The following is a 72,089-nucleotide window of genomic DNA, read 5'->3' on the forward strand; positions in this document are numbered from 1 at the left end:
CATCTAATTAGAATCCCAGACAGAGAACAGAGGTCATAGAAGACAAGCAATATTTGAAGTGATAATGTTGGAGAAACTCCCAGATTTGGGAAAGACATGAACCCACAAAAAGAGAAGGCATAATTTATTTTTTTCTTATGCAATCAAAAATTTAATAACAAAGATACTATTTTTAACATGGTCAAATACACTTGGCTAAGTCCAGATTTTAAAAACAAAAGTATCTAGCCCAATAGTACAGCCATATGGTTCAGAACATTCCATAGATCAACAGAAACTATTTTTGAGCACAAAAATTAAAAATATTTAAAGAGATCTCTAAGCAGCATTTTATCTCTGCAAAACAGAAATATAGTACTGATTAAATATCTACAGATGCTTTTCCTTTACAAAAATGTATATATTCTTAATAGAGTGAGTCATTAACAATGACCTGGTAATCTTTCACTTCAATTTGAGTTGAGAAGGCATAATTTAAATAGAACAAATAAACAAATAAGTCCATACCTAGAAGCACTGCAGTGTAAGTGTAGAACAGTGTGATGGATAATTTTATGTGTCAACTTGACTGGGCTAAGGGATGCCCAGGTAATTGGTAAAGTATTAGCAATGTGAATGGGTATTGCTGCTAAGTAGCTTCAGTCCTGTCCAACTCTGTGCAACCCCATAGACGGCAGCCCACCAGGCTCCCCAGACCCTGGGATTCTCCAGGCAAGAACACTGGAGTGGGTTGCCAGTTCCTTCTCCAATGGGCGAAAGCGAAAAGTGAAAGTGAAGTCGCTCAGTCGTGTCAGACTCTTAGCGACACCATGGACTGCAGCCTACCAGGCTCCTCCGTCCATGGGATTTTCCAGGCAAGAGTACTGGAGTGGGGTGCCATTGCCTTCTCCATAAAATATCAAAAAGGTGGAGGAATAGTGACTTACTGTCTCTGTTTGAACTGGGATATGACTTTCTCCTGCCTTTGGACTTCGATGCTCCTGGTTCTTAAGCCTTCAAATTTAGACCAGGACTTAACAGTGTTGCTGTCCAAACCTCATGGTTCTCAGGCCTTTGGACTCAGAATGAACTGAATCACTGACTTTGTTAGTTCTCCAGTTTACAGATGGCAGATCATGGAACTTCTTCATCCTTGTAATTACATGATCAGTTCCTAGAATTATATTAGTTCTCTTATCTGGAGAATTCTGACTCATACAAGTATCAAAGGAAGATAAAAAGTCTTAAAAGTACCCTTTAAAACAATTATTTAAAAGAGAATGACAACTAGACAAAACACACTTCTCAACAGCAAATGGAAGCCAATGACAGTGTAATTTACCTTTAGAGTGAATTGTGTACTCAACCAGATTATCTTGCAAGGAAACTGTCTTTCAAAAATGGAAGTGAAATAAATATATTTCCAGACAAACAGAAACTGAGAAAGTTACCACAAGCAGATTTTCAATAAAGGAAAATTTAACTCATAAACCACACCTAACACTTATATAACACTCATTATATGCTGAATATCTTTTACTTATTAACCAATGGATTCTCAAAATAATCCTTTACAGTACCCACCATCATTGTTAAGTCATTTCAGGTGTATTCAACTCTTTGCAACCCTATGGACTTGTAGCCTGCCAGGCTTCTCTGTCCATGGGATTCTCCAGGCAAGAAAACTGGAGTGGGTTGCCATTCCCTTCCTCAACCCACCATAATTATCCACATTTTATAGAGATATTAAGGGCCAAGATCAAGCTGCTAATAATTACATATAAGAATACTTCTGAATTCATTCTATGAGGCCACCATCACCCTGATATCAAAACCAGGCAAGGATATCACACACACACACAAAAAGAAAATTACAGGCCAATATCACTGATGAACATAGATGAAAAAATTCTCAAAAAATGCTATCAAACTGAATCCAACAATTCATTAAAAGGCTCATACACCGTGATCAAGTGGGATTTATCCCAGGGATGTGAGGATTTTTCAATATCTGCATGTCAGTCAGTGTGATACACCACATTACCAAACTGAAGATTAAAAACTATATGATTATCTTCATAGATGTAGAAAAAGCTTTTGATAAAATTCAACATCCATTTATGACCAAAAAAACTCTCCAGAAAGTGGACATAGAAGGAACATACCTCAACATAATAAAGGGCATACATGACAAACCCACAGCTAACATCATACTCAACAGCAAAAAGCTGAAAGCATTTCCTCTATTATCAGGAACAAGACAAGGATGCCCACTCTCATTACTGTTATTCAACATAGTTTTGGAGGTCCTAGCCATGGCACTCAGAACAGAAAAAGAAATGAATACAAGTTGGAAAGAAAGACGTACAACTGTCTCCATTTGCAGATGACATGATACTATACATAGAAAATCCTAAAGATGCCACCAGAAAACTACTAGAGCTCTTCAGTGAATTTGGTCAAGTTGCAGAATACAAAACTAATATACAGAAATCTGTTGCATTTCTATATACTAACAACCAAATATCAGAAAGAGAAATTAAGGAAACAATCCCATTTACCATCACATCAAAAAGAATAAAATACCTACTAATAAACCTACCCAAGGAGGCAAAACAGCTGTACTCTGAAAACTGTAAGACACTGATGAAAGAAATTGAAGACAACACAAGCAGATGGAAAGCTATACCATGTTCTTAGATCGGAAGAATCAATATTGCCATTGGATTGGCCAAAAAGCTCCTTTATCTTTTAAGTAAAAATAAAAGACACACTTTTCATTTTCACCAAAAGCTTTATTGAACAATATATTCACCGTTTTGTTCCACTATCTTCTATCATTTTTCAGGCAACTTCATAATTCCATCTTCCAAAAATGTTTTATCTTTTTGATCCAAGAACTGCTCCAGGTACATTTTAAAGTCTTCCAGGGAATTAAAATTTTTTCCATTAAGAGAATTTTGTAAAGACCAAAAGAAATAGAAATTTGAAGGTGAAATGTCCAGTGAACATGGCAAATGAATCAGTACTTCCCAGCCAAGCTGTAACAGGTTTTGCCTGGTCATCAAAGAAACACGAGGTCTTGCATTATTCTGATGGAAGGTTATATGTTTTCTGTTGACTAATTCTGGACTCTTTCTGTGGAGTGCTGCTTTCATTCGGTCTAATTACTAGCAGTACTTATTGGAATTAATCATTTGGTTTTCCAGAAGGAGCTCATAATAGAGGGCTCCCTTCCAATCCCACCATATGCCCAACATCACCTTCTTTGGGTGAAGACCGGCCTTTGATGTGGTTGGTGGTGGTTCATTTCACTTGCCGCAAGATCTCTTCTGTTCCACAATACAGTACAGCATACACTTTTCATCACCCATCACAGTTTGTTTTTAAAATGGAATGCTTTCATTACATTTAAGGAGAGAACTGCATGCCATAGAATGTCTCAATAAATTTCAGAGAATTTGTATCATGTAATCAGGTTTTCTGACCACAAATGATGCAATTATGTTAGACATCCATAACAAAAAGATCAATTTTTATAACTCTCCATCCTTAAACTTGGTAAGTAAACAATGTTTTAAAAACTCATAGCACAAAAAATTAAAATGTAAATTTAAAACAAATAGATAATGAAAATAACATATTGATGCCTCTGGGATACACTGAGTATGTATTTTAAAGGAACTATATATAGCTTTAAAGTATTTATTAGGAAAAAAAGACTGAAAATTAAGAAGTTAAGTATCCATTATAAAGAAGATGAAAGAAGTAAATTCAAATAAAGCAGACAGGGAGAGATAATATAGATAAGAGCAGAAATTAATTAAATTATATTTGTAGACATAACAACAAAGCTACAGTTGCTCATAAGGAAAATCTCTACAATCTAGTATTAAATTAAAAAGCATGGTAAAGAATCACAAATAATATGATCAAACTAGTATAGGAAGTGAGATTATACATTTCTATGTATAAAATGTCTTTAAAGATAAACAAAAGTCACAAATGATGACTGTTTCTGGAGATAGGAACTAGGTATCCAGCAAAGAGGAAGACTTCATTTGCATTCAAAACTGAATCAGAAATCTTAGATGGTATGGCAACAGAGGAGAAAATAAAAGCAGCATGACTAGAAATTAAAAAAAATAAATCCACTCTTGGTTGCCATGATATGATTGTCTACATAGGAAATCCAAAAGAAAATACAAATTACTAGGTTAAATAAGGTTTACCCAAATGACTGGGTATGTAATCAATATATAAAATTCATTGCATTTCTATAAATACACAGAAAAAGTAATTCTTTGAAAAAAGAGATATTTACAGTACCAGTAAAAGGTATAAAATACCCAGGAAGAAATTTACCAAAAATGTACAAGGGCTTTATGGTGACCTTTATAAAACAGTGAAATACATTAGAGAAGAGTTAAATGAATAGAATTATACATCATGCTTATAGAGAGGAAGACTCAATATAATAGGGATGTTAATTCTCTCTAAACTAATGATTCTATATAATTCTTTCAAGATCTCAATAAGTTATATAGAGAAACTTGACTAGCTAATTCTAAAATGTACATCAGAAAGCAAAAAATGAAGTATACCCAAGGCATTCCTATGAAATTAGGTGAAATTAGAATTTCTGTGTATTAAAAGACTGTAAAAAAAAAAAAAAAAAAGTTAAAAAAAAAACCAAGCTACAAAATGAAAGAAGGTAGTCAAAACACATGTAACCTGTAACGCATTATTATCCAGAACCAATTTCTTTCTCTCATTCATTATCTCTCTTCCACAAATCAATAAGAAAACAACAAACTATATCTTATATATCTTCAGTTCAGTTCAGTTCAGTTCAGTTGCTCAGTCGTGTCCGACTCTTTGCAACCCCATGAATCGCAGCACGCCATGCCTCCCTGTCCATCACCAACTCCCAGAGTTCACCCAGACTCACGTCCATCGAGTCAGTGATGCCATCCAGCCATCTCATCCTCTGTCGTCCCCTTCTCCTCCTGCCCCCAATCCCTCCCGGCATCAGAGTCTTTTCCAATGAGTCAACTCTTCGCATGAGGTGGCCAAAGTACTGGAGTTTCAGCTTTAGCATCATTCCTTCCAAAGAAATCCCAGGGCTGATGTCCTTCAGAATGGACTGGTTGGATCTCCTTGCAGTCCAAGGGACTCTCAAGAGTCTTCTTCAACACCACAGTTCAAAAGCATCAATTCTTCGGCACTCAGCTTTCTTCACAGTCCAACTCTCACATCCATACATGACCACAGGAAAAACCATAGCCTTGACTAGACGAACCTTTGTTGGCAAAGTAATGTCTCTGCTTTTGAATATGCTATCTAATATACAATAAAAATGAACAAAGACATGGACAGGTCATGCACAAAAGGGGAAATATAAACATGTATAAACATATGAAAGATGTTCAACCTCAATTGTAATCAATAAAAATCATATTAATATGAAACATATTGAAAAAGAATAGATGCATATATGTGTATAACTAACTCTGCTGTGAACCCGAAACTAACACAACTTTAATCAATTATACTCCAATATAAAATGAATTATACTCCAATATAAAATGAAAAATTTTAAGAAAAATATATACCTTCTAAATTAGAAAACAATTAAAAATCTGACAACACCAAGGTTTGATAGTGATGTGAAGCAAGTAGAAATATTCTACACTGAATATAGAAGAGTGAAGTATACAGACATTTTTGGAAAATAATTTAACATTATAAACATAAGTCAAATATTTCCATATACTATAAGCCAGCATTTCTATTTTTTGGTATATTTATTCATGAGAAACTCTTCTTTGTTATCTGGAGATATGCACACAATGTTTGTAGCAACAAGAATCCTTTAAAAGAAAACAGTTAAACTAATTGTGGTATATTCATGAAAAGATATACTATTCAGAAGTGAAAATAAACAGAAGTATTAAAAAAAGAAAACCAAGCTGGGTGAATTTTGTCTGCTTAATACTGAGGGAAATAAGCAATCTATAAAGTACCACAACATTTCTATAAATACTGAAAACAGTAATTTTGGTGATAAATTTGTGATAAAGTTTACTTAAAAAGAACTTCCCTGGTGGCTCAGACGGTAAAGCGTCTGCCTACAATGCAGGAGACCCAGGTTAATCCCTGGGTTGGGAAGATCTCCTGAAGAAGGAAATGGCAACCCACTCCAGTGTTCTTGCCTGGAAAATCCCATGGATGGAGGAGCCTGGTGGGCTACAATCCATGGGGTCGCAAAGAGTCGGCCATGACTGAGCAACTTCACTTACTTAAAAAGAAAAAAGCAAGGCAGAATAATACAAATGTCAGGTACTCTGATGGGGGAGACAGCATATGGGACAGGAAAAGAGTACAAACGGACATTTTAAAAAGTAAATTGACTGGCTCTTAAGTTGGGTAGCTATGTTCATAAGTATTTATTTTAATAATGTTCCCTAATTTACTTACATCACATATATTCTCTTTCTGTTACCAGAAAGTGGGGCAGCTTCATGAGGTGTGAACAAGAATGGATTCTCTGAATGTGGTCCAGGAGAGAGATGCCCTGGACAGCTAACAGGGCTGTTTCATTCCATCAGGAGTTGCTTGTAATGGGTGTGGGTGTATTAGGCTCCCTTAGGTTCATGATAGCTGCTAGTAAGGTCACCCTGCAGAAGGGAATGGCAACCCACTCCAGTGTTCTTGCCTGCAGAATTCCATGGACAGAGGGGCCTGGTGGGGACCATGGGGTTGCAAAGAATCAGTCAGGACTAAGCGACTAAGCACAGCACAAGGTCAACAAACCTTCTTTCTAGGTTCTCATGCCTACCAATTCCCTTCTGATAGCCATTTACCTTTCTGTGCCTTGAAAGAGACTGTGATGATCAGAAGAATCACAAGTGTGCAGTTCTCATCATTCACTGTCATTTTAGCATACATATATCAGTCTGTTGTGAGTTTGGTTACCATAACACAGCACCTCTTAGGGGATCTAGATCAATTAAGGACCCAAGGACAACCTGGTGTTCATTCTCATGCAGAGCTAAGGGTCAGACTATATATAGCCCATGGGCTCTCCATCAAGGTGTTGCCACCCTGAGTATTCAGTCTCATTCCACATCATATCTTTTTCTTTTCTTTTCTTTTTTAAGCTTTCTCACATGGAATCAAGACATTTCCATAAAATGTCGATTTTGTTCATGACTAAAAAAAGTTTTGTCTTATATGAGATAAAAGAAATGTATTTCCTTATGTTCTTATATAAGAAATGCAGTGTCTTGCTTTGGGGGGAAATAGATGCATATATTTCGATTCATTTACTTTTATTGAATACTTTCCTTGCAAGTTCTATTCTAGACTTTGAGGTTACAAGATTCCTACTTCCATATAAGAACTTATGTTCTAGGGGAATGTAACAAATAAAAAGGAATTGTCTTTGCACTAAACATGTAATTTTAGGGAACTTAGACAAACATGGATAAATATTTTTAGAAGTACGATAAGCGTGAAATGAACTTGAAGCAACCACAAAGGAAAAAAAAAAAAACACAGTAGGTTAATGGCATTAACATACATAATTTAACATATATAATTACATGAATATCCAGGACTTATTTTTAGGTGATACATTCCCTTTAAAGTGAAATCAGACTGTACGATATTACTCATACTTATAGACACGTACAATTACATACAGGGGTAGAGTAACCAGTTTAGACAAATATGCTCCAAATATTAATGATCATTTCTGGGTAACCAGATTATAAATTACTTTAGATTTTATTATTCATACTTTTTATACTCTACATTTTTACAGTAAGCATTTATTACTTTTATAATGAAAAAAATTGATGGCACTATTTCCAGTTGAAAATAATAATAATAGCAACAACTCTCTATTGCCTATAAGATTTTACCACCCACCTACCTAGTAGTGGTGAGAATCTTCACTGATCTATGCAGCCTCTTGTCCCCTGGGTGACCATGACACATGTACTGGGCGAGACTCAGGGCAGTAAGTGTCTTCATGTTATTTGTTCTCTTCAGTACACTCATGGTCAGTAGGCTGACCAATTTGCTTTCTCCTAGAAACAGAGAGAAGCTCTTCTGCTCACGAACTGCACTGTCCTTCTGATCAGGGACAGGGCTGTCCTGGCTGGGTTGGTTCTCTGGAGCTGCTGTGTAGGTAGGATTGGAGTAACTCTCTCCCTGTGGGTTCTGGGGCCTGGAGGGTGAAGAAGGCATCCCAAACCTAAGCATGCTCAGAAGATAATTGAGCCCAACCCACCTGATCAAAGGAACATGGATGTTCCCTACAACTGTGGGTTTCCATACCTGGCAGACATAGTGTTTTTTAATGACAAATATTTTGTAGTAAAACCTTAAGTAAAATGAAATAAAAATTCATAGATGATATAATTCACTACACACATGGTTTTTATTTTATTTTTAAAATAATTTTTAAACAATTTATTTACTTTTGGCTATATTAGGACTTCATGGCCTTGCTCAGGCTTTCTCTAGTTGTGGGCAGGTGGGGGCTACTCTTCATTGAGATGCTCGGGCTTCTCACTGTGGTGGCTTCTCTTGCTGTGGAACACAGGCTCTAGGCTCTTGGACTTCAGTAGCCACAGCACGCGGGCTCAGTAGTTGTGGCATGTGGGCTCTAGGCAGCACGGACTTCAGTAGTTGTGGCACACAGGCTCAGTACTTGTGGTTTGTGGGCTCTAGAGCACAGGCTCAATAATTATGGCACATGGGTTTAGTTGCTCCTAGGCATGTGGAATCTTCCCAGACCAGGGACAGAACCCATGTCCCTTGCATTGGCAAGCAGATTCTTATCCACTGCACCACCAGGGAAGTCCCTCACTTTTTAAAAATAATGAACATCATGCCCTAAGTACAACATAAAAAGAACCAAAAGGCAAGTAATTTATATAATAATCATATATATCATTATGTAGAAGCTTGGGCATAGTGGTGGCATAGTCAGATTATACATAGAATCACTGTGCACGCACCAGTTATAAATAGAGACCAGTAAAGACATGTTGGCTTAGGACTTAAAATGCCACAGTGATGCAATTTTCCAAAATGTTTAACTCTGTATTTACATGGTGGTTGTATTCCTGGAAAATTCCATGTGTGTTAAAAACATGACAAAGGAATAAAAGCAACAAAAAACTTTGGATGAATTTATATGTAAAATGTAGCCAGGCTCTGGGTCCAGGATAATAAAGATTCTTCATCAACATGAATGCCCACCCAAACATTTGTATACTGTATGGGACAGAGGACAATTGTTCATTGGGTGAGACTTACCCTATGCATTGCAGCATGTCTAATGTTCCAAGCCGCATTCCACCCTTCCAATCATGGTGACAACAGAATAACTTTCTTCCTACAAATTTCCAAAGCCCCTAGGGTGCAGTACCAGCCTACCATCTTTGAATAGGTTCGATGCTGTTGGAGAGATGGTGCCAGACTGGGTTCTCACTTCACTCCAGTTGTGTGTATACATGATTGATTATGCCCATTTAAAAGACTCAGTATGTATAGGTACTTCCCTGGCGGTCTGGTGGAAAGATTTTGCCTTCTAATGCACGGGATGCTGGTTCGATTCCTGGTCAGGAAGCTAAGATACCACATGCCTTGAGGTCAAAAAACCAAACATAAAACAGAAGCAATATTGTAGCAAATTCAAAAAAGACTTAAAACGGTCCACATGAAAAAAAAATCTTTAAAAAAAGGCTCAGTATACAGTTGGCATTTTCTTACAGTGTTTGAAATACACAAAACTTTCACTCCTAAATTCCATTCCTAGGACTTTGTCCTTTCATTCACTTAACCAATTCTATATACAAACAATGGACAATATACAAACAATGGACAACAGGATATATATCACCCTTAATAGCAAATGCGTTTGAGTAAAGAGTTGGGAAATTGGAGTATGAGGTGGGAACTCTGACTTTGTCCTTTCTATCACAAAATTTTTAATTATAATGAACATGTTTCACTTTTATGAAAACAGTAGTTTTTAAAATGCTACTTTTACTCAAAAATAATAATAAAGGCTGAGAATGAAATGATCAGCTTGAGTAGTGATCTAACCCACTGAGTACATTAGATCCAACATTTTACTGTGATGTCACTAAAAGATGTCGTCTTGACATTGTGTGGTCTGAATCATTTTCTTAATAAAATAAAATTAAATGTCCATATTTTAGCTCAGTGTGCCTTCACTTTCAGGGTTATTTCTATACCAGGTCATTTCTCTGAGGCCTCTGAGTAGAAACAAATTAGTCAAGAGCTGCCCTCACAGAATATGTCAGGAATTCTCCAAAGTCAGACCCTTGGGGCCGCCTGTGAAAGCTGAGGACTATTACTGCTTCATATTAGGCAAAGTGTCAGATCACAAGTTTCACAGACCATCTCAAATTTCTCATTTTCAGTATTTAAGGAACTCTAAGAGATAGTGATATCCTTGAGAAATCTTTTTTTCCTTTCTACTTTCCTCCTGTTTCTTTTTCCTTTTATTTCTTTTTCCTTTCTTATCTCTCCCACCTTCCCACTCGACAAGCTCCTTATTAACAAAAGCATCTACTAAAGGAAGAAAGAACTAGAGAAAGAAATGAAAACCTTCCTCCAGAAGGTGACAGAGTGGAGGCATGGCCTTGATACTGGTGTTCTCCTCATAGTGGATCATGATAGAAAACTTCAGAACTGAAGGGTTTTTTAAAGATGCTATTTACTGATGGTTCGATGTACCCTTTCATATTCTTCCATAACTTTGACAGTGTAAAACTGCCACATGATTTCTTTTTCTAGACTGTTGTGTTGAATTGATAAATGCGATCATATCTGAAAAAGTATTAACAGCTTCTAAATTAGCTTCTTATACGGGATTTCTACCTTTACAGTTGTCCTTCTGATGCCTGAAAACCACACACTATATAAAGATGAAGTTACTCTTATTTTACTCAATAGCTACAATAGAGAGGATATAAGTTATGTTGCCTTAACACTCAGCAATCAGTTTTGAGAAAAATTACATTTTAAAGGAGTAGTAAATTGCACATTTTCCAGATTTTTATGCATCAGGAAAGTATATCCCCTTGAGTGGAAAAAGTGGGCAACAATTTGCATCATGCAGTATCGATAAGCACAGGTGCATCCATCAATTTACCAGTGTAGAGAAACATACCATCATGCCAGGGACTGAAATTCTCTTCAATGTACATAATTATCCATTGTCCAGTATTCTTGCCTAAGAGTCTTCAACTTGGTTATTAGCACCCTACATCCTCTTCTCTGGGCTTTAAATACAAAATCATTGTCTTTGGAGCGTTAAGATTCATTATTTATTACTGTCTATTGACATGAGCAGAATAACTAAAATATTCTACATAATTTTATACAGCTAAGAAATCAGTGGACCATGACAACAGATAAAGTACTAAGGGTAATAAAATCTTTCGTTGAATTTTACCTAAAGCTTTTTCCATTTTGTTCCCACCTTTATTGTCTTATTAACCATTTTCAACAATAGTTTAAAAAAATTAAGGCAGGTTAGTGGTACTCCCATCCCATAGAACAGAAAAGTGAGGTCTAGAAGGGTAAGTGATAGCCTGGGTCATTGATGCCATAACTAGGGATTCAAATCTATATCCTTAAGATGTTCTATTCTCAGAATTCATCTACATCCTGTCTAAATCAATAGTTCTTTAAACTAAAATTAGAAAACAATAAGATCCTTTCAATTCTTCAATACTGTTGAAACAATAAAGTGAGCTGTTACTGTTTCTTTAACATGTTTTAGATTCAACAGAAAACGAATCCACAGACTAATCATACACCCCATTGGCTTTCGCCAATTCTCATTTTTACTAGCAGCTGCATTTCAAGGAAAAGCTAGTGAACTGCAGGCAATGGCTAATGGGGACTTCTATGGGAATCAGTATATCCAGACTACCGTGTAAGGCAGATAATCTACAGCATCTGTTTAGAATGGGAGCGACAGCAAATAAGTCACAGCTGAGCCTGAAGAAACCCACCAAATGTGAGCACTTTGCTTACGAATCAGCTGCCTGCCTGCCTGCCCTCTGGTTTGAGAATTCAACGCCTCCAGCCATCCTGCGGTTCTCTCCAGACAGTGAATACAAATTCAACTACAATGCAACAGTAGTGATGACAGAAAGCAAGACAGTTTATTGAGAGCCTCAGTTTCAGGCACCAGGTTGGGAATTTTATGTTCATTATTTCTCCTAACTTTCATAATCCAAGATAGATGGTCAATTCTATGTTCCCACCTGAAGTTGAAAGAACCATGAAGAATACTGGGAAAAGGGTTTACTTAGAAGACAGGCCAGATGACTATTTAAGACATACGTATTATTTAGCACTATTTTTCTATTATTTGCCTTATTTTGTTGTGATAATACTGCTGCCTGAACTATTGTTTTAAAGGAAATATTTAGACATATAATATTTGCAGCCTTTTAAATTATAGAGTTTTGATGACTATTTTGCCAATCAAGGGGGTTCAAAGGCCTTATTAACCTGTTTTCTCACTTCCCTTATTTGCACCATGTGCTTATTTATTATATGTTAGAACATACTCCTCATATGATTTGAAATGAAAGGATGATCCATCTCCTCATTACTGATCCTCTGCTTGGTGATGAAAAACAAAACAAAACATATGAACAAAGGAAAAATGCCTTCCTGTCATTTCTCAGCCTTCCTTGCTGCTGCTCAGCTGGGATGTTTAAAAGTGGGGTTTAATGAAAGAAGGTGAGAAGGTGAAAATAAAAAAAAGCCCTAATGAGAATGTGTTTTGTTATATGGAAAGATCACTGAGAGGTGGCAGTGATTTTCTTTGTGCCTAACATAAGGCAGTGTCCCCCAAGGTCAGAGAAGCCCATCATCTTTCCTTCCTCACCCCATTCATTTCCTACCCTAGCAACCAGCTTCTCCATCTACAACAGATTTCATGAAGTTTAATTTCTAATGGTGGAGTGAGATAGAATGTCATTCCCCATCACCAGCTGGTAGCTCTTGAGAAACATGCAGAAGTGGTGCGGGAGGGTCTTTAGGTTGCTTGCATCACTGATCGAGCATCTCCTGAACAAACATTTCAGAACTCAAGCTTGGGATGACAGAGCTTCAGCCCAGTCTGCAGGCTTGCTGTCAATCACCTTTTAGATTGGGAATAAAGAATAAATTCCCATCTCACAAGGCAAAGCCGCTGAAAAACATCCTGCTTTAATGCTTCAAAGGAGACCCACTAATAACTGTCGAACTCTAAAGCAATACTCCAAATGAGAATGAATTGTGTCGTCATAACATCATTCTGAAAATGTCTTTAATCTGAGAGCGTTCCAGCCCTGTGGTGTGAGCAACACACTGAAAATACCAAAAAAAAAAAAAAGGGGGCCAAACAAATAAAACAAATACTTGAAACCCGAACTCAGAAAGAACTCTCAAAACTCTAAAAGAAAGTGATGTTTCTGCTTCCAGTTCCCAAACTGGTAAACCATTACTCATCATTCCCAACAGATCACTCCTTTGGGGAATGGGAGAGAGGTACCACCAACCAAAACAAGTATAAAAAGAAACTGTGAATTACGGCTCCTTTTGGATCAGCGTCTATCTTAGGGAGGCAGAACACGCTTCTCTAATGTTCTATGTCCAATATAACTATCAATACTTTGGCAGAAATAAATTGAGATCTATCTTTCTTTGAAGTTGAAATATGCAGTCTTCACTGTTCTCTCATCCTCTACATTTCACTGAGTGAATAACCTAAATTACACAGCACGGCAGTAAATTGGCTCATCATAGCCCTGTTCTAATTTTAAAAGGATAAAGAACTAAAAAACCAGACAGCCTCGTATGTAGCAATGCAAGGACTAGTGAAACCCACTAAGGGGCACTCTGTGTCTTTCCCCAGAAGGACATAGGTTCAAATTCAATGTAGGTTTGTGATAACCAAGGATCATCCAATGTCTTAGGTTAAATGTATGTGTGCCTTCAACATAGTCTTCCTGAAAGGGATGCTGACAGCTTGTATTTGTCATTCTTGCTGACTCTCTTCTGAGGGCAGTGGCTGGCCAACCACATGTGAAAACCAAATCATTTCCTCCCATATAAAGGTGATCCTTGCCAAATGTGAACTTGGAGGCACAGAGGAGCATCTGGCTTTCACACTATCAGCCGTCTGCCCATCTTCCAGCTTCAAGGGAAAAGTATAGCCATTCTTTGACTGACAGTCTACCACCCTGATGAGCTGAAGACAGATTTTAAATTTTAAAGATAGACAAGCATGCCTACAAGAATGGCATTTTCTAAACAACATAATAACTCTCTCAGTTCCAACAAAGCGTTCACTCGTGGTGATAAAATGCCAGGTCACAAGTCAAATTTTGACTCCATTATTGAGCATTATCCTTGAGCTCTAAATGGAAAGTGAGTACAATTCACCAGCTGTCAGGCTCCAGCCTTCTCTCCCCGACCTCCCGAGGCCTCATCTTGAACAACAACAGAATAACATGCTAAACAGTTATAGCTGCTGGAGTCACTACTTGATTAGATTCTTAATGAGTGACTGTCTACAGGTCACTTTGGCCAGTCACTCAACAAATAGATTTCAGGTCATTTTGGATCCTCGGTTGCTGCTTGGAATTTCAGAATTCAGTGAAGAGATCCACCATCAATCAAAAGAGCTATAGGATGACTTAGAAATAATTAAAGTAATTAGATTGCTCTTCTTTAGGAGAAAGCAAAAGTTGGTGTGGCTGAGTTGAGATATAAGATTTCCATGGAATTCCTTCCCTAGGTTATAAATGGTTTCCACCCTTAAATTTTTGAGGTTGACCACCAAGGGGCAGACTGGTAATTGGGAGAATGTCTTATAAGGGCTACCCCAGCAAGTGTCAGTGTCATATTTCCAAAGGATACTAAACACCTCGGCCACCCCAAGAGCATAGGTCATCATGCTCCAGAGAAAGGTGGCAGCTCCCATGTGAAACAAACCCCTGTTGCCTAAGAGCCCTCCAGAAGCCTAACTCCCTAGCCTTTCTTGTCATCCGAAAGACGACCTCATCATCATCAGAAGAGCTGTCTAGATCCTACTAGCAAACCTCTGAACCTACACTACCAGGAAGTGGCAAACTAGTTCTTATCAAATCGCCAGGTCACTTGGGACATTAAAGTCTGTAAGGTCACAAGGGGGCAAAACTTTGCAAATATATCCTCCTGACAAGGGTGTAAGGTAAAAGTAAAATAAACAACCATGACCCCAAAAAGAAAAGAAAGAAAGGAACAAATGCCGCCCCCCCCCCCCCGCCGCCCCCCTTTAAATCTCTAGGTAGAGCTGTCTTCCCGTCGCAAGTGGTTGAAGAGGGCTTTTTCAGACGGAAGCAGAGTCTGCCTCAGGCATCAGATTTAATCCCGCATCTACCCACTCGCCAGCGATTGACCGGTCCATCAGATCTTTGTTTATAACTTATTCCGTCTACCTACCTAGCAGAAAGTAAACATTTCCGCTGTGTACTCTATTGCAAATGTCCATTTCCCTGATAGGGAAATAGGAAATACTTTTTCTAGCCTAAAGCAATTTAGGAGATCTTCAAAGACTTCAGTGGAGCCCTGCGTATTTTCTGTGATTTGGATTGAGATGTCCAAAAGGCACTCAACAACCTCCCCTTATCCAGGACTCTGAACCCACCATCCATGGGTTTCCTCCGCACCAATTCTCCTCCTTTCCTTGAGAGGCTCGCTTTTCCGGATTCTCATCACGTAGTCCAAATATGGGGCCCAAATCTGTTCGGATTGTTGAGCTCTGGGCTTGGGCAAGGCGAGACTAGAGATCGGAACCAGAGCGCGTGCAGTATGAGGACTGGGCAGAAACTGCTGGATCCTAGCGGGGTGTCATAAAACGAACGCTGAGGCTGTCAAGGAGAGGAGAGCTTGGGAAGGAACCGAACCAAGCGTTTTCCGCGGGGCTGTTGGGGCCGGAGGACCTGGCTGCATCAGGTGGAAACCAGGCAGTCCTCCCCCGACCCAACTCCGGAGAGATAAAGATGTCTAAATAACCGGGATCGCCGCCGCTACAGCCCTGCCCGGCCCTGGGGAAAGGGGGAGGGCCTTTTCTGCTGAAACAGCGGCTGAGGCTTGTTTGTAGGTTCGCAATTCACCATGATAAATGTAAAGACCAATTAAGGTTTGATCCGTGCACACCGGAGGCAGACAGCGGCTGATAGTGGAACCAATTAACGAGCATGTCCCCTAATTCCTGCCGCGGCAGCCGGGTGCACCACGGATTCCCAGGCGCCTGCCGCGGTTGCCCGCGAGCCCCGGGCGCCCCCCGCCCGGCGTTGGAAGGGGGCGTCCTCTTCCTGCGAGAAGGTGCGAGGCGCGGGGTGCCCCCAACCCCGGCTGGGGAGGGGGCGCGCCGGGCAGGAAGGCGCAGAGCCAGCCGCCTACGGAGCCCAAATGTTTGCAGCCGGGGCCGGGCGGGTGGGGCGCGCCCGAGTGGTCCGCGCCGGGCGGGGAAGGCGGAGGCTGCAGGAGGCGCCCGGCGCGGAACCAGGCGGCGCCCGAGGGCGGAGGACAGGTGGCCGCGTGGCCTCTGCCAGGTAGCACGGGGACTCGGGGGCTGCGCGGCGCGGTCCCCGGGCTTCGCCTGACCCCGGGCCTGGCTAGTGGCCGCCTGCCGCGGAAGCGGCCCGGAACTGGGGGGGTCTGGGTGGGGCTCGCCGCCGCCTAGTCTCCCCTCTCCTCTCCCCCTTCCCTTCCGGCTCAGCCCGCTGGCCCAGACGTGACCCCCGCGCAAGGTGTTGTCGCTGCGCGCTGGCTGGGCGCGCGTGATTCATGGCCTCGAGGTCGGGGACGGTGCAGGCACGAGCCCTTTCTTGGCTCGGCCAGAGTGTGAGAGTGTCTGGAAGGAGAGCCAGGTCATGGCAGTGGGGCCCCCGGGGACCGCGGCGGCGGCAGAGGAGGAGGAAGAGAAGTAGGTGACGCGGACCAGAGAGGCTCGTCCCCTCTGGCCCCGGGGCCGGCGCCAGCGGCGGGTCCCCTCGCGCCAGCAAAGTTTGGAGCCGCGGGCGCCGCGCGCCGGTCCCTCCCCGCGCAGTTCCCTCGGCGGGGTCTGTGCCGCCGCCGCTGCCAGGGCAGGACAAAGGCTCATTAACACGTGATGGGACCGCGCTTCATAAATGGGACCGGAGCGAGAGGGAGCCAGAGCGCGAGCGCAGGGAGAGTCGGGGACCGCGCGCGCCGGGCGAGGCGACGGGCTCCGGGGCTGGCGGAAACGGGCGGCCCCACGCCGGGCCAGGCAGGGCGAGCGGGAGGACCCAGCGAGGAGCCCCGGCAAGGGGCGAGGCTCGCGAGCGCAGGGGGCGCCAGTCCCGATCACCGTCGCGGGCTGGCGCTGGAGGCAGGGGACGCCGGCGCACGGGCTGAGCGGACCGACTGACTTCCTGACCGACCGACGGAGGCACACCCCGCTCCACCCCACCCCTCCTCGCCCGCATCCCCGCGCCGGCGCCGCCTCCCTCTCGCTACTCCCTCGGCCACCCCTGCCTTCTCCACTTCTTTTCCGCCTCCGCCTCTTTCTCGGCTCCCGCGGCGCCAGTGCCTTCCCCCGGCCCGGGCGGGGCGCCTCGGTTCCCGGCAGAGCTCTCCGTAGAGTCAGGTGGGGGGACGTTTCGTTCAAGCAGAGAAGCAGCCCCTGCGCTGGGCGAGAGGTGGCGAGGGAGCTTCTCCCGCGAGGACCGGGGGATGCGAAGGGTAAGACCTGGTAGGGTTGCATTTGTAAATACTTCTTCCGCCTCCCGCCCCTTCGGGTGCTGACCAGTGTGGTTCCCAAGTGTCCTTCGTGGAGTTCTGATTCCGTGTGAGCGAATTGTGCACTGGTGTTTACTAAGCCGTAGAGCCCTAGCCTGTTAACTGTGGTCTGTGCTACTTCTGGAGGTTTCTACCATTTACTAGTTATTGAATGTGTGAGCACCTGGCTGTCTGTATGCACTGATGTCTGTTTGTGGAAAATGTGTAATTGTGCATGTTTGAAAAACGGGTGCTTGAGTTGGTGCTTAATGTCTCTAAACCCTATCAGCAGCTGAGTCTTCCTGAAGAAATACATCGATCTCTGCACCAAACCTAGAAGCTGTCCAAAGTCAGATTATTAAATGTCATATAAAGAAATGTATATCAAGTAATAAACTTTTACATATAAAAATATAGCTACAGGAACCACTTTTCTTTGAGGAAAAAGAAATTAGCATTTAACTGATAATTAAATTTGAATGGTGATGGAACCATTGAATTCAGAAGTAGCCATTAGATGAAAAAAAGTTGATGTTGTCTGTTTAAAAGACATTTCTTGCCAAGGCTCACAATCACAAATGATCAGCTCCTGTGAATGAGAATGTGTTTGCTGTGACAGACGTGAGAAACTGTCATTTGGTCATTTGAAAGTTTAAAAGCATCATGCATATTTCTGATTTTAGTTTTCAGTTGAACAGATGAGAAAAAATTGAGTCACCTATTCGTTATTTTGTCTCGCATCTTTTTTATTTTCCTTCACATAAGTGCTGCTCTTGGCTTTGTTGCTTTCTTCACGTATTAGCATCCTCAGGCATTTAATCCAATAAGAGATTAGAACAGATCTACTGGTTTTAAAGGTGTTGAAATATATCTCAGTGGGTTCCATAACTTCTTCTCATTTTTATTACCAAGTTAATATCTTTTGAACAATGAGGGAAATGCAATTTCTCTGGGGAAACTCAGTGGACACTGAGTATCAATGGGTGACCACTGCCATCAATCTATTTTGCAGAATCCTGAGAAGCTCAGAGTAACCAACCTTTAAGGTTCCCATAGGACTTTATCTGATTTAAAGTGTTGTTTTTCTAATCCCACCCTGCTGACAGTTTGCAGGAGAAGATACACTGATTGATTTTTTTCTCTGTCCTTTTTTCCCTGGTACTCCTTGCCCTCCTATGTTCTCTAACTCATTTAGGAGCAATGTTCTCAGAAAGGCTGTGCATAGTTTCTTAAGTGACACAGATTATTTTCTGATTACCTATACATGAATAGCATCCATGCATCTCCAGAATTTTAAACATTGAATACTGCAGGCAGTTACTGTAGGAGCAATAACAGTTACCACAGTTAGGCAAGACACTTGGATACGGTTTTTAAAAACTATTTTAGGTTATCAAGAGAACTTACTGTAAACGAACTCTTTTTATTCTAAAGATGTCTCCTACTCCAGGCAAGGAGCAGTCTTGGCTCAGGTAGGTATCAAGTGTTTGACCGGGAAAGTGTTGGTGTTCCTTGTGTTCCTAAGCCTCTCTGGGGTAAAATAATGCCACAGTGGGATAATGCTTGGTTCTGACCTTTCAGAAAGAAAATTACTATGCTTTCATACTCACGGTTAAAAGGCACATTATATTCATATCTCCTCTTTTAATAGACAGCATCAGTATACATGCATATTAAAAAGAATGTTATGCCCTGTCCCTTAAAAGAAGCTGTAAATGACATTATTCACTTTGGAGAGAGAAGATTCACCTTCCGGTGAAAAAAAGTCCCATCTTACACTGGAGTAGTGCTTGGCTTTGTTTGTTATCCACTGTTTTCTGTCTTTTTCTGTTACCCTTTTCCCAGTGGACCACGTGCCTCCTGTCTCGCCTGTGAGATTGTTCTTCTCTAATAAGCCTAGCTGCAGGATCACTGTGTTCTTTTTGGCATTTCAAAATGTTAAAATAGTGAAATTGTTAAATGTTACCAAGACGAAACTGCTGGGAATGAAATTCTCCAGAAGAACCACTATATTTGTGGCTTGTCATAGCCTCTTCCAAAAGAAAACTCCTTGAATCGGGTTACCTCTTGTCTCAAGAAAGCAGCAATCCCAGTGGTTGTGCTGATATGTGTTTAGTATGCAGTGTCAGCTTATTAAATTACTAAGGCAAAGCCTGAAAAACTCTTTCAAAACAATTGTGTGACATACTTCTTTGCTTTAACCCGGAACTAATATTCACCACCAGAAAATTTAGACAGGCTCCGAGGTTGTCTTGCCTATTAGGTGGAATTAGAATGGGAATACTCTGCTTATCAGAATAAACTATTAGGAAATGGAACTTCTCATAGCAGTTTTTAGTTCACCGGGCTTACCAAATGTTTCTTCCCAGAAAACAGTTGGCCTAATAAGGCAAAGAATTATTTCCCATAATTAGCTCTCCAGGAATGTTGCAAAAGAGAGTAATAAATCAAACTCGGAAATACCTAACAACACGTGATGAGTAAAACAAGATTTGGTTATAGCATCTTGAATTTGGTTAGGAAGATGGGGCCTGTCTGTTAGTTTGCTGCCTGTTATTCTTGGGGTAATGATGTTAGCTCCGTTGCGTGAAGCACATAGATGAGAGCTTTCATTCCTGCAAAAAGGGATGCTGTGTCACCACCGTGTAAGTCTGTCTCTTTTATTTTTGTATTCATCATCTTCTAATTGAACTAACAAATTAGAGTGAAGCCAGCCTTTGGGCTTAAATTATTTATAATTTTGCTTCGGACTCTGAAATCACCTGGACCCAACATTGTTTGAAAAACTATGCCAAGGCCAGGTTTCTATATTGCATATCTATATTTGAGGGGCCGCAAACTCTGCTGAGTTTTTTTTTTTTTTTTTCCATGGATGAAGGCTGGTGGAAAAGTTAATGAGGAAATGAAAACCACTGGATATATTTTGCATTGGTAAAATTTTAGCCTCCTGTTTTCCCTCTGAGTCTCCAGCTCTTTCCTAATCCTGTTCTCATGATAATGTTAACTTTGCAGTATAACCACATGAATCCTGTTTTTGAGGGATTGGAAGGTTCAGCATTTTGTAACTAAATTGCTCTTTAATGTTTTTATAACCATTTATCCACTAATCTATATTCTTAGGTTAGATTGGGTTAACCTCATAACATATTGCAGATCAACTTAGTTTTCTCCCAAATATTTTCTGGACTAAAAGAAACAATAAATATTATCCAGAGTATATGTAATGTCAAATTATAGATTGCAGAATTTAAGATGACAGCATGTATAAATATACCTCTATATGTGTATATGAACAAAATTTTTTCCTGGATGTATAATCACAACTAAATTAAAAATTGAGACATGTTGCCTTGATATATTTGAACATATGATTCAGATTTTAAATAAATTCTATGAATTTGGGGAAATGTCCAAATTCAAGGGAACTGTGCAGATGGACATGGACAACTCAAGGCCAAAGGAAGTACCCACCTTGAATCAAAACAAGACTGTTCTTATTTTCCAGGAGAGTAGAAACCTATTCCAGTCTCCTATGTTCTAAGAATCTTATGAAGGTGCCAGGATGGGCAGAACCACATTCAGTTATAGTTTTCTCGTAAACATTGACTGTTGTGTTTAACACAGTTTTCACTGGTTGTTTATTAATCTTGGAAAGAAAGTTCGGAGAAGATACACAAGGTTATTATGGGCTTCTTAGGTGACACTATGGTAAAGAACCTGCCTGCCAGTGCAGGAGACATACGAGACATGGGCTCCATCCCTGGGTTGGGAAGATTCCCTGGAGGAGGGCATGGCAACCCACTGCAGTATTCTTGCCTGGAGAATCCCATGGACAGAGGAGCCTGGTGGGCTACAGTCCACAGGATCACAAAGAGTTGGACACAGTTGAGCACGCACATACACATACAAAATTATCACTGTGTCACAAGATGCATATTAATATAGTTATATTTCTTGGATAAAACACATTATAATGCTATTACAAGTAAGTTAAAACTTTGGGAAATTTGTGAGGAGAAAAGGGGAAGCCTCTTTTAGTGGTTTTCCAGTGCTTCTCTTGGTACTCCTCAAATGATTTGAGGTTAGATGAACTTCTATCTCAAACAGGCCTGCATGGATAATAGGTATGTCTATGACATACCAGTGATCAGAGGTCAAAGTTGTTGCCTCAAGCAATCAGTGTGATTACCTCCAGTTCTTACCATAAAATATTTACTAAAAAGCTCGGGACTGAACAGGGTGCGTCATGGAAAATGAAGTACATTTCATTGTAACAGTTTTTCTAGGGCAGTTGAGATGACAAATATATTCTTGATCTAATTTTCATGGCTGCTTTCCATATATTTGAAGTACTTTTCATATAGATGATTGGTGAACAACTTTGGAATCTCCTCTAATTTGAAAGTTTCACTAGGACAGGTTAATTTCATAATTTAGGGAGCATGGAATTCTGAGGTTCAGAGTTGCATTCATATGGGTTTTTGAGGAAAGAACTGTTTACTCCCCTAATCTGAGCAAATGGGTCTGGCAGAGTCATTGCAGTTGTACTGAAATACTATGAGTTCCGTTTTAGCCCCAGCTGGGGAAATGTTCACACCTGCACTTTAGCAAAGCTTTCAAAGTTTTGCTTTGCTTGTTTTATTTTGTTAGTGAACATGTGAGTTGAGACTGGTCAGATGGGAATTAGTGTTTTTGGTTTTTTGGCCGACTCATTGTTTTTTACCCCCTAGTGCTATTATTGCATTATAGTCTGTCCTTTCGAATAAGCCTCTCAAAGTAAATTTTGCATTTTTGAATGAAAGGATTTAAGTTCCTTTTTCTTCTAACACAGATGGAAAATAATTTTCCCCTAGGAGTATGATATTTTATTATCTAATGTCTTATTTTTCCACTCTGATTTGGATTTTTAATTGTTTAGAGTTTGGATTCGTTGAAAAGAAATTGGATACCTTTGGCATGATTCCTTACCATCATTATCAACTCTGAATAGCATTAAAAGTTTTCTTCACTTCAGGAGATAAAGTACAGCATAGTTTCCAAAATTCAGCAGTGTAATATCTATTTTTTATTCCCACTCGCAAATTCTATGCTATTGCTTTTTAAAGAAAAGCAGAAGCGTTTTTCAAAGACGTGCCAGGCAATCTGTTGTGGGAGTTGAATATACTGGCAAATGCTTTCACAAACTGTGTATGTCAGTAGTATATTTAAATATAATTTTAAAAAATGTAATTAGGAAAGAATGTTTTTCAAAGTTTATGTTGACATGGGAGGGTTCCCCTCTTTCCTTTATCATTTGTTTATCCATTCTTTAGGCCATATATTTAGAGGAGATAATTGGAGTCAGTATGAGTTCTGTAAATTGAGTTAAAAGGAGTCTTACCTTTAAATTGGTGATAAATTCCAGTATGCTTAAAAAAATAAAACCAAATTTCCACTTTCACATATAGACATTTGAATGGGAAATTTTATAACCTTGATTTCTGTTGGTCTTCCCTGGTGACTCAGATAGTAAAGAATCTGCCTGCAATGCAGGAGACCCCCAGGTTCGATCCTTGGGTCAGAAAGATCCCCTGGAGGAGGGCATAGCAACCCACTCCAGTGTTCTTGCCTGGAGAGTCCCACGGACAGAGGAGCCTGGTGGGCTAGAGTCTGTGGGGTCGCAAAGAGTCAGACACAACTGAGCGACTAATGCTAACTAACTCTATTGGTCAGGCAGCTAAAAAAAGGTGTTTTTAATATAGCAAGTGAACCAATATCATAGGTGGTATGCCTTTGTCACTCTTGTTTACTTCTAAATCAGTTATATTTAAATCAACTTGATTTATTCCTTTGTAAGGGAAGTTTATTTTAATACCACTGTGATCTGTGTATTTTGGTTTATTCCAGCATTACTTCTTAAACGGACCATATTTTCAGCTCATTTCAATGCATGGCTACCAGAATTTCCAAATGTTTTCTCTAGCTTTTGTACAAGTTGTGGGGAACAAGTGATGTGCACATGAAGAAAAATGAAAAAAAGACTTGAAAAAGTTACACAACTTAACTCATAACCAAAGTAAGCAAATGATTGCCCAAAGAATTCTGTGTTTTTGCCTATGTGGGAATATGACTTTAGAAAATATACAACTACTTTTGAAAATTAGATCTAAGTTCATACACACCAGAAAAGGGGGAAATCTTTGAATGATTTTAGTCCTCGACTAAGGAAACTAATTATGAGTAATCTGTGATCCATTTTTATTGATGAAATAATTATAGAGGAAACAGTCTGCCCAGAGTCATATATTTAAGTGTTTGGGAATATATTTCCATGTATTTATAACTTGTAGGTATTTTTGAAAGATCTCTGCCAGCTATAAGCAGTGAAAATTGCATAATTACCGGGGTAGTTCTGTAAGATAATTTGCAATAGATTTGCATTAGTTGGGCCTGCTGCAAAATTTCCATTTTAGTTTGTCATTTTCTGGGTTCATCTCCTGTGATACATTATTTTATGGTTGGGGGGAAAGAAGGGCAAACAGAAATATTTCCAGCTTAAAAAGAAAATAAGCTGGAATGTTACTTTTATTTTTTCCTGTTCTTTTATGCTCAGTAATCGTTGAGTTCCTTCACAATGGTGTTGAAAGACGTGGTTAGCGGTCCTCTCAAACTTTGCGTCAGTTCAGCTGGACACGACTGAGCGACTGAACTGAACTGAGGCGAAGTTTGATAGGACCGCTAACCACGTCTTTCAACACCATTGTGAAGGAACTCAACGATTACTGAGCATAAAAGAACAGGAAAAAATAAAAGTAACACTCTAGCTTATTTTCTTTTTAAGCTGGAAATATTTCTGTTTGCTCTTCTTTTCCCCCAAACCATAAAATAATGTATCACAGAGTAAATAGAATTAAGAAAAAATGGTATGCAGTTTTTAATTTATATCTGCAGCTGAATAAGTACGTGTTATGTCTTGAAGCCACTTTCCTTTGCTGGACAAAAGATCTAGCAAATAAGTTCCCTGAAAAAGTGCAGAGAAGCTTGGAGACTGAAAATCCTTGAGAGATTCTTCACTCCTTTCCCTCATTTTCAGGCTAGACTACATTGTTCTATTTCAATCAAATAGAAAAAGCTTGGTTTTAAAGATCTGTGGGAGGTTATTTTATATTATTTTATGCTTCCTTCGCAATCCATTTCAATGATCGAAAAACCTATACTCATAGAATATTCTTTCTTCCTATCTAACCTCGATACTTCTGAAAGGTTAGTTCTGTTTTCCTCCTTCATCTAATCTTTTTCACAGGTCTCCATCATCTTTAACAGTAGTTCTAAAACCTCAGACTGTCTTAGACTCTCCTGGAGGCCTTGTGAAGACACAAAAGTGCCCCAACTCAGAAACACAGAGTTTTTGATTCTGTAGGTCTGTTGTTTGACCTGCGACTACATTTCTCCCTAGTTCCCAGGTGATGCTGATGCTACTGGTTGAAGAGCATCCCTTCAGAGCCACTGACCTATAAAATTGTTTCCCAGGTTACTCAGTGGTAAAGAATCTGCCTGCCCATGTAGGAGATGAAGGAGACCCTGGGTCGGGAAGATACCCTGGACAAGGAAATGGCAACCCACTCCAGTATTCTTGCTTAGAAAAATCCCATGGACAGAGGAGCCTAGAGGGCTACAGTCCATAGCGTAGCAAAGAGTCAGACATGACTGAGTGACTGAGCTCGCATGTACAACTTATAAACTAACTAGGTGTGCACTTCCAGACCACATGTGATTTATCAGACTATTCTTCAAGATGTATGCTGAGATGTCCAGCCTGTGCTCAACTATCTTATTTCCCATTTCTTTATCTTCATGTCATTTTTCTCAATGCTTTTAGTTCCTCAACTCTGTTCAAAATCATATAGCTGTATCACACAAACCTTAATTCAAAATCAAGTTCTTAAATAAGTATAATAGAACTACTTCATGGTTTCAATGGCATGAAAATTCTGACCTTTCATACAATTTGTTACATTTCCAAAACATATTTTTATATCGTTATTGAAACCAAGTTCTTCTAGTTCTGTTTGTACATTATAATTTGCATCTTGAAAGCATATTTTTTTCTGCTTATATCAAGTATTGCTCATACACACTGAAATTTTTGTTATTAAAGTAGGTGATTTTCAACTAAAGTAGGTGATCTGTAAGTACCTAGTTTTTAAAATCACGTTTAAATGGAACCCTGAACTTAACAATAAAAATGTTTAAAATTATTCCAGCAAGAAAATGATAGGAAGGAAATTGAGTTATTTAGAAAGCTACTGTATCCTTGATTTGTATGAGTATTTGAACAGATACTAACTTCTCTTGTGAAATATTCCATTTTAGCTTCTGTAAGAATAGAAAATAATTTTCCATTCTTTTTCATCACAGAGTTATGACCTGTGTTGGTGATTTCATAATTGAAAATTGGAAAGCCAAATGTTTCATAAAATAGAAATGAGTTGAGTTTGTTATTAGAATTGATTTTGGGCTCCCAAGATATTCCCTTCTTACTTTTAGCATCTCTTGGCATAAACATGTCATTTGTTTTCAGTATAACTACTTTCCTTTACTCATTCTTAATTACTTTCTTGAGGCAGAATTCCAAATACTTACAATTAATTTTTATCAGTATATTAAATTTTCTCAATGCCCTTTTGCCTCAGAAAAATAATTAGAAATTTTGTTTTTGTAGGCAATAGTAATAACCCATTTTAACCATCTCTAACATGTTTTCTTATATATGTTTAAATTAATTCAGTTGTAAAACGCATAAAATGTTGTAGCAGAAGTTGCTCAACCAAAGCAAGAACTATATCCACTGAACAGAGTAACAAATTGATTCCTGAGGGCTTTTAAAAGCCACTCCATCTAGTGGCTGAATTTTCACATAACTTCTCTTGACAAGTTGTTTTGAAAACACACTTGCACATGGAGAAACCACTTGGGAAAAATCAGTGCATAATAGTATGCATTTGAGGAAAGGAAAAAGTCCATTATAATCATAGTTTTATATATTGTCTTTAAAGGTCTATCAACAGTGTATAATTAGAATTCATTCACAGTTGCGCATCTCAAAAAAATCTCCTTATACATCGTTTTTATGTGGCAAAACATTGAGGTTCATAATACACCAGGCTGAACAAGGATCAGAATAAAAAGTAAATACCTGACCTTTGTCCAGAACTTCTGCTCGCCATCAATATAACTTCTGTTTGAAACTGAGATCAAAGATCCTGGGATAAATAGTTGTTGATGTCTTCCATGTAACTTTTACATCTGGGCAGTTCTTTTCAGATGGATGTTTGTATAAGACCAAGGCTCAGGTTTACTTCCCTAATGATCAACGGACTTTATGCCAAAGAAAACTAGCCACAGTTAAAAGTCATTCTGCTAGGATAGTCCTGCTGTATTGCCAACATTGATTTAGTAAACAAGCATTCTAAATGCTTGTTTACTAAATGCCGGGCACAGGGCCGGGCAGAGGATATTCAAGACCATATACTCCAAGTCCTTACTCTGCTCTCAAGGTGTTCATGATCTGAAGGGTTTAGACACAAGAAAGACTGCTATAGAATGATTCAGCATTGCCTATCATCTCTTCAGGAAGAAAACTTCAGAGCACATGTAGGAAGGGGATTTACCCCAGTCAGTACTGTTTGATGATGAAGTACCATCTGCCTGTTACATGTATTCATATCCTACTCACTACTGTCTTCTGTGGGAGGGGAAGAGCAGATGAATGGACCTTATTTGAAGGGTTTGTTGGAAGGGAAAATTGTTTCCCTTGTTTCCTTGACCCACATCCATTATCTAGGTGTGATACATGGATATATAATATCTGCAGTGTTCAGTAGGATTCCTAGGTGGCACTAGTGGTAAAGAACCCGCCGGCCAAGGCTGGAGACTTTAACAGATACAGGTTCAGTCCCTGGGTTGGGAAGATCCCCTGAGGAGGGCATGGCAACCCCCTCCAGTATTCTTGCCTGGAGAATCCCATGGACAGGCACGGCTGGCGGGCTTCAATTCATAGGGTTGCAAAGAGTTGGACACGACTAAAGTGACTCAGCACGTGCACACACACAGTGTTTAGCACAGAGCACATGCCCAATAAAACTTTACACAAAGCATGTAAAGGGCCTATAACTTTATATCCATCTGCCACCTTGCATATAACACAGCTCTGTGCCTGTGCCTTTGAGTGCCAGGAGTCAGTCGCATGCTCTCCCTGTTTGGAGACCTTCTGAGGATTTCTTCTGCCTGGATTCCAGGCGAGATCTTAAGAACTTGACCACAGAAAGGCAGTCTCTCTCTGGGCCTAAGAAAACCACTCTGCTCCCAGTGGAAAGTAGAGTGATTTCCACTGAGTCTGAATATCTCTGTATGGGCAATGGATGTTTCAAGCCTTTGTCAACTAACAACCATCATGTCTCGTTCAGACATGAAGAAAGTGCCCTCTCCATTCCTTGCAGGTGTTGTGGAAACTGTCATTACTGTCCACAGTCCTTATAATTGACTACTGAAAGAAAAAAAGGTCTGTATAAGTTTTTTTTTTTTTAATAATGGCAAAGACAAGTTAGATTTTATTTATTACTTGCCAATAGCCACTGCAAATAAGGTGCTAATCCAGGGCTGAGATTTATATAGTTAATTGTTATACTTTGTCCCTAAAACCCATGGGATAAAGATGATTTGCAAGTGCTGTGGGCAACTTTTTTACTGTCAGCAGATCTTTCTTTCTGATGTTAGTTGTTCATTTTGTAAAATTATTAAGTACTGTATTTATTACCTCCTTTCTCAAAGTTAGTTCTTTCCTTTTCCTTAGAAATGGAAAGAGGAATGTCTTATTAAATGGTTTCTGGACCTCAAAGTTGAGAGCAGAGGTGTTGACTTAGGCAGTCCTGGGTTGAAGTTCCAACTCCACCCTTTCTAGTAGGAAACCCTGGGCAAAAGCATTTCACTTCTCTAAGCCTCAGTTTTCTCATATGTAGAATGGGAATTGTAATAACACCTAATTTATGTGGATATTAAACAAAAATAGTACATAGCCTTAGCATGATGCCTGGCACATAATGTTTCTGATTGAAAAATATTTGGGAATTGGAATTTTCACTGTTGTGCATTTAATTACCCTAGTCACCTAATCACTTTGAGATTTGAGCCTGGGAAAACAAGACTTGATTTTTAGTTGGACTTCTTTAGTCCATGGATTCAAAGACAAGATACTTTTTCTGTTATTGAAAGATGAATGAATAAATGGAAAGGTGTGTTGCTCCATTGGATAACATGTTGCACATTTTAAGTTATTGCTATCCTTGACAATGACCTGTAAAGATAACCTGCCTGCTGGGTTCTGCATATTGCTTTTGGCCTTTATTGATCAAATCTCATAAGCCAGATGAAGACACTCTTATGGAGTATTTTGTATATGGACCATGGCTTCTATGAAATAAAAAAGCTGCAGATTCTATTTTAAGAGATGACTGCTTCAATTATCCTCTTTACAGCTTATATAGAAAAGATATCTCCCCCACCACCAGGCACCTCTCCCTCCACAAATGCAAAGGCACTTGGTAGGAGGAAACATCACAATATCAGAGAAAAATTAAATGATTAATGGAATTGGTTATAAAAGTCAGCAAATCTAAGGAATCTGTTCATTTGTATCATTAATTTGCTTTTGTGATAGGCTTTCCTTCTAGCGTTGTCACCTAATAGTGAGTGCTTAATTTGATGTTGTTTAAAGGCATCATTTCTTGAGCCCTAAAATTCTTTATGTTTTAATAAGACTTCAAAAGTTAAATAAGTAGGCATATGTAAAGGTTAAATTTGAACTGAAATATAGCCTTATAAATATCCTAATGCTATTTAGTTCATATTAGTTGATATTTTTATGAAAAATCTAACACTCATATTGTTAGTAAGAATAGGCCAGAGAAAAGGGTGCATTTAATAACTTCTGCTGTATATTACAAAGTACAAGAAAAGCTAAAGCTATCAGAACCAACCGAGCATTACCAGCATAATGGAATTATCTTTTATATTAATATATGAGAAAGAGAACATTAACACAAGGAAGAAGAATTTGGTATTTTTGCCTGAATCATCAGGATAATTAAGTCAGTCTTTGGCTTTGCTGTGGAAGATGATGCAATAAGTAACAAAACTACTTTAATAATTCCAAAGCTCAACTGGTTGGGCAAGAGTGAGAAAAGACTCAGTTGCCCATTCGACTGTAACAGAAACATCATTCATCTAGTTGTGATGTTGGCACATGAGATCTGCCGTGTATATGAAGGACATGCCTTAGACATAATGCAGTTAAAATTTTCCCTACTAACTTTAGAGAAATACATGAGCAGGTTATTTTTCTTGATCAAATTAAGACAAACCAGACTTGTTCCCAGAAATGAATGTAACATAACAAATATATCCACTGGCACCTTCCTTCTCTTGAACCATTCACAATGATCTTTTATGAGGTTAGCCAAGCAGATGAAGAATTGGCCTAGAGCTCCTATATTTAATATCCTGAATGCCTATCAATCTAGACACGATGAACTTGGCATTGTTTCCTTAAAGCATTTACAAACTTAGACTAGAAAAGGAGCCTGGTGGGGTGATACAGTCTGTAACTACAGTGGGAGCAGCAGTGTTTCTGATGCTTTTAGAGGATTTTCTGCCTTCCTGGATATGACATCATGCAGGAATCTAATACTGTATAGTGCCTTCCTACCCACCCCCCAAGATGCTACAAGGATTTTGACTCCAGAATCAACAGTGACAAATACCTAAATGACTTAAGTATCATTCTAAAACAAAGAAGGTCCTCAGTGGGGCAATGAAGATTAAAATACTCTGTTATTAAATTATATTGATATAGAAAAGACTATTTTAAGTCTTGTTTTGAAGACTTACACCATGCTTATCCTAAGCAGAACATGGATATTTTATACCTTAATGGTTATAGAAGCAAAAATATGGACTCTGAATAGACTTTAAAAAAAATTCCGTGCTGCTAAACCCATGAAAATTTCTTGATGATACTATAGGCTGCTGGTTGATATGTAAGTTTGGAGATGGTGGATAGAGAAGTGGGTGTGCATAGAGATGGAAAAAAAGAACAGGTGATATTATTCTAAAAAACTGAAATTTTTTAAAAATAATAAGATTCAATGTATGAAAGTATTTTTATTATTGTTATTATAAAGGACTTTCCAGATGGCTCAGCGGTAAAGAATCCACTGCCAATGCAGGAGATGCTGGAGACACAAGTTCGATACCTGGATCCAGAAAATCCCCTGGAGGAGGAAATGGCAACCCACTCCAGTATTCTTGCCTGGAGAATCCCACGGACAGGGGACCTGGTGGGCTGCAGTCCATAGGGTCACAATGAGTTGGACACGACTGAGCAACTGCACATGTATGCATAAGGCATGACAGCCTAAATTAGAGTATGTTGCTTATTTTTTAAAAAAGCAAAATTCTAAGAAAATCACCTTAAATGTCATTCATTCTTTTAGTATAATAGTAATAAAAAACCAACTGCTTATTTAATAGGTGCATCTACGCATCTTGCTGAAAATTTGCAATTATGATTTTCCCAGTAGCAAACAAAAGCAAAATTAATGGTAGCTGCATCCCCCACAAAGCCTAAGCTATATTACTAATGAACTCTCAAAGAACACTCTCATTGCAAAAAAAAATAATCAGGTGGAAATTACTGTAATAATCCAAATGTAGAAATAAAGGAAAGAATTAGCAAAAATGCAGAGAACAGTCTTATTGCCACAGTGCCATTAACTGTTAAAATAGCCTGAGCACAGTGGTATTTTGACATTACTAAGATTCTTGAACTGCACAAAATCCATGTATATTTTTAACTGCATTCTTTAATTATAAAGTTGGCTTACACTGGACAGAAATTACTCTATATTTCATAACCATGCCATGCCCTGCCTCTGATTTTAACAAGCTAGTTTGTTTTCATGAAAGTACTTGGTCACATTAAAATGGGAAATTGTGATCACATATGTGATGATCTTAATATAGAGTAAATCATAGGCATGCATGTTTTGCATTATTGAAATAAGGTCCATGATTCTTTGTCTTTACTGAGAAATCATTATAGCTCTTCCAAATGCTAACATTTTCATCCTTGAGGCCATGCCAGTAGGCAGATTTACCTAGATGGGCTGGGATAGGAAAGAGTGATTTAGTAGGAGGTAGTCTTAATTACTGCTGGCAAAATGCCTTAATTGGTGCTTGTAAGAGGCTGGAAGACTTGAATATACTATAAAATGCAAAATGCCTTTATCCCAGTTATTGTTCATCCTTAGAAAAGAGTATAAAGTCCAAAGGCAGAAACTCTGGAGTCTGAGAAACATAGGTTCAGCTACAGATGCTTCACACCTGGACAGTTCATTTAAAACATAAGGGCCTCCATTTCCTTATATGCAAAATAGGATTATAAATAAGCACCTGATAGAGTTGTTATGACAATTTATTGATAGAATATATGCGGAGTCTCAAATGCCTGGAGTATCTTAGACATTCAGTAAAGCTTCTGCCGCTCTCACCCATGTGTGTATCTTTTATTTGCTTTAAGTGCTGAGAGAAAACTAAAAATTGAACAAGCAGCCTATGAGCTAATTAAGCCAATGAATTATCTGGAAGTATAATTAATAATATATGGCAAAGAGTCATTATACTAAGTAATGATAACAATAATTAATATTTATTACAGGCTTAAATTTTGTGCCAGGCACTATGTTAAATATTTTACATGCACGTTTTCTTTCATTTAATTTTTAGAACAATTCTGTGATTGAGGCGTCTTCCTCTACTTTCCTCTTCCACTTCCCATTTTACAGATGAAATAATGAGCCTTAGAAAGATTAACTACTTAACCAAATATAGCTCTGATACTAATCTTGGTTTGCTGCTGCTGCTGCCGCTAAGTCGCTTCAGTCGTGTCCGACTCTGTGCGACCCCATAGACGGCAGCCCACCAGGCTCCCCTGTCCCTGGGATTCTCCAGGCAAGAACACTGGAGTGGGTTGCCATTTCCTTCTCCAATGCATGAAAGTGAAAAGTGAGAGTGAAGTTGCTCAGTCGTGTCTGACTCTTAGAGACCCCGTGGACTGCAGCCCACCAAGCTCCTCTGTCCATGGGATTTTCCAGGCAAGAGTACTGGAGTGGTGTGCCATTGCTTGAATTAGGAGTTAGTAATATCTTGGTTTACTAACTCCTAATTCAATGTTCTCTTAATTACTAGTGCTTTGATTAGTTGGAATCAGTAGGGGAAAGCAGGCAGTTGGTAGGTTAGGGAGATGACCTACCATAACAATTAAAAGCAACTCCAGACCTGTGATATCCAATATGACAGCCACTAGCCACATGTAGCTATTAAGCACTTGAAGTATGGTTAGTTCCACGTGTGTTAGTCACTCAGTTGTGTCCAACTCTTTGTGACCCATGGACTGTAGCCCACCAGGATTCTCTGTCCACGGAATTCTTCAGGCAAGAATACTGGAGTGGGCTGCCATTTCCTTCTCCAGAGGATCTTCCAGACCCAGAGATGGAACCCATGTCTCCTGCATTGCAGGCAGATTCTTTACTGTCTGAACCACCAGAGAAGTCCGAAGCTTCTTATTTAATGTGAGTTCCACATGTTGAAAGGAAAATATTTTGGATGCATTGGGTTAAATAAAATATACCATTAAGATTAATTTCACATTTTACCTTTTTATTTTTACCCTTGATCAGTTCAGTTCAGTCAGTTACTCAGTCTTGTCTGACTCTTTGTAACCTCATGGACTGCAGCACGCCAGGCCTCCCTATCCATCACCGACTCCCAGAGCTTACTCAACTCATGTCCATTGAGTCGGTGATGCCATCCAACCATCTCATCCTCTGTCGTCCCCTTCTCTTCTCACCTTCAATCTTTCCCAGCATCAGGATCTTTTCTAATGAGTCAGTTCTTCACATCAGGTGGCCAAAGTATTAGAGTTTCAGTTTCAACATCAGTCCTTCCAATGAATATTCAGGACTGATTTCCTTTAGGATGGACTGGTTGGATCTCCTTGCAGTTCAAGGGACTCTCAAGAGTCTTCTCCAACACCACAGTTCAAAAGCATCAATTCTTTGGCACTCAGTTTTCTTCACAGTCCAACTCTACAATCCATACATGACCACTGGAAAAACCATAGCCTTGACTAGACGAACCTTTGTTGGCAAAGTAATGTCTCTGCTTTTCAATATGCTGTCTAGATTGGTCGTAACTTTTCTTCCAAGGAGCAAGCGTCTTTTAATTTCATGGCTGCAGTCACCATCTGCAGTGATTTTGGAGCCCCAAAAAATGAAGTCTGACACTGTTTCCACTGTTTCCCCATCTATTTGCCATGAAGTGATGGGACCAGATGCCATGATCTTAGTTTTCTGAATGTTGAGCTTTATGCCAACTTTTCCACTCTCCTCTTTCACTTGCATCAAGAGACTCTTTAGTTCTTCTTCGCTTTCTGCCATAAAGGTGGTGCCATCTGCATCTGAGGTTATTAATATTTCTCCTGGCTATCTTGATTCCAGCTTGTGCTTCATCCAGTCCAGTGTTTCTCATGATGTATTCTGCATATAAGTTAAATAATCAGGGTGACAATATATAGCCTTGAAGTACTCCTTTTCCTATTTGGAACCAGTCTGGTCCAGTTCTAACTGTTGCTTCCTGACCTGCATACAGATTTCTCAAGAGGCAGGTCAGGTGGTCTGGTATTCCCATCTCTTTAAGAATTCTCCAGTTTGTGGTGATCCACACAGTATCCTTAATACTGGAAAGTTAAAAATTGCCAATGTGGCTTGCATTCCATTTTTATGGGACAGCATTGCTCTAGAACCAGAATATCTGATTTCATTCGGGCCCTGCCACCCACTAGCTGTGTGAATGGCAAGTTACTTACCCTCTCTGTACCTTCCATCTACAAAATGGGGACGATGATGGCGTCTACTTTTCATCAGAAACTCTGAGGACCACCCACACATAATAACCTCTCCATATGTGCCTAAAAAGGGAAAAGTCGTAGTCTACCTGTTTATAGAGGCCAAGGAGGAGGAATCCAGGATAAGTCTAGGATGTGAACTTGGGCGTCTGGAAAGATTATTCACAGTACGGTAAGAAATGTGAAACATGACACGGCTGCATTATTTGTGACAGCGGGAGATGATAAATAACCTAAATCTGCCTCGCTAGGAGGCTGGTCACATTCATCTAACAGGTACTCAAGGCAGCTGCTAAGTGAGGAGGGAGGTTTTGTGTACTGCTGTGGCACTGTCTTCACGTACACTTTTAAAATCAACATGCAAAACACTGTATATATTAGTGTTGGTTAAAAGGAAAATAAAGAGGGAATAAATGTATATGCATTTGCTTAACTATTCTTGGAATATCTCTGGAAAGAGCACCAAGAAATGTCTTGTCTCTAAAGAAGAAAACTGGTTGATTGGAACACTGGAAAGGGAGAGGTTAGACTGATTCTTTTGCTGTATATCCCTTTGTACATTTTGAATTATATGAGTAGAATGTGCACATAAAAATAATGAGAATTTCAAAGAAATTAGTTTTTAATTAGGCAATGTGAAGGGAGAATTAGTTACTTGAGAGAAGATGACTTATCGGATGGAGGTCTTGGACTGGCCCCAAGTAGCTGCTTAGAAATGCTGGGCTCAAGCTTTGGTATTCAGGCCAAGTGTCCATTGAATTTATTACCTTTCTCTCTTCTAATTTGAAGGAAAGGCAAATATATATTTTTAAATCATGGCTTTCATGCTTCAGTAAAATTCAACTGCCACCATATTAGCTTTGTGGGAGGATTTCTAAGGGAACCCAGCTTCCCCCATCCCCCTCCTTCACCTGCTATCATGTTGTCAGGCTGGTGAGTCACATAAAAAAAAAGACACAAGTCCTATGTTTGGAAAGCACATTCTAGTTATGGAAATAAATATGTAAACTCGTGAGAGAATGGTGTAATAAAGTCTGTAATAGAGGGGGAAATTGGGAGAACTGCTTCTGCCTGGAGGGAAGGGCAGGTCAAGGAGGTCTCAGAAAGATACGCTAACAGAGACCTTGGAAATGAGTATTTCAGACAGAGGGAGGGGTAGGAGGAAAGGAGGAAGGTGTGCAGGGCGATTCAAGGAGCAGAGAGCCATCTCCTAGGCCAGTGCGCTGTGTGTTTTAAGTATGGGTGGGAGTTGAGAAGCAAAAGTGAGATTTGAGGATGTGCCAGGGCTATTAACGGCTCTCGCAGATTATAGCGCTCTTCTCTATCCCTCCTGTTATATGCACACTTTCATATGTGAGTGGAGTTGTTCAGCAAATGTAAATTTGCACAAAGAGCAAAGTTGACTCAAAAGTTGTGGCCCAATGGTGGGCGCACGTAGGGCATTTTCTGGAAGAACTGAGGCTTTGAGAAAGGACATGACAGACAGATGGCTGAACAGGAAACCTGAGGACACTTGAGAGTGAGCAGGTGGAGCCAGGCTAAGATGGGAACTCAGGAGAGACTTGAAGAGGGGAATCAAGAAGCGGTGGGCAACCATGGTGGCTGTTGGACTTCAGTCTTTTATTTCTGCATCCTTTATAGCCTCTGCAGCTAGCCTGCCTCCCTGGGACACCTGATTGGGCTTTACCAGACTCTCAGTGCACACTGGGTGTCCCTGTGTGGTCTGTGCATTCGTGCTCCTGCCTCTGGTCAAGCCATTCCCAGCCCCCATGTGCCTTGCCCTATGCCAGTGCGGGAAGGAGTACAGAGCCAGCTCAGAAAAGGAGCTAGCTGTAAGTTTCTGAGTAATGCCAGAATTTAACTGTGGAGGATTTAGGGCCATTGGTCCAGTGGTGTCTCCATACTGTCAGTACAGGTCACACTGGGATCATGCAAAAGGGCTACAGGACCAGGAAGGGGTGGAGGAGCCCTCCTGACCTACCTGTCATACTTACTTTGCTCACTGTCTGATAAAACATTGCTGATATCCTTGCTAACCACTATTTAGCCAAAGCTCCCCATGTATATTTAGGCTAGGTAATCATTACATGGGCCTTCCCTTGTGGCTCAGAGGGTAAAGAATCTGCTTGCAATGCAAGAGACCCGGGTTAGATCCCTGGATCAGGAAGATCCTCTGGAGAAGGAAGTGGCAACCCACTTCAGTATTCTTGCCTGAAAAATCCCATGGACAGAGAAGCTTGGTGGGCTACAATTCATGGGGTCTCAAAGAGTCAGACACAACGGAGCAACTAACACAATCATTACACAAGGCAGCTTTCATTTAAAATATCAAAGTCAAGCGAAGCTGCCTCAGTCTTGTCCAGCTCTTTGTAACCCTACGAACTGTAGCCCCTTAGGCTCCTCTGTCCATGGGATTCTCCAAGCAAGAATACTGGAATGGGTTGCTGTGCCCTCCTCCAGGGGATCCTCCCAACCCAGGGATTGAATCTTGAGTCTCTTATGTCTCCTGCATTGGCAGGCAAGTTCTTTAGCACTAGCGCTATCTGGGAAGCCCTAAAATATCAACAACCTCATCTAAATAGAGCATTTTTCTAGCGCATATAGATTGGGTAGCGATTTAGGCAAGATACCTTGATTCAAGCTACTTGCTTTATTCCATTGTGATCGGGAGAATCTGTCCCTCACCTTTTCCTTTTTTGAAATACGTATATTCAATCAACCAACATATATAGGGTCCCCTTCTATATGGTAGGCATTACACTATATGCTGTGGGTAAACATAAGATAAAATTCCTTCCCTCAGTGAGCTTACTGTCTATTGGGTAGGAGGGGCAAAACATATGCAAACACAGAGAAATGTTAGACTATTAAGTAAATGCTGTGACAGAACTCTATTTGAATATTCTAGGAGCCCCAGAGAGGGTACTTCCTCTGATCATGGGAGCTATAGGAGGTGGTGACATCAAATTGCAGGAAAGGACTTGGCCAGATGGAGGAAGGGAAAGGATGTTTGCTGAGAGGAGTATGAAAAGCAGGGGAAACTAATGCACCAAGTTGAAAAGCAGTGGACTTGCTGTGTTCATGGAGCCGAATTATCTGGTGCAAGCGGCAAGTCCAGAAGTGACGAGAGGAGCATTGAAAAGACAGGCAAGGGTTAGATGACCTTGGGAAAGAAGCCTTTTACTAGACTTTGTCCTGTGGGCAATTGGGATGATGGTGGAGATCTTTCTTGCTCAGGGAGAACAGAAGGGGGAGAACTCTGGGCACAGGGAGTGAGAATCAGATCTGAAAGGCACTCAGCTGGGCCTACACAGAAGGCAGAGAGAAGAGCTGTGTTGGATGGTCTGGAGAGCATGAACCTGAAAGGGAAACCTTGTGAATGAATTTGAACTTGGTCTTTAGGGCAAAGAGGTTGAAACGGGAGTAGCATAATCAACTACCTATTTTATGAAGATCCACACAGCAGCTATTTGGGAAGTGGTCAAAAGGGGATTGGTCCAGAGAAAGGAAGGAAAACCGGCCGTGAAGATGGTGCTCAGGTTCTGGTGAGCTGTGATGGTGGCTTGGACATGGAGGTGGCAGAAGGTGGGGACTTGGGCCACATTTTGTGCCTGTTTCCAGTTACTAAACAATGAAAAGCACTTCAGGACACTTAAGGTAGTCATTAAAATGATTTTCTCTGCCTCTGTGTCCTGTCTACACCCACATGAATTCTACTTACTCTTGGTGTAGACATCCTGTTTTGGGGGAAGCCGCCTTCAACCCCTAGACTGCTGCTCCCACAGCATCGTGTATGTCCTTGACTGTAGCTGTTACCATGCTTTCTCATACTTGCAGGGTCAGCTGCCTGTCTCCTCTACTACACTGAACTTCATGTAGTCAGGGGCTCTCCCTGGCTACTGTTCTGTTCCTAGTGCCTCATATAGGCCCTGGCATGTGGTGGGTGCTCCATGATTTGTTGGATGAATGAGTTAATGAGTTATTAGTTCAGATATAGAATTTTTTTCAATAGGGGAACAATTTTTATAATTTATTTTTAAACATTTTAAAATTTTATTGGCATATAGTTGTTTTACAATGACGTGTTAGTTTCTACTGTATAGCAAAGTGAATAACATATATGTATATATATATATACACACACACACACATATTTCCACCCCCCTCCCCCCTTTTGGATTTTCTTCAGCATTTTAATTGGATCCAAGTTAATGACTATCTTTCCCCTCCTCAAAACTGCATTATATATTTGGGAACACACACAAAAAAGACAATTAGTAAGTAAAATATTGACTTTCATGATTTTTGAAATGAGGATAGATATCACTTTGTATTTCTAATGTTGGTTGTTGATTTCAGTCACTAAGTCGTGTCTGACTCTTATGACTCCATGGACTGTATCCTGCCAGGCTCTTCTGTCCATGGGATTCTCCAGGCAAGAATGCTAGAGTGGGTTGCCATTTCCTTCTCCAGGGGATCTTCCTGACCCAGGAATTGAACCCAGGTCTCCTGCATTGCAGGCAGATTCTTTACCAAATGGGCTACGAATAGTTCTTCTTTATGTTGAAGTCATTAGCACTGAACATTATGTTTGTTTCAGGAGTATGACATCATTATTTAACTCTCTCACCTGTCTTGATGTGGCCCTTTTACGGTTTGTTGTGGAGCGCCATTCAGCTGGTTTTCAACTCTTTTTCAGAGGGAATTGTTCCATTTGTAGCTGTAGATTCAGTGGCCCTGTGGTAGGAGGAGCGTTGAAGATCTTTCTACACTGCCATCTTGGACTGCCCTCAGTTTTTTCTTTTTAATATTTTTTTTATTGTGGTGAAAGTCACATAATATAAAACATACTCCTTTAACCATACTCAACTGTGCAGTTCAGTGGCACTAAGTACATTCACATTGTTGTGTAAGTCTCACCATCGTTCATCTCCCAAATTTTTCACCTTCCTAAACTGAAATTCTGTCACCATTTAAAACCAGCTCCCCATGCCCGCTTCCCACCCACTGATCCCCCACTCCCTGGCATCTACCAATGTACTTTCTGACTATGAATTTGACTATTCTAGGTACCTCATATAAGCAAAATCAGACAGTATTTGTGTGCACTTACTATATATTGTGGACTGCCCTCAGTATTTCAAATAATTTTTATAAGCTAAAGAGCTTAAAAGCCACATTTTAAACAAACATTTATAAATAGCAAAACCAATTCTCTGACCATTTATTTTGAAACAGAACCAAATTGCCCAGCTGAGAACTGAAGAGCCCTGAAAATCGACTCTTCCTCTCAGCCATCCTATTTCCAGCGTTATCCACTTAGAAAGCTTTGGACAATTAAGCCTGTCTCCCATCCTCCAGCGTGCGCTGGTATCACCCACCACTGGTGGCGGTCACTCTCTGGAAGCAGTTTCATGAGCCTCAGTGCAAGTTTGCCCTTCATAACAATTTTCTTGGCTGGTGTAGACATTGTAGAAGTGCACCTCAGGCGCAGTTCAAATGTCTTCTCTGGGTCAGGAAACTTGCCCAGTGGAGTCAGAGCTAGAACCTGGATCTTCCTATGATGGCTGCATGCTTCCTATAGTTCGCAGCAATGTCTTCCTCTGCCTTTCTACTCAACACATAGGCCATCCAACTCAATCCTTGACTACACTCTTGTTCTTTGGTTTTCTTATATGCTTGGTCTTACCTATGTGACATGGCAGTCAAGTCTTCAAGAGCAGAGCTTATGTGACTTGTGGTTACTCTCCTACACCAACATTAGGACACTGTGTGTGTGAGAGAGAGTAGAGGCCAGGTGGCAGACAGTCCCTAACACAACTGAAATGTAGCCACACCCAAGGTACATTGCCTTCACTTGACAACCAGGCCTTGGAGAGCCACACGGGACTCACACAGTGACTCAAGTCTGGAGAGCTTACAAAATGAAAGATATGGATGTGTTGGGGGTGTGCTCTACCTCATCAACTTTGGATAGCTTTTCTTGTTTTTTTTTTTTTAATTTTAATTATGTGTTTATTTTTATTATTGTATATTTTTCTGTACATTAATCAAGTGCATGGCTTTATTTTTATTTAATTTTTTTCATGGAGCAGTGAGCTTGTGGAATCTTAGCTCCCCTACCAGGGATCGAACTGGCACCCTTGTCAGTGAAAGCATGGGGCCCTAACCACTGGATCGCCAAGGAATTCTCTGGGCAGCTTTTCTTTTTCAACTAAGGAGTTGACTTGTTTTGTTGACTGGATTGGTTAAAGGATTTTACCTATGTTTGAGACAAGAATGAAATAACATGAAGGTACACAGCAACTTCACTTTCACTTTTCACTTTCATGCATTGGAGAAGGAAATGGCAACCCACTCCGGTGTTCTTGCCTGGAGAATCCCAGGGACGGGAGAGCCTGGTGGGCTGCCATCTGTGGGGTCACACAGAGTCGGACACGACTGAAGCGACTTGGCAGCAGCAGCAGCAGCACACAGTTGGGATGTTTACAGTCATTTTCGGGGATTTTTTGTTAGTTGTTGTTCAGCCACTCAGTCATGTCTGACTCTCTGATTCCATGGACGGCAGCACACCAGGCTTCCCTGTCCTTCACTGTCTCCCACGGAGTGTGCTCAAACTCATGTCTGTTGAGTCAATGATGACATCTAACCATCTCATCCTCTGTCACCCCCTTCTCCTGCCCTCAATCTTCCCCAACATCAGTTGGTGGTGTGTTTTAATTCTCCCAGTTCCATGATTGGCTAAGGATTTTACCTATGTTTAGAGATAGGAATAAAATAACATGAGGGTACATTGTTGGGATGTTTACCATCATTGGGGGGAATTTTTGTGGTTGGTATGTTTTAATTCTCCCGGTTCTTTGACCATTCAGCTTATCTGTTTTCCCTCCCATCAGGGTCCCCCGCTAAGGGGCTCTTTCTCAGTCATTGTGTGTGTGGCCTGATTGAAGACGGAGGGGATGAAGTCCATCCTCGACGGCCTGGCAGATACCACCTTCCGAACCATCACCACAGACCTCCTGTACATGGGTGCCAATGACATTCAGTACGAAGATATCAAAAGCGACATGGCATCCAAATTAGGGTACTTCCCACAGAAATTTCCTCTGACTTCCTTCAGGGGAAGTCCCTTCCAAGAAAAGATGACTGCAGGGGACAGTCCTCAGCTGGTCCCAGCAGACCAGGTGAACCTCACCGAATTTTACAACAAGTCCCTGTCCTCCTACAAGGAGAATGATGAGAACATTCAGTGCGGGGAGAACTTTATGGACATGGAGTGCTTCATGATCCTGAACCCCAGCCAGCAGCTGGCCATCGCTGTGCTGTCCCTCACGTTGGGCACCTTCACGGTCCTGGAGAACCTGCTGGTGCTGTGCGTCATCCTCCACTCCCGCAGCCTCCGCTGCCGGCCCTCTTACCACTTCATCGGCAGCCTGGCAGTCGCCGATCTCCTGGGGAGCGTCATCTTTGTCTATAGCTTCGTCGACTTCCACGTGTTCCACCGCAAAGACAGCCCCAACGTGTTTCTGTTCAAACTGGGTGGGGTCACGGCCTCGTTCACAGCCTCGGTGGGCAGCCTGTTCCTCACGGCCATCGACAGGTACATATCGATTCACAGGCCCCTGGCCTATAAGAGGATCGTCACACGGCCTAAGGCCGTGGTGGCGTTTTGCCTGATGTGGACCATCGCGATTGTGATCGCCGTGCTGCCCCTGCTAGGCTGGAACTGCAAGAAACTGCAATCCGTGTGCTCAGACATTTTCCCTCTCATTGACGAGACCTACCTGATGTTCTGGATCGGGGTCACCAGCGTGCTGTTGCTGTTCATCGTGTATGCCTACATGTACATCCTCTGGAAGGCGCACAGCCATGCTGTCCGCATGATCCAGCGTGGTACCCAGAAGAGCATCATCATCCACACGTCCGAGGATGGCAAGGTGCAGGTGACACGGCCCGACCAAGCCCGCATGGACATTCGGCTGGCCAAGACCCTGGTCCTGATCCTGGTGGTCTTGATCATCTGCTGGGGCCCTCTGCTCGCTATCATGGTATACGATGTCTTTGGGAAGATGAACAAGCTCATTAAGACGGTGTTTGCATTCTGCAGCATGCTCTGCCTGCTGAATTCCACAGTGAACCCCATCATCTATGCTCTGCGGAGCAAGGACCTGAGACATGCTTTCCGGAGCATGTTCCCCTCCTGCGAAGGCACCGCACAGCCTCTTGATAACAGCATGGGGGACTCAGACTGCCTGCACAAACACGCCAACAATGCAGCCAGTGTCCACAGGGCGGCGGAGAGCTGCATCAAGAGCACGGTCAAGATCGCCAAGGTGACCATGTCTGTGTCCACGGACACGTCTGCCGAGGCTCTGTGAGCCAGACACTTCCCTGGCTGCACAGAAAAAATAAAAAATTCTCTCTCTTTCTTTTTTTTAAAGCTCAAAACCCAGAAGCGTCTGTCCTCTCATCGGTTATATTTTTTTAAGTTGACCACGCTCAGTGAAAAGGTGATTGTCACCATGATCAGTTATCAGTTCTCTAACGTTTCTATAGTGTAGGTCCTCAAACTCAGTTCTCTGGAGGTTTACAGGGAAGAGAGCCTGTGGCTTCAGGAACTGGAAGGTCCTTGCAGAGTCTCAATGAAATAAGAGAGACACTTTCAGCTACACAGTTGAAAGCCCAAGTACCCATAGAAAAAGGCCATTAAATGAGTAATGCCTTCGTAATCACAACTTTCATTATAATGTGAAATGTACTTGTCCAGAAATATCAGAGATACTTCTGATATCTGAGAGATCTCCATTTTTACAACAGTTTTAGGACTAAAGTAGAGCTATTTTGTGACATGCAGTGTGTCCTGTGAGATGTATATTAGTGTTTACTATGTGTTATTTATATTTGTCTAGTTCAGCGAAACTGCAAGGTGGGCTTCTATGAGACCAATGGAACCTAAGCAGTGGATATATGCCAATGAGACCACTTTTTAAAACATTATTGCCCATGATCTAACTTTAGAAACCTTAATATTTTTTCAAAAATCTCTATTAAAACTTGACATTGAAATAACCATAAAGTTTTATTTTTCTGTTAATCCAACAAGAAGAATTTTAAGACTGTCCAAAGTCTTGAGCAGAACTCATTGACACTTAAAATTTTCTTAGCCCTGCATTTCATACGAGGACTCGTATTATCTTCTGGACTCTAACTGTTCTGCTGAGTGATGGATTACAGGCAGGACAAAAGAGAGACGACTTATTGACTTTTGGCTGAAATCACTGACTTTGTTTAGTCTTTAGCTCTTACTGGACCTCTTAAGACAGCATGTGTCAATCTTAATGTAAGTTGTTAGCACTGTGCAATCGCTGTTTACTTGAAGAGTACTGCATCCTTATATTCCAGGTTTAGGTAGCTTTCATGCCTGGGTGGCCAAACAACAGTCTTCATTTTTTCTTAATTGAAAAGAAGTATTGTCTGGATCAGTAAAATTCTACTGTATGTGTGAATATAAATGTGTGTGTATGTGTGTGATTCTATCCTGTAACTGTTCTAGTAATGTCTTAAAGTGAGAAAACTGTGACCATGTGTACACTGTTCCCCTTGCTGCACTCTCGCACATGAATTCAGTTTCTAAAGTTGAGTTCTTCTGGAAATCTTGTTGATAAAAACACTGACCATAAACCTTCAGAACCCTCCCCCTTTGAAACTGGATCAAGTGTTACTAAACTGACCTTTAGATATTTCATAAGACCAGTGTTTAGCAAGGAATCATTGACCATGAACACTCAAGTCACGGTCTGTATAGTGTTCATGTCAGGAAATAGAAGTGTTTTGGTTTCTGATTGCCTAATGTTGATCAAGTCCATGGAAATGTAAGTCATTATAAGGGAAGTGGTTCTAAAAGAAAGAAGAAAAGCCAGTAGTAACACAGTTTAGTTGTATGTGTAGGCAGCGAGATCCCAGTTTAAGTAGCTCTATACCTTGCTCACTGGAGTGAGACTACCAGATCTGGCTCATGTGGTAAGAAGGCCAATCAGACAGCAAGTGGGAGAGAAAAGGGCAGTGAGGAGCTGACACCCTTGGGATGGAGGCCTGGACGTCATGTGGTTGCTTCTGTACTTCAAGCAGATGCCCTTGGTGACAACCCAGCAGCTTTGCCTGTATAGGTTCGGGCTAAGGAAGAGGCTGTCCTCTGCTCCTGGTTAGCTAGAGGTGCTAAGGCATAATGATGAACATGGCTTGCTTTCTTCTTACCCTCCACTTCATCCTCAGTGGTGCCATGGGTGCTCCAAATTAGGCCCTTTCGCAGTAAGCATTGATAGTGCTGAAGAAGCCATTCGACTCTGACAAATTTTGCTTGCAGACTACCTTTTCCCTAAATGGATAAAACGTAGCTTTTGCATAGCCTGCATAGGCCTGCATAGCCTGAAGTAAAGTGGAGAGCTAGCTAATCTGGTGATTGCTAGCTATGTGGTACCCAAGCAGCCTGATGGGGCAATGTCGTTTCTTGCAGTATAAGGCTGAATATGGCTTGTGGACCAAGCTGAGATGCTTTTAATTGTCTGTACAGCTCGAATCTGCCTGCTGGTTTCTTCACTTTACCTCTCTGTCATATGCAGATGAGGGCTCAGGGTGCTAGAGGATTAATAAGATCTCTTTAGAAGGACAAAAGATTATTTATGAAAAAACTCACCAGGGTTCCTAGTTTCCATTGAAGAGTTTGCCACTCTTTAGTCCCAAATTACCCTGAAGATGAATCCACATATCTATGAGCTCACCAGGCAATGTCAATGCTCTTTTCACAGCTCTGAAGACCTGGTGAAGATGAAATTCTTGTTATTGGTAGAAAAATTTCGGGATTCATTTTTGAAACTGTATTTGTGTGTATGCAAAGTAGATTTTATAGTGTGTTGTGCTTACAAGATCTTAATCATATATAATCAATTAAGGGACAATGGGGCTGACAGCACTAAACTTGGTGCTTATTGATATTCTAAGAAATATCTGTGAAATATCATCCTGTATGTGTTATGCCACCTTCATTTTAAAACATTTAAATGAGTTTGATTCACTCTGACACTTTTAATATCATTTCCTAACCCAAGTGACTCAAATGCTCTCCCCAATGAATATACTCATTAGAATTATTATTCATTAGTACCATTCATTAATTAGTCCCTTAATGAGATCCATTGATTTAAATATAATTTAGATTTCAGTACATTTTATAAGGTCTAGCTTCAGAGTTATCTTCTTTCCTCTAAGGCTGACATATGGGTCCTGACCATGCATTTCACCATCATATATGTCTTCAGAAAGGGCCAAATTGCCAACCTGCTTGGTTTCTTCAGAGTAATGATGAATCTTTCAATCCCAGACCCACATTTTCATTTAGAAAAAGAGGGCTGTCTCTAACAACCCTTACTTTTCCATTACATAGGAAATAAGTGTAAAAGAAACATAGATCTGGAAGAAGCTACAGACATATGCCTACACTTGAGATGATCCCCAAGATTCCCCATCACTTTGAGTCCAAGTGGTATTAAGTGTAATGGAATTGTGGCTGCCTAAACCCACACAGCAGGAAAACGCCCAACCTCCTGATGAGAATTAGACCCTTGATGAGTAGCATTCTAGTTACTGTCTTGTTGATTAATTTCTGCCATCTTATGTCTGTAAAAGAGACCACCAATATCATGCGCAAAATTAGATTTATCACAATCTAACTGTATATTTGTATGATATTTAAAAATCTCCTAAATGCTGGGCAATGGTTATTAACAATTGTCTTGCACTGGCCTTCTGATGAAACGTTAACAATGCCTACTGTAATATAGACAAAACATTTTATCTACTGATTTGGGCTGAATGTATGTAAATAGGTTTTCAAAAAGTCAGATGTTTAAGCAGTGGCCTACAAATCAGTAATTTTCAGATAGGAGAGTTTCTTTACACTGCTGTGGCATCCTAAAAGCTATCTTCACATCAACTTAATGTACTAGGCCTGCTGGGGATGATCGGCATCCCCAAGGAAGGAAACCTTTTCTTGTAATAATATGAATCAAGATACCAGATGATCTGGATTCTTATTTCCAATGTTTCAAGTGGAAAACATAGCTCTTTATTGTCTGTAAATCAAACATGATTACTTTTCCTCTTAGAGAAATACTGTATTGTTAGATGTTTGTTGAGCTGGTAACATCCTTGCAACCGCTGCAATATCTTTGTTAGTAATAAAACTTTGTACACAAGTACTAGTAAGATTGTTATTCAATGTAGCTTCAGTCATTAAATTACTATAGTGAAGTAGTACTTCTGTAATATTTACAATGTATTAAGCCCACACTATATTTTATTTCAGTGGTGTAATTAAATTGTTATTTATTCAAAGAGAAAACATCCCATCATGTCTGTTGTCCAAAGTTACCTGGAATCAAATAAAAATCCTAGATTATCACAAAGAACACACAGTGTCTTTGGATTCTGCCTTATTTCACTGTCTAATGTCAAAACACTTGAAGTTTAAGTTCTGAAAGGTTGATTTGTTCCTCAAAAGCAAGGAAGACTCTATTTGAGAAATGAGAACAGATTAGATTAATATATTCATTTTTAACATAGAAAAAAATGCAAAAAGCATCATTTACATAATAAAGGGAAAAGCCTGCCATACCTTTTAAAAATCATTATTTAATTAAAGAGTTTAATGATTTTGCACTAAGCTAGAGCAAATGTACTACTCATAATGTATAAATTAAATTTGAACTTCAGAGATTTAGTAAAATATATAAATCTAAAGAATTTATAGCATCACATATCCTGAATGATGTGAAAAGATAATTACTTTTCAGCTTATTTATAAAAGCATATTTTTATTTGAACAGTAGGAGAAAATAGAAAATTTTATAATGAAGTAAAAAAGCATTACAGTGAAGTTTATACATTATTACTGTCTGAAATACAGTATGTTTGCAGTCAATTTTGAAAGAAGTTTTTAAATTTTTCAAATGATGAATTTACAAATGTTTGAAAATAGATCATCTTTATTTTTTAAATAACTGTAATTAAAACTCTTCATTCTTCTCTTAGTAAGCATTGTAGTTAACTGCATGAGCTAAATGCTTCTAGCAAAGAGCAAATGACATGTGTTCTTAATTCTTAAATTTTATACTGGGGTTTGAAGGGAATAAGATATTAGGTTGGTGCAAAAGTAACTGGTTTTTACATTGTTGAAATTTGCCATTTGATATTGGAATACATTCTTAATAAATGTGGTTATGTTACACAGCATTTTAATGTGTATTTCTTGGTTTATTCTTTTTTTGCTAATGACTTATCACTTGCTGTTTATTTTATACTTATTTTAGCCTATGAAAATGATATTAGACAAAAAGCAAATTTGAGTGATTTTCTTATTTGAGTTCAAAATGGGTCGTAAAGCAGTGGAGACAACTTGCAGTATCAACAATGTATTTGGCCCAGGAACTTCTAAGGAACATACGGTCCAGTGGTGGTTCAAGAAGTTTTGCAAAGGAGATGAGAGCCTTGAAGACAAGGAGTGCAGTGGCTGGCCATCAGAATTTGACAACAGTTGAATAAGAGCAATCATCAAAGATGATCCACTTAAAACCACACGAGAAGTTGTCAAAGAACTCAACATCAGCCATTGTATGGTCATTCGAAACGTTTAAAGCAAGTTGGAAAGGCAAAAAAAGCTTGATAAGTGAGTGTCTCAAGAGCTGACCACAAATCAAAAGAAAGTTTTTGAAGTGTCATCTTCTCTTATTCCACACAACAACAATGAACAATTTCTCAATAGGATTGTGATGTGTGACGAAAAGTGGATTGTGTACCACAGCTGGCAATGACCAGCTCAGTGGCTGAACTGAGAAGAAGCTCCAAAGCACTTCCCAAAGCCAAACTTGCACCAAAAATAGGTCGTGATCACTCTTTGGTGGTCTGCTGTAAGGCTGATCCCCTATAGCTTTCTGAATCCCAGTGAAATCATTATATCCGAGAAGTATATTCAGCAAATCAATGAGATGCACTGAAAACTGCAACGTCTGCAGCTGGCATTGGTCAACAGAATGGCCCCAGTTCTTCTTCACAACACCCGACTGTATGTCACACAACCAATGCTTCAAAAGTTGAACAAGTTGGGCTATGAAGTTTTGCCTCTTCCGCCTTCTTCACCTGACTTCTCACCTACTGACCTCTCACATCTGACTACCACTTCTTCAAGCATCTCGACAACTTTTTTGCAGGCAAAGTGCTGCCACAACCAGGAGGAGGCAGAAAATGCTTTCCAAGAGTTTGTCAAATCTCGAAGCATAGATTTTATACCACAGGAATAAACAAACTTATTTCTCACTGGCAAAACTGTGTTGATTGTAATGGTTCCTATTTTGATTAATAAAGATGTGTTTGAGCCTTGTTATAATGATTTAAAATTTACGGTCCAAAACCACAATTACATTTGCACCAACCTAATACTTATTTCAATATCTTCATATAGCATCTTGAAACTCAAAACTGACCCCCATCAGTAATATGCATTGCCATCTGTACTGAAATATAAATTAAGAATGATGTAGAAACAGAAAAACAATTGAGATATGCAAGAAACTCCACAATATGCCCCTAAATGTTTCCAAATAGAAAAATTTCACCATCCCCTCTAGAATAGTCTATGGTAAGTGTGACTCCTTGATAGAAGGTGATAACATGTGAAGTTCTTTGTTCACTCTTGGAATATGGAAAGTGAGCAGTAAACATTATCATTGTTCTTCAACTCTGTGTCCCTGGAATGCTGGTAAGGGAAATTTGGAGTGTACATTCTGATTAGCTTAGGAGCCGTGATATGTACAGAATGGCATGTACAGAGACGTGTGTCTCTGAACCTTTCAGAAATACTCTTGGGCTACTTATGAGCTACTTCACAAATTTCTGGGTAAGGCTGAGTAATGAATATACAGGATTATAAGATATATAGTTCCCTATGATATATCCAACGGGAAAGAGAGTGACAGGAAGGAATGACAAAAGGGATGAGTAATTAAAATATGCAGATGCAATCTTATATTAAAAGCCAAATGAAATTCTAGGACTGCCCAGAATTAACGGCAGCACCTATTCATTGCTTGGAACATGGATACTCAAATATTGGTAAAGCAGTGGAATAGTTTTCTTTTAACTCTTAAGTAATTATATTACTTGGAGAAGGAAATGCAGCACTTCAGTCGTTTACTCATTTATTTATTTTAGTATTTTTACTTTATTTATTTTTTTAAGAGATGTCCTTATTTGGCCATACCATGTGGCATGTGGGATCTTGTTCCCTGATGAGGGATCAAACCTGCACCCCCTGCAGTGAAAGCACAGAGTCCTAACCAGTGGACACCAGGGAAGTACTCAGTTTTTTATTATTTTAATAATGATAATAACAGAATTCTTAACTTCTTGGGGTAAGTCTGATCCATTTGAAAATCTTCAAGCATTTCCTATCCAGCGTGCAAATCTTTTTGGCTAACATCAGAATCATGACAAATGTCAAAGGCATGCAATTCTGACAGAGGAAGCAGCTATAGTGCTGTGAGAACACTGGAGAAGAAATCATTAGATCCAGGAAAGCGCTGAATCAGTCACTTTAGTGCTATTTGGCCTTGGATGTATTACAACCTCTGATTTGGTTTTCTTATCAGTAAAAATGCCAGCTCTGAAAATATCAGTAGCATCAGATGATGTAAAGTGTTTTGAAAAGCTTTGAAAACTATGAAGAACTATACCAGCCCAAGTGTAAATTAACTCATGTTCAAATAATTCATTTTATTTTACTCAGTTATTGTCTATACCAATCCTTTAGCTAATAATCAAGAATAAAGAAGCTACATTTTGTTGTGCCTGTGAGTGACAGGCATTACATCAGCACTTTATAGTGACATGATGATATACATTCAGCAGCTCTAGTATGTAGGCATGACTAGCACCATATTACAGTTGTGAGAAGAAAGCTCAGTGAGGTAAAGAACACATGGAACTCAGGCCTTCTTGATTCTAAAGCCCATATTAATTTTATTAAACCACAATGCCAATTCTCATCCTCCATTCTTCACTGAAAGCCGTATATTCCACAAGTATTCACGGAAAGCTTCCTCTGTGCTAGGAAATGGAAAGATGAAAACTTAACTTTTCTTATCAGAATGCCTAGTACAAAAAACGCCCAAAGTTCTTGTGTTTTACAGCACACTTCCACATATGTAGGTGTGGATCTTGCCTAGGGTTACATGGATAGTGAGTAGTGAGTTGAATCTCTGGTACTTCTGGTCCTTGGGCTCTGAACCCAGGATCTTTCCCTCCATCACATTGCAAGACTGTGTGGGATGTGATCAGGTGCACGGTTCTAACCAGATATCTGCATTTTCCTTCCATTGTTCTCCAGACAGCAGCAGTTCAAAACTTTATCAAACCAATTCTGGATATCAAAATAAATTAAATTTGTGTTCTTTATCACTTGCCTAGTATGAATCATCACTCACCGTGGGTAGCTGAAACAGTGACTGAGAAGTTTGATTGATTTTATCCCTTGAGCTGGGTGCTACAAATATATTTCTGATCCCTCTTATAGTAGCTTATTTTCCCTAAGCTCTTTGGCCACTTCCTACCACACAGTTTTCATTTTAATTCTTTTAACTTAAAAAATGTGCTTTATTTTTAAATTGTAAGAACAAGGCATCCAGGAAATAATACTCTTTTAGTAAATGAAATGTAACTTGTTAAAATACAATTTAACAAATATTTACTAAGAACTTATGTTGTCCTTGCAATGACAGTAATGGTTAGCATTATCTCACCTGTTTGGAGATGCAGCATCTCATTTAAACCTTTCAACTAACCTGTGAAGTACTACTGGGTTGGCCAAAAAATTCATTTGGGTTTTCCAAAACATCCTACAGAAAAAACAGGAATGAACTTTTTGGCCAACCCAGGATCATTATCGGAGAAGGCAATGGCAACCCACTCTAGTACTCTTGTCTGAAAAATCCCATGGGCAGAGGAGCCTGGTAGGCTGCAGGCCATGGGATTGCTAAGAGTCAGACACGACTGAGCGACTTCACTTTCACTTTTCACTTTCATGCATTGGAGAAGGAAATGGCAACCCACTCCAGTGTTCTTGCCTGGAGAATCCCAAGGACGGCGGAGCCTGGTGGGCTGCTGTCTGTGGGATCGCACAGAGTCGGACACGACTGAAGCGACTTAGCAGCAGCAGCAGCAGCAAGATCATTACTCCCATTGGACAGATAGTAACCTGCCCAAGGTCACATAGCCAGTGGGTGGTAGAGATCAGATTGGCTTTTAGCTCCTACTGAGGGGCTGAGTTACTAAGTTGATTGCCTTAAGCCAATCTCCATTTAACATACTGTTGCATGTATTTCTTCAATTCAAACAGTGTTTATTGACTGTCTACCATGACAAGTCCTCAAATTATTTAAGATCTAATGAAAGAAGGTGAACACTTAACAGACGACTTCAGTGTAACCCAACCAAAGCTAAAAAGAACAAGGCTATGGAAAATCAGAAAAGGCCCAGGAAACTAACTTAGGAAGAAGATGTGATACTGCTCTGAACACTGAAGACCAAGAAAGAGCTAGCCAGGAGAAAAGAAAAGGGGGAAAATAGAGATAAAGGATGCTCTAGGGAGAAATAAGGGTGGGGTGGGAGAGACATGTGAGAGATTTAAGGGAGACGGGCAATATGTCCAGAGAATGACACGTAGTCTGATGTGGCTGGGCTGTGGTACCTAGAGGAGAGTATTGGGGATGGGGGCCAGGGACCAGATCACCAAGGGCAATGGATGCTAAGGAGATTCATCGTTCTTGGTGCACCTCACTGTGATTTACAGAGACCTGAGCAGAGACCTGAGCAGATTCATAATCAGCCAAAAAAGATCAGAATTTAGGTAGCCTTTTCCCTAGTTCTGCTGGTTCAAAGAGTTTTGTTGTTGTTGTTGTTGTTTTCCAAAGCATTGTGTATTATGTGAAAGTATGACTTCCTGCTTGGCCCAGTAGGGCACCCAGAGATGAGGGTGGGCCTCTCTACCCTGTTTCCTCATTAACTGGTAACATATTTTCCCTACTAATGACATTACTGTCACTGCTAGAAAGAACATTATTCACTAGGAACTGAGGGACATCAATTTGCTCCCCAAACAGAGCAGTCATCAGTCACAAAATATTCCTGGTCATTATTCACCTGGGCTGGGGCAAAGCCTGTGATCTCCAGATGACAGGGCCGATACTGAACACCAGCCCTTGAGGCCGCCAACCCTGTGCCCTCTTGCCCTCTTTGCAAATAAGATTATTGCTGCTGCTACTGCCTGGTTTCCCCTAAGAGATACAGAAATCCTTCAGGGAACAAGTAGATAAGAACTAAAAGGGAGAATCTTTTAAAACTGTCCAAAGCAACCCAACCCTACACCTGATACAAACACAGTTACTTCATTCATATTGAATTACAGAGTATTTTTCAATTAGGAGTCTGAGTTTTCAAAGGGAAAAAAAACCTGAAAACATCTTTGAGTTATGCTGTAGGGAGGGGAATAAAGCTTTAAAGTATTCTGGCATTAATCCTTTTCCAAATTAATTGCATATTTTGGTTTTTGTCAACACTTCACTGTATCTGTGTTCACAAAATCTACGCAGACATTTTGTGTTTTTTAAGGGAGGAGGGGGGACTTTGCCACATATTTTAAGATAGGTTTTATTTACTTGTACTTATAAAACTAACAACAATTTTTCTGATTTGTGCTTTGTTCAAATTTCTGACTATTCTAGAAAGGGACAGAGACCATTTATTTGTTCAACTCAGCCTCTGATTGCATGTCTTATTAAATTCCTATCTTTCTAATATAGGTGGCTATGAATAATTTGTCTTACTTGGTCATCCAATGCAAATATTTTCAAGTATTAATTCCTTCCTATTGATTAAGGAATTAGAGATAGAAAATGTCCTTCATTTCCTAACAAAAGGGAAAGTCCTATGTATTTCAGCATTATTCACTAACATTCAGTTCAGTTCAGTTCAGTCACTCACTCGTGTCTGACTCTTTGCCACCCCATGAACCACAGCATGCCAGGCCTCCCTGTCCATCACCAACTCCCGGAGTACACCCAAACCCATGTCCATTGTGTCGGTGATGCCATCCAACCATCTCATCCTCTGTCGTCCCCTTCTCCTCCTGCCCTCAATCTCTCCCAGCATCACGGTCTTTTCAAATGAGTCAGCTCTCCACATCAGGTGGCCAAAGTATTGGAGTTTCAGCTTCAACATCAGTCCTTCCAATGAACACCCAGGACTGATCTCCTTTAGGATGGACTGATTGGATCTCCTTGCAGTCCAAGGGACTCTCAAGAGTCTTCTCCAACACCACAGTTCAAAAGCATCAATTCTTTGGTGCTCAGCTTCTTTATAGTCCAACTCTCACATCCATATATGACTACTGGAAAAACCATAGCTTTGACTAGGCAGACCTTTGTTGGCAAAGTAATGTCTCTGCTTTTCAATATCCTGTCTAGGTTGGTCATAACTTTCCTTCCAAGGAGCAGGCGTCTTTTAATTTCACGGCTGCAATCAACAAGCACAAACATCTCCTTTGAATGATCCAGAATAGATCACACTTAATACAAAATGCCACTGTCTCCTCAGGACAGCCTCCAGGAAAAAATGAGCAAGATGGAGCATGTGACTGTTACAGCAAATATAAATCAACAAAGATCTTGGCGCAAGATGTCCCTTCTCGAGGCCCCTCCAAGAAAATGGGGGCACGTTTGCATCCCCTAGAGACCCAGTCCCAAGCTCTCTTGCTCTCATAGCCACAGCCAAGTCTACAAGAAGAGAATACAGCTCAGTTCACACCTGAGAGAAGGACGGCTGGACAGTGTTCCTTTAGCAAGAATTCTGATAAGTCCCAAAGCATGGAGTTCTTTGTTCTAATCACATTATGTCCAAGTGGAGGGAAATAAGAAAAGAAATATTGATTCTGAGAAACTGATTATGAAAGTGAATTCTTTAACAAGGTGGCCTCAGGAGATGTCTGCAGTAGAACAGGGAGCTTCTTGAGGTTTTATGTGCATATTCACACACCACCCTTGATAGTTTGAAGCTAGAAACAGACAATACTATGGTTAAAATGCTATGTCCACCAATGGAATTGGCTTCCATGGCTCTCGTTATGGAAGGCTTGGATTTCTTAAGGTTGAAGGACAACCAAAAATGCTTCCAGGGCTGCTTCTAAGGATGACTAAGCATGTAACCAACATATGACCTCTCATCTTAATTGAAAGGAGGAGAATGAATGCCAATGCCCGGAAACAGTCGTGAACTATGCGACTTGGCAACAGAGCTTAATGTCATTACTCTCATTGCTATTGTCTCTGACTATAAATGGAACGAACCAGTCTAAAAAGGAAGTTCTTTCCTATGTGTCCAGGGCTAGGATACTCAGATGATAGGCAGTGGGCCAAGAGAAATGAAAACTCTGGGGAAAATCAGCGTTACTATACTGGAAACCCTTACAAATTTTCCGGCTCGTTTTACATGTCACCATGTGTTCGTGTCTTCTGCTTCTGTTAGGGCCATACCACTTCTGTCCTTCATCGAGCCCATCCTTGCATGAAGTGTCCCCTTGGTATCTCTGATTTTCTTGAAGAGATCTCTAGTCTTTCCCATTCTGTTGTTTTCCTCTATTTCTTTGCATTGATCACTGAGGAAGGCTTTCTTATCTCTTCTTGCTATTCTTTGGAACTCTGCATTAGGATGCTTATATCTTTCCTTTTCTCCTTTGCTTTTCACTTCTCTTCTTTTCACAGCTATTTGTAAGGCCTCCCCAGACAGCCATTTTGCTGTTTTGCATTTCTTTTTCTTGGGGATGGTCTTGCTCCCTGTCTCCTGTACAATGTCACGAACCTCATTCCTTAGTTCATCAGGCACTCTATCTATCAGATCTAGTCCCTTAAATCTATTTCTCACTTCCACTGTATAATCATAAGGGATTTGATTTAGGTCATACCTGAACGGTCTAGTGGAGAAATATCAATAACCTCAGATATGCAGATGACACCACCCTTATGGCAGAAAGTGAAGAGGAACTAAAAAGCCTCTTGATGAAAGTGAAAGAGGAGAGTGAAAAAGTTGGCTTAAAGCTCAACATTCAGAAAACGAAGATCATGGCATCTGGTCCTATCACTTCATGGAAAATAGATGGGGAAACAGTGGAAACAGTGTCAGACTTTATTTTTGGGGGCTCCAAAAGCACTGCAGATGGTGACTGCAGCCATGAAATTAAAACACGCTTACTCCTTGGAAGGAAAGTTATGACCAACCTAGATAGCATATTCAAAAGCAGAAACATTACTTTGCCAACAAAGGTCCATCTAGTCAAGGCTATGGTTTTTCCTATGGTCATGTATGGATGTGAGAGGTGGACTGTGAAGAAAGCTGAGTGCCGAAGAATTGATGCTTTTGAACTGTGGTGTTGGAGAAGACTCTTGAGAGTCCCTTGGACTGCAAGGGGATCCAACCAGTCCATTCTAAAGGAGATCAGCCCTGGGTGTTCTTTGGAAGGAAAGATGCTAAAGCTGAAACTCCAGTACTTTGGCCACCTCATGCGAAGAGTTGACTCATTGGAAAAGACGCTGATGCTGGGAGGGATTGGGGGCAGGAGGAAGAGGGGACAACAGAGCATGAGATGGCTGGATGGCATCACCGACTCGATGGACGTGTTTGAGTGAACTCCGGGAGTTGGTGATAGGGAGGCCTGGCGTGCTGGGATTCATGGGGTCACAAAGAGTCAGACACAACTGAGTGGCTGAACTGAACTGAACTGAACTGATGTGTTTGTATTGGAACTTGGAAGACATTTGCACCAAGGACAGCAAAGATAGCAATTATCTGGACAACAGGAACTAAAAACACTAGTTTTTTTTCCCCTGTAGCTAGCAAAGTAAAAATGAGGTATAAAGAGCAGAAAAGAGTATGCAATTTATGAATGAAAATGAGCTTATATAACCCTTTGAATCTAATGAAAACTCCATAGGCAAGTGATTAAAGTATTTGCAAAGATATTAGATTTAGAAACCTAAAAACAAATGGGTCTTTCCTACCCAAATATATGTAAACACAATAACCAATAGATTTAACATTACATAAAGCAGAAGCTTCTAAACGTGGCTGTATAAACTGATCCCTTTGCTTTTCTCCCCTAGGCAGAGAATGAGTGTTCACAAATTGTCGGAACCTAGTCAGGTGTGGCCCATTAAAAGTCTTTTGTCCAATTTATGATAAGCACTTCTCACCTTTGAATGTGGAAATGGCCAACAACTTCTCATGTTGCCACGAGAAAATGCATTTGTTCATCTACCAGGTAGTCAATGAAAAGCATCTTGGCAGATTTAGCTATACAGGTGTTTAAAGACAGCTTGATAGATTCAAACTCAAATTCATAAACAAGACAAATGGGGAGGGAATTATTTCCTCACAAAGATACTTTGCACCTGCAAAAGAGCTCATAGCAGGGTATGCCTTGAATTGTCAACTCCTCTACTGGATTTCAAATGTAACCAAATGTTCCTAAACCCCATAAAAAATTTTTATTGAAGTGTAGTTGATTCACAATGTTGTATTTGTTTATATTCTATAGCAAAGTAATTCAGTTATACATATCTATATGCATCCTCCTTCATATTCTTTTCCATTATGGACTACCACAGGATACTGAATATAACCCCCCATGTTATACAGTAGGACCTTGATGTTTATCCGTTATATATATAATACTTTGCACCTGCTAATCCCAAACTCCCAATCCATCCCTCCCCCAATCCTCATTCCTCCTGGCAACCACAAATTTGTTCTCTATGTGTCTGAGTCTGGTTCTGTTTTGTAGATCAAATCATTTGTATTACACTTTAGATTTCACATATAAATGGTATCATATGGTAATTGACTTTCTCTTTCTAACGTATTTCATGTGGTATGGTAATTTCCAGATCCATTCTCATTGCTGTAAATGGCATTTTTCATGGCTGAGTGCTATTCTGCTGCATATGTGTACTGCATCTTCTTTATCCAGCCATCTGTTGGTGGACATTTAGGTTGTTTCCATGTCTTGGGTATTGTGAATGGTGCTGCTATGAACATAGGGGTGCATATATCTTTTTAAATTATAGTTTTGTCTGGATATATACCCTGGGACTGCTGGATCATATGGCAACTTTCTTTTTAGCTTTTTGAGAAACCTCCATACTGTTTTCCCTATTTACATTACCACCAACAGTGTAGGAGGGTTCCCTTTCTCCACACCCTCTCCAGAATTTGTTACTTGTAGATAATTTTTTAAATATTTACTTTTATTTATTTATTTATTTGGCTGTGCTGGGTCTTAGTTGCAGCATTCAGAATCTTTAGTTGTGGCATGTGAACTCTCAGGTTGGGCATGTGATTTCTATTTCCCAGACCAAGGACCGAACCTGGGCCCCTTACACTGGGAACATGGCATCCCAGCCCCTGGAGCAGGGAAGCCTCTGTAAATTTTTTAATGATGGCCATTCTGACCAGTGTGAGGTGGTACCTCATTGTAGCTTGCATAAATCCAATTCTTAATAACTTTTAAGAAATAGCTCTATTGTTCAAAGGAAGATATTTATAGTTTCATTTTTTTTTTACTCTTCCTACCCTCTAATCCTGCACAAGTATTTCTTGCATCCTTCCGTATTCTGTAAAGCAGAATTGTTTGAGTGGACAGATATAATGAACTGAGTACGTTCAATTCCTTAGGGCATAGGACCCCTCTGCAAACTTGAAATTATGTTAGGAATATAGGCAAACCTCAGCTCTTCACAATAATAGTGAACGGAATAAAGTGAGTAATGAAATCCATAAATAATCCCTGGATGTCCCAATCCTTGAGAGCTAAATATGAAACATTCTGTAAAGATTTTTCTACTGATGCTAACAAGAGGGAGAGGAGGCTGATTAAAGTCTGATGCCTTATCTGGCTGACCTCTATCTACTGACAGAAATAATAGGCAGGCGAACGGTCAGAGAACGGGCAGCATGAGATCTGGGAGCAGAGACACTCAGCACACCGCATAATTAGCTCCGAAGTAGCAGAGAGAAGAACATAAACAAGATGGGAGCAAGCCAGAGGGGACTTTACATCCATTTAGCAGTGATTTTGTCCATATCCACTGGGTGCTGAGGCTAAGCGCTCAGCTTTGGACCTCTCCTAAGGTTCTCCAGAAAGGCCATCGTCATCAAGCAGCAGCCCGCTTCCTGGCTCCCCCAAGCTGCCAAGACTCTGTGAAGACACTGTGCTGTCCTGGAAAGGATGCCAGGCCCAGGTTCAAGGCCTGACTTAATATCTTAGTTTGAGCTTGGCGGTACTTCATTCCTGCCCCATCAATGGGGCCCCGGTAATTGTTCTCTGAAACTTTGCTGACAAAGGTCTGTATAGGCAAAGCTATGGTTTTTCCAGTAGTCATGTACGAATGTGAGAGTTGGACTATAAAGATGGCTGAAAGTGAAAGTTGCTCGGTCTTGTCTGCCTCTTTGCGACCCCACGGACTATACAGTCCATGGAATTATCCAGGCCAGAATACTGGAGTGAGTAGTCGTTCCCTTCTTCAGGGGATCTTACCAACCCAGGGATCGAACCCAGGTCTCTTGCATTGCAGGTGTATTCTTTACCAGCTAAGCCACCAGGTAAGCCCAACAGTACTGGAGTGGTTAGCCTATCCCTTCTCCAGTGGATCTTCCTGACCCAGAAATCAAACCAGGGTCTCCTGCATTGCAGGCATATTCTTTAACAGTTGAGCTACTAGGGAAGCCCACTAAAGATGGCCGAGCACTGAAGACTTGATGCTTTAAAACTGTGGTGCTGGAGAAGACTCTCGAGAGTCCCTTGGACTGCAAGGAGATCAAACCAGTCAATCCTAAACAAAATCAAGCCTGAATATTCATTGGAAGGACCGACATTGAAGCTGATGCTCCAATGCTTTGGCCACCTGTTGCAAAGAGCTGACTCATTGGCAAAGACCCTCATGCTGGGAAAGATAGAGGGCAAGAGGAGAAGGGGGCGATAGAGGATGAGATGGTTGGATGGCATCACCGACTCAATGGACGTGAGTTTGAGCAAACTCTGGGATACAGTGAAGGATGGGAAAGCCTGACGTGCAGCAATCCATGGTGTCACAGAGAGTCAGACATGACTGAACAACAGCAATTTTTCTCCTGGTTGCTCTTCAGAACTAGAAGAGAATCTAGTGGGCTAGAATCGTGATGAAATGGGATCGTTTCTCTGACTACATGTTAAGTTTATAAAATGCTACATTCATGTCACATTATATTTGGGAGCATTTAGAAAATAAGACAGTAGTGCAATTCATGTCAGAGTGACTAGATACCTTCCCATGAGTCCCAGAGTCCCCCTACTCTGTCCCACGTGTGGCACTTGCAGCCAAGACTGAAAAGAAAAATGGCAAATCTCTGCTGTGTAGCTGAACTGCTGGGAAAATTCTTTTTAAAATATGATTCTGTCTTCTATGATCAAATTCAGTGCCATGTAGCTCTCCCCAGAGCCTCCCGGGTGACTCAGCAGCAGTCAATCTCTGTGCACAGAATTCATATGTAAAGTCAAACTCTTTGCATTAGATATTACTTTTTCCCCAAAGATCATATATATGCAAAAAATTGAAGACACTGAAAATAAATAGATGATTCTCAGTGGACTTAGAGTTATACTTGAAACTCTGTGAAATGGATAACACTATTTCAGTGCCAATTTGAGATTTAATATGGGGAATTAATTTTGAGAATACAGATCAAAAAACTTAGCTCATCTGTTTGACTTTCAGAAACAGGATTATATCATGATTCCTACTTCTCAACCGTCTTGTTATGGTATTTTAGAATAATTGTTTACTGCTACATTGTTCTGGAGGTTTTAGCCAAACCAAAGCACTGTGCAAAGACCAGATTGTTTTACTCTGTTCCATAATGATAGTTTACATGAATCAACAAAATCCGATTATTTGTTGATTTATATGTTATTCATTTAAGAAACACTTGTGCAGATCTCTTACCTACACTGGGAAAACAGCTCAAAGCTCTTTAGAGGTTATAGGGTCCTATGATAATTTACAGTATATAAGTCATTCTCTGTAGTCATTTTGGATTTCTTAGATTTTGAGTATCTATTTGGTTTGTGCTGACATTCACTTCTCCCTCCAAAATTGGCTATCTTTACCAAGTCCCATGAGATACGAAGACACTTGTAAAGGTGTTAGGATAGAGAAGTCTAGGTGATAGGAGACTTCCAGCTAAGAAACAGTATTGATTCTCTGCATTTTACACCGTATGGGTCTAGTTTGCAAGGCAGCAAAAGGTTTAGGATGTTGACCTCATAGATGAAATGAGGCAAGTGAGTGGCTGCTAGGGAAAGAGAAGTAGTGATTTCTCCAATTAGAAATGAATTCAGATTAACAAGCTCTTGTATTAGACTGCAAATGTCCTCATGATACATTGAACTTACCATCATTTATACCTTAATGTAAATGTTCTAAAATAATAGTGTCAACTATATATATATATTTTAATAATCACTTTTACTTCTCTTACCTTGGGCTATTCACTATTCTAAATGATAAAAATAAACATGATACTATACTATTAAGCCTAAGTTTTCAATAATACATGTCAACTATGTAGGTTCTCATCTACTGCTGTCAATTCCCCCTTCAGATTAGACCTCGGCACTTCTGGTAATTCTCCTGGGCACATCTTACTCTCATTTGTAAGAAGGCCAGTAGGCTGCTTTCACCACCTCCATCTAATAAAGCCTTTTAAGCTTCTAGAGTTCCAACAATGAATAAGTGCTTATTCCACACTGGGAATTTTAGTTTCTAAATAAACATTGTAGTAGGTCATTGTTTCTGAATAAAGATGCTTGAAAGAGGACTTTGGTAGGCTGCAATGTGAGACATTCTGCTTCTTTTTAGAGTTAATAATAACACTGTTGTTCATATTTATGACATTTTCCTCTTTTAGAAAAGTGTTTTCCAATAATTTATTAGTTTCACTCAATTAATGCATTTGCCCTTTGAGCTTCATGGTTTATCCCATAGGGACATTCTTCTATTTCTCAGGAATAACTGGTGTTGTTATGTCAGAATCTTTCTGCTTTAATTGATACAATTCTTTGACTCAAAGAAGCCAGAAATCATTTACAAACACACTGCTTTTTAAAAACCCATCAGGCAAAAGCCATTACCTTCCATTTACACATGAAGATACTGCCATTTACAAATGTTTATAGGAGAATCACTGGAGAATTCCTTCCTCTTAAAGTCGTGTGCAAATACATGGTAGATCTGGGAATTAAAGTGTTTTAGCCACTGTGGTTTTTTTTTTTTTTAATGATGCAGAAATGGTGAGATGGGGAAAATGAATGGAGACTACTGGGGAGAGAAACAGTCTAATGGAATTTTTCCAATTAAACCAATATATTGAAAATTCCGTCAATCTCACTACATGCATATCTGAACTTGCAGAATAAATAAGGTTAAATGCAAATTTTCATAGAACTGTCCATTTGCTCCAGCCTGACCTAGATGTGGGGTAGTCCTGGGAAGATGAATCATTCAGCAACCCTTGGAATGAAATTTCATTAAATATTTCTTCAACATATGTTCAAGATAAAGGGTGAGCATTATTTACAGAAGAAAGGTTAAAAAGGAAGCCTACAGGTAGTATTGTTTCAATTTATATTCCCAGTCACAAATTAAAAGTCTTGTCATTGACTGAACTTTCTTTAGAAGATACTTTATGACCGACCACTTAGGTACTTCAGGAAGCTTACAAGAGGCTAGACAGTGGGAGGGACCCACAGAATAAATTCTCCTGGGCAGTTAACCTTTGTGTACGGGTGGCGCTCATTCCTGATCCTGGGTAGGGATCCTCTCCTTGTTCCTTTGGCTGACTGTGGAGCCCCCTGTTGGAAAAAAGAGACCCATACTCTATTTCCCTGGAGGTCCTAAAGAGGGAAAATCAAATGGGCTCTAATTAGTTATTGATTTCTTTCTTATGATTTTTACCAAGATTCAATTTAAAAAAACAAGGCCTTTTAAACCTAAATTAGTTCTCAGAACAACCCATGAAAAACTGAAGCACAAGAAGAGAACCCGGAATTTTCAATGGCTCCATTCCAGTTGCTGTTAAGCTGTTTCCAACTGCGATAAAGACCTCTTGACAAGAAACTTAAAGAAACAAAAGCCTAGGGCAGTAATTCTCAAACTTTAGCTTGTGTCGGAATCAGAGTATTTGTTAAAACACAGATTGCTGGACCCTGTTCACAGCTTTCAGTTCAGTAGGTTTGGGGTAGAAGCTGAGAAATGGCATTAATAACATGTTCCCAGGGGATACTGCTCAACTTAATGCATTTTCTTTTTTAAAAAATATTTAATTATTTATTGGCTGCACTAGATCTTAGCTGCAGCACGTGGGATCTAGTTCCCTGACCAGGGTCTGAACTTGGGGCCCCTTGCTTTGGGAGCACAGAGTCTTAGCCACTGGGCCACCAGGGAAGTCCCAACACAATGCATTTTCTCTGCCTCCTCTTAACATTTTAACATTCTCTGTCTCCTTTTGATAGTTGTCCTCCCTTTTAGAATGTAAGTTTCTTGAGGGAAGGAACTGGGTCTGTTTTGTTCATTACACTAACCCTAGACACCTTATATAGTGTCTTAAATATTCTTTTGGCTGAATAAATACTGTGACAGTTTGACTTAGCTGTTTGCATTCATCTCTCTCAAAATCCTCTCTGTTTTTATAAGATTAGCAGTTAAAATAACAAGGGCTAGTGTTCACTAAGTGTTTAAAATGTGTTAGAAACTGCCAGGTGTTGATCCTCATCATCTCATTTAATGATCACAACAATCTTCTTAAAATTTTTGCATTGTCCTTATCTCTTTTATAGTTGAAGACATTGAGACATGGAGAGATTAAGTAACTTGAGCTAAGTTATATTACCAGTAAATTGCAGACCCAAGATTTAAACCAGAAAGTCTAACTCCTGGCTCCTAACTATAGTGTGACTGTGCTTTTTTTCTTTCATCTCTCTGTGAAAATCACCATTTGCTATTTACAACCTATCCCCGTCTCCTTCTCTATCCTTCCTTCACCCTCACACTTAGTGACACAGACTTGACTTTTCTTTTTTTCTTTTAACCACACACCTTCTACTTTTAATGGCTTTCCCTCTTTATGGATCTGGAAAATACCCACCCATCTTTTAAGCCTCAACTCAAGTATCTACAAAGCTTTTTCTGACCGCCTCCACCCAACCCCAGTGGATTCGATCACTCCCTCTTTTAGGCCCTCACTGTAGCCTATTCATCTGTGATATTTTATCATTCATTTTGCACTATTATTCTTTTTGTCCTAGAATATGAGCACCCCAAGGTCAGGGACTGCATCTTAACTGGCTTTGATATAGCAAGAACTTAATATAGACTTTCATAGTGGACATGAATAAATATGACATAAAATTGCCTTCAGTTCAGTTCGCTCAGTCATGTCTGATTCTTTGTGACCCCATAGACTGCAGCACGCCAGGCTTTCCTGTCTATCACCAACTCCCAGAACTTACTCAAACTCATGTGCATTGTGTCAATGATGCCATCCAACCATCTCATCCTCTGTTGTCCCCTTCTCCTCCTGCCTCCGATCCTTCCCAGCATCAGGGTCTTTCCAGATAAGTCAGTTCTTCACATCAGGTGGCCAGAGTATTGGAGTTTCAGTTTCAGCATCAGTCCTTCCAATGAATATTCAGGACTGATTTCCTTTGCCATATTTTTATAATATTGATCATTATTGTATAAAATAAAAACATCTATTTCTGATACACAACCTTCTCATCATACTAATACTTATCCTTTCAACACTTAAAAACCTTAATCTCTATTGTTTTCATTTCCAGAAGTTCTATTTAATTCTTTCAAAATCTACAGGGCCTCAGATTTATTACGGTCACATTTGGGTAGCTAGTTTTCATTTGTTTTTATGCCTTGACTCTTCTTCATGGTGATTCATTTCCTCGTGTGGTTTGTAATTTTTTAATTTGTGAGCTCATCTTCTGCAGAGCCTATTTTTCCCTGAAAATCTTGATTGCTCTGAATGTGGGAGAAAAAAATAAAACATTTTTGGGTCCTTTTAGATGTGTTGTCACTGGGGATTTCAAGTCATTCGATGGTCCAAAATCAGCTTCTAATGCTAATTTCATGGTTTAAGTTTTCTGTACCATCCTAGTAGAATAAATTCAGACCACATCTACATTTGGCACAACAACTCTTCCCCTTTCCCCCAAAGCCTTCGACAAAAAATAATTTTTATTTCTGTTCTTCTGAGCTGGTAGGAAAGGTTTTTCTATATCTTTTTCAACAAAAAGGGCAGATTTTTAAGGCTCTAGGTTCTATGCATGGAGTTCTTTTTCAGCTGCCCAGCCTCACATGGATCCAATGCCATTTCTCTAGTCTCCAACCTCTGGACTCTAGAGACATAGCTCATCTGAAAGCCGCATGGGCAAATCGTATCAGCTCCTACTTACTACTTTGGTTCTGGTTTCTCTCTAAATTTCTGCCCCAGCATTTCCATTTCATTTTTTGAGCTTAGCTATGTACCGAATAATTGATGGAAAAATATTTTTCCAGGACTTGAATTGTATCTTTGTTTCTCTATCTTCCATGTTATTGAAAGTCCCCATTTAGATTTTTAGAACACATTCATATGCCTTCTCATATGGTCCACTAATGACTCTTAAGAAAGACTGAAAGTGAAAGTCGCTCAGTCATGTCTGACTCTTTGCGACCCCATGGATTGTATAGTCTGGAATTCTCCAGGCCAGAATACTGGAGTGGGTAGCCTTTCCCTTCTCCAGGGGATCTTCCCAACCCAGCGATTGAACCCAGGTCTCTCGCATTGCAGGCGGATTCTTTATCAGCTGAGCGACAAGGGAAGCCCAAGAATACTGGAGTGGGTAGCCTGTCCCTTCTCCAGAGGATCTTCCCAACTCAGGAATTGAACCGGAGTCTCCTGCATTACAGGCGGATTCTTTACCAACTGAGCTAGACTAGCCAGGTAGTAAACCTTCTTACACTAGGCATCTCTGTAGATTGAAATAGTTTGAGACTTACCCAACTGCGTATGGATAGTAAGTTGCCTCACCAGTTTGAAAAACTCCAGGCTTCTAATTTTAGCCTGATGCTGTACAAACTGAGGCCCAAAGATTCAATCAATATTGAATGAGGGCAAAGTTGGCTTTTTGGCAGGTAAGTCCTGAAAATATCACCAACTTGTTTTTTCATGGGCTCTAGACCTAGGTTTATTCCCCTAGATCTTACCTTGCTCCTCACCTCTCTCTTGCATCTCTGTCTTTTCTCCTGAACATGTTGATGAATATCTGCCATCTCAAATACAGTAGGTGATCTTTGCCACCCGCTTATCTTCTGAGATGTCTCTCAAACTTCAGGAATTTACCCAAAGTCTTCTTTCTTGCCCAGTCACAAGGAAGATGTTAACTTCCACCCTACCTCTTCCTGCATCAGCTTTATCATTTTGTACTCACACGTCATTCCCTGACCCAGTGAAGAAGGAAATTAGGAAGATACGTTAAATTTAAACTACAAGAGAATGACTGAAAGATCTGTGAGTTTACCAAAAGATTACACTCCCATTATACAAATTATGTACCTTTTCCATCTTTGTTGACCATATTATTATACTCCAGGCTTTCCATGGGGTGAAATTGTCTCCAAATGTCTTGTGCTTTGAGACATCTGGGTCCCATGTAAAAATAACAAAGTCCACATGTGGAAGATGGTCATGTTGTCCTCTTGGAACTAGCCCCTTCCAACACAATTAGCCCAGGACTAAAAAAGCAAGACTACGTATCAAAACCCTGAATCAGAGAATTTCACTGACTCACTTCATATCTTTTCTCTGAGTCCTCTTGGTTCCTGAAATGTTTGCCTTTGCATCTTGCTTTTTTTTTTTCATTTAGACTTCTTTAGATTAGTGAGTTGCTTCCAAATGTTTTCCTTTGTCCTGACTGCTATCTCTTTGGGAACACATTCTGAAAAGTTCCCATCACCTTGAGGACCTTAAGGGAGAATAAGAAACACACAGTTAGCTGGACCTCAAAGGGCCTCATCCGGATCTTCCACACAAGGGAGATCAAACTCTTTTGATCTTTGAACACCAATGAAATGCTGATAGAATTGTTAGTGCAAATGTCTGTGTCCATCCTACACCGAACATTTTATTACATGTTCTGAATAAACTAAGAGCAAATGTCAGATTCACACACAGACTGCGAGAAATTCTGCCCCCTCAAAAACCTCCTAAAGGCAATAAGAAGTCCTACTAGCTTCAAATTTTGTTACAAGCAGAGGAAAAAGAAAATATTTACAAATGGGAATCAGAAGGCTAGGCACTCCTGAGTATTAGCTTCAAAACATCTTGTTAATTAGTCTGCCTTCGCTGTCTCCCTACCTGGGGTCAGTGTATGCAAGGGAAATCTATGTAGAAGCACTTGTTTTTCTGAAATGACTCATTGCTAGGAAAAGATGTCTGTGCCCAAACTGGATGTTTAAGGTTCTCCTCTTGTTGAAGACGACACTTGTCACAAGATGATTGCCAGCAACCAGGGAAGTTCAGGCAAACAGCTTCATATGGCCATGGCTGAGATGTTTTCCATTAGCATCACAGTGTGTTGGGTTAAGTACATCCTCCTATCAATCTTATATCTTTATTGCCCCTTCATGCTCATGGGCCATTGTGCCAAAAAGAATGAAAGGATTATCCTGCTGGACTCTGAAGACATGTTAGCATAGGAAGTTTTTTGTTGTTGTTGTTGTTTTTTACCCTAGTATCATCATTATTATCTTTACCAGTGAAAAGCACTCAAAAAGCTTAGATGAAGCAACTGACAATGCAACTGTTGACAATACACAGTGTTTGGGGGCAAAGATGACGTAGATGACTCTCCTCTGTTGTCATCATCTCCCCAGTGGTCTCTTGTACGTTGTTCCTTCAGACAGAAGGTGTTAAGGAAACCAGTGCGGGGACATACGGTTGTTTTTCTTCTCCTTTGACTCCTATCCAGAGAGGTTACCTTCTGATAATTTGATTCGTTTGGGGGCTCTCTGGCTGTGGTCAGTGAATGCAAGAATCAGATAACCTGATACTTGTGTGGAAAGGGAGCTGGAGGTCACAGAAAACGACAGTCTCCTCCTACAGGAGGCCACTTATATGCATCTCCTGGGCTGGGTGGGATGTGGCTGATCAGTGTTAGCACAGTTGCGCCTGAAATCAAATGCTTTCTCTGGGATATAATATTGCTTTATTCTGAGACTCTGCAGGGTTTCTGTGGCATTGAGCTTTGTTTGAAAATTCAAAGAATTCTCCAATGGCAAGCTTGGCTGTGCTAAAAAAAATAATTAAAACATCAAGTGCATGAGACACTCTGAAAGCAAGTCACAAACATCTCTGGTTTGCATCTGAAAAAAAAAGAAGAGAGATTGAATGTTACTTTAGTATCAAGGACAGCTGTCACCTAATGGGATGAATTCTTTCCACAAAGAAGCTAGAAGCAATGGAAAATGCCAAGGTCTAGTATTGTGTTAGCAGGTTAAACTGAATAATATGTTGAAATATTTTATTGTGTAATCGGTTTGAATTTATTGCTTTTTAGGGACTTTGGAAATGAGGCAAGAGATGGCCTTTCATCAGGCACTGTAGTCCCATCAGTTATGTTAGTATTTCTACCACTTGGATCCACTGATTTCCCAGAGAGATTTTTCCCAAGTGTCACATGCTTTGTTCTTATGTATGCATTGGATATATTATCATCATCTCACTGTCTCATTCACCACCACACCAGCTTTATCAACATCTGAAAATAATATTACCCACATAGCACAGTCATATGTCTATGGTCTGCTCTGGATGTGAATGGTCAGAAATATTTTCCTGATAAATTTCCTCAGGAAATAAGCATTGAATGTATCATCTTTGCCCAGAGATGAAAGCAAGGGATAAAGGCTCTGAGCTGTACCTTTGAATCAAGACCCACTTCTGCTGTAAGAGGTGAGGAGGATGGTCTGACACCCTGAAAGGATGACAGCCCTTGTTTGGAGCAGGCAATGTGGCCCCAGAGCTCCAGAAAGCATGGCCTCAATACACCCTTTGCACAGTCCAGCTCTGTTTCCTCCCAAGGCAGAGAGAAAAGTCAGCCACAATAATAATTGCTGACAGTTATTGAGTGCTTAGCCATTGTAAGTGCTTTATGTTTATTAACCCATCTAATCCTCACCACATCCTGTCTCCAGATGAAGCAATTGAGGCGTAGAGAAGTTGAGACATGCATCTAAGGCTACAGAGCCAGCAACAGCGAGACCAGAATTGGACTCCCAGCAGTACGCCTCATGCTCACGACTCTTCAAATCTGATTGAATCTGCATTGAATGTCATTGTTTCCAATGCAGGACACACAGCAGTGCCTTGAAAAACAGATAAAGTTCCTGATCCCTAAGGGCAGCCATCTAACAGAACAAGCCAGGTGGAAAAAAATAACCTTGTCATCACTTGGTGGTGGTGTAATGTGTGTGTGTTTAGAAGAGAAAGGTACAATCCAGTCCCTGTTAGATCTGCTCTCCAGTAGAGTCCCAGCCCTTCCTCCACAATGGGCCTTGAAGAAACAGATGACAGTTGACGTTTCAATCAGTTTATACTCACAAGGGGCTTCCCTGGTGGCTCAGTTGGTAAAGAATCCACCTGCAATGTAGGAGACCCAGGTTCCACCCCTAGGTTGGGAAGATCCCCTGGAGAAGGAAATGGCAACCCCTGCCAGTATTCCTGCCTGGGAAATCTGATGGACAGGCTGGTGGGCTACAGTCCGTGGGGTCAAAAGAGTCAGACATGACTTGGCGACTAAACCACCATACTCCAAGACCCCTCCTTGCTTTCTCTCCCTCCATTTGCATACATGTTTGTACATATGTTCATGAGGGATGAACACAAACCTCTTCCTTAGACCCAGTTATTGTTTTGCTGCCTGCTGATTCCTTAACCATTCTCTAGCCCTTTCTTTCAAAGCTCATGTCCTTCTTTTCACCCCAGTCCACCTCTTGCTGGTTGTTGCTTCTTGATTGCATTTCAGTCACGGTCTAAAAAGCCTTTTTCTGAATATTTGAGCTCAGATTTCAGATCCTGAGGTGCTCAGGTACCAGGTTCAATGTCTTTGCCATTGAAGAACTGAGTTGCAGCAGCGCCCATCGCCTGATAAAAATGAGTCACCTGAAGGTGGCAGAGAGGGAAACAAAGTTCATGTGATGAATCTTATGAAGAGAAACACTGAGGTCTAGGACTGGGGGGAAGAATGTGTGGGAGTAAAAGTCACCAAGTGATCTAGGACACTCAGAGGAGATTCTCTCAGTGGAAGCAAACAGGGCGGTGGAAAGCTCCTCCTGGTGAGAGAAGCCTCTTGTATTCTCTTTCTTGGTGATAATACACACCAAGGGGCCAGTCCAACCTCTCTGACTTTACATGGGTTCCTGTGCATGTGTGCTAAGTCGTTCAGTCATGTCCAGCTCTTTGTGATCCTGTGGACCATATCCTGCCAGGTTCCTCTGTCCATGGGATTCTCCAGGCAAGAGTACTGGAGTGGATCACTTTGCCCTCCTCCAGGGGATCTTTCTGACCCAGGGGTTGAACCCTCGTCTCTTAAGTGTCCTGCACTGGCAGGCAGGTTCTTTACCACTATCACCACCTGGAAAGCCCACGTGGGGTCTTAGGACCTGCGAAAAGAAAGAGAAAATGGGCCCACGCGGGGTCCTAGGACCTGCAAAAAGGAGGAAGTGGGACTTCCTTGGTGGTCCTGTGGCTAAGACTCCATACTCCCAATGGAGGGGGCCCAGGTTCCATCCCTGGTCAGAAAACTACATTCCCACATGCCACAATTAAAGATCCCAAATTCCACAACTAAGACCCTGAGTAGCTAAATAAGTAGATAATTTTAAAAAACATTAAAAAAAAAAAAGGAGGAAGTAAATACTACTGAGGAAGCAGGATGGCATCATAATTGTGGTGTCTGGTGCAAAATGAAAATGCATGTTCCTTGTTATAAAGTTATTAGGAATATCAAGACCATGACTCAAAGCATCCAGCAAGGGGTCCTTCTAAGCACGAGACCCAGCACAGCTTCACAAGTCACATGAAGATAGCCCTGCCAGGGGCGGAGGGAAGGGGCAGGCAGGGGGAGGTCCTGTGAAAGGAGATAGAGTCTCTTTCAGCTGGAAAGCTGTTTATTTTACAATTAATCATTGAGGTTTTGCCAGTGGGTCCAATAAAGGCAAAGATGTGTGATAATGATAGAAATGCAGTTGGAGAACTTTAGGAAAAATACAGTTTTTACAAGCAACTGTCAGACACACACACACACAAAATCTGTGATAAAGTCGTATGAGCAGTTAGTAATCTTACCAGCAGCAGAAAGCTATCATCCTACTGTCTGTGTGTGTATTTGGAGATAACTCCAAATTGAAAGATCTCACCCTTGAGGCCACTGAGTTAAATTCAAAGGTAGTGGGGAAAAAAGAGAGAGGAAGAAAGGCATAATTTTGAGAGACTAGATGAAACAGGAGTTGCTAGAGAGATGAAAATGAGACACTGTGCATGTGTTTGTCTCATACTCATGTGGATTTTGTGGGAGAGGAAGGAAAAGAACAGAGAAATATGAAAATGCAGATGTATATTCAAACGGATAGTTAGTACAGGTTAAGGAATCAAAACAAACACTTCACTACAAATGATATCCTTAGCAAGAAAAATGGCTGATCAGTTGAGCGCATAGAAGTGGGGGGTGAGCTGGAAGAACTCTGATTAATCAGCTTGGAAACCCTTAAATTAGTAACTAATGAAAAACAAATTTGCTTTTTTCTCTCCTCATTAATTTGTATTATGTGAAGGAAATTACATTGACAATAAACAGTAAAGAACTGAACATTTTGTTTAAACAGAAGATACAACTGTATCATTAAATAAATACACAGCAGTCCCTCTCCAATTAGTTGCTGTTTATAAAGTGCAATGAGATTCCTGGGTGAAGACTGCTAAGAAATTATATATTATTATAGTCTGATCACTAATAAAAATGGCCACAAATGGT

At 40.3% G+C, this 72,089-nt stretch overlaps 1 protein-coding gene across 1 annotated transcript; it reads left to right on the top strand.

Moving 5' to 3' along the window:
* Positions 1-17,733: 17,733 nt before the first annotated feature.
* Positions 17,734-47,280, top strand: CNR1 (cannabinoid receptor 1). The gene is given in 2 exon segments (NM_001242341.2): positions 17,734-17,784; positions 41,716-47,280. A coding segment is annotated over 1 exon segment (1,419 nt). The 5' UTR covers positions 17,734-17,784; positions 41,716-41,778; the 3' UTR covers positions 43,198-47,280.
* Positions 47,281-72,089: the final 24,809 nt, after the last annotated feature.

The sequence above is a fragment of the Bos taurus genome, chromosome 9, assembly GCF_002263795.3.
Source record: "Bos taurus isolate L1 Dominette 01449 registration number 42190680 breed Hereford chromosome 9, ARS-UCD2.0, whole genome shotgun sequence".
Taxonomy (NCBI): domain Eukaryota; kingdom Metazoa; phylum Chordata; class Mammalia; order Artiodactyla; family Bovidae; genus Bos; species Bos taurus.